The following is a 58,802-nucleotide window of genomic DNA, read 5'->3' on the forward strand; positions in this document are numbered from 1 at the left end:
ATTATGTAAAGAGCAGCATCCATCCTGACGTGGGAGTGCAGAGCTCTCCCTATCTATGGGGGATTCTCTGAAATAAAGAAGATTTCTTTAATAGGGAGACCATTTTCTCAAATAACGAGAAGAGCAGAAACTTTTTCTTCTGAAGCCATCTGTCATGATCCCACACTGCTAGCTTGCCGAGTGTCCATCCCAGGTCCATCTATAGATAGATTCATCTCTGTGGCCTACTTCCTGGCTCCTCAGAAAAACCGGCCCCTTCCTGGAGGCTGTAGCAGCTCCCTCAGCCTCCTTTGCCAGGCCTGCCCTGCAGGACTGGTCTCTTTCCTGGCAGTGGGCATGTCTCTGACACAATGGCAAGTGCTCTGGCTTGATCCTGAGACCCGGTCACTCTCCTGGACGTCTCTCTTGCTCATGCTGTTGCTCAGATCACATTTCATCTCCACTGAAATCCTCTAGAACAAAATCTGAGAGTCTGACTCCATGGTGCAGGGTTTTTGAATTGCTCAGCACTCTGACTTGAGCCAAGGAGTGTGTTACATGTCCACACGAGAGGGCAGGCATTGCAAAACAAACAACAGTAACAACAACAAGAACAAAATAGCCAAATGTTACCTCAAAATACCGAATGCATGTCTTACCCCAGAGGAGACTAACTCATGAAGTCATTAAATACTCAGGGGTCTCCCTGCTCAGGGAGCAAAAGACCCAAGCACGTGCCCTCGACGCCCTACATTCGAATAGAGGAAGATTGAAAATGGAATTGGAACCACCTGAAATGAGCTTGAAGGAATCAAAGCGTCACAGGATAAGCCCCAGCAAGGAGGGCTGGATGAGATGAGGCAGGGAGAAGCCCTCCAGCCGAGCGGACTGTGAGCACAGAGGTTCTGTGGGGGCCTGGAGGTGACAGGAAAGAGGAAGGGCTGTAGTGAGGAAGAGGAGAGCATGGGTGAGTGTGGTGGTGGGTGTGCAGGGGGGAAAGAGACCTGAGCCTCGCAAGTCTTATTCTTGAGTAAGTAGGACGTCAGGGAGGAGTGGCATCCCCTGCTGCTGGGTTGGAACTAGGTCCCAGAGGCACGTGAGCGCGGTGGGGAGGCCAGGCAAGGATCACGACACCAGCCCAGTGTGGAGGCTGCGGTGGTGCAAACCAGCCGGGGAGAGGTGTCCAGCTTCATTTATTGGCTGCAGAGCTAACAGATGCATGTGTGTATGAGAGAAACAAGAGTCGAGGTTAACCAGCTCAGTGTGTGGGGCCTGGGCAATAGCCAGGAATTGATACAATTCAACAAACATTGAGAGAAACGTTCTGTAGAAGCTGATAGGCACCTCCTTACCATGATAAAAAAAAATCCATGTACTTTTTATTTTTATTTATTTGAGAGTGACAGACAGAGCAAAGAAGGGAGGGAGGGGGGGGGAGAGAATGGGCGCGCCAGGGCCTCCAGCCTCTGCAAACGAACTCCAGATGCGTGCGCCCCCTTGTGCATCTGGCTAACGTGGGACCTGGGGAATTGAGCCTCGAACCAGGGTCCTTAGGCTTCACAGGCAAGCACTTAACTGCTAAGCCATCTCTCCAGCCCCAAATCCATGTATTTTAATATTGACAGCATAGTTCTTTGTCCATTAAACTACAAAAGAAGGGCATCTGTTGTAACTATCTTCACATTCCTGGCACAAAGTATCCAACCAAGAGCAGCTTATGGGGAAGAAAGGGGTCATTTTGGCTTCCAGACTCAAGAGGAAGCTCCATGATGGCAGGGAAAATGACAGCATGAGCAGAGGGAGGACGTCACCTCCTGGCCAACATCAGACGGACAATAGCAGCAGGAGTGTGCCAAACACTGGCAAGGGGACGTTGGCTATGACACCCATAAGCCTGTCCCCAGCAACACACCTCCTCCAGCAAGAATCCAGTCCCCAAATTGCCACCAGATGGGAACCAAGCATTTGAGACCCATGAGTATGGGCTAAAGGGATGGCTTAGTGGTTAAGGCATTTGCCTGTAAAGCCAATGGACCCAGGTTTGATTCCCCAGGACCCACATTAACCAGATGCACAAGGGGGCGCCTGCGTCTGGAGTTTGTTTGCAGTGGCTGGAGGCCCCGGCGTGCCCATTCTCTCTCCCTCTTTCTCTGTTATATAAATAAATTAAATTAAATTATTAAAAAAATAACCTCATGTCTTCACATGAATATATGGGGAACACCTAGTTCAAATCACCACAACATTTATTAGATCTGTTCTACCTGATAGTGTGTTGAATCTATTGGCCAGTAGAATCAGAGAAAATAATTAGAGGCATGAGAGTTAGAAAAGAGAGACAAACCATCTTTGCTGAGGATGGGGTGTGACTACAGTGAACCTTTGCAGTGCTGGTTGTCACGTTTCCAGCATGCTGTCTGAGCTGTGAGACGGGTTTGGCCGTGCTTCTCTTAGTGTAAGGGTGGCTGAGAATGCGTGCTCTTGGGACTTCTGTGGGCTGCATGGGTTGGCATGGCTTTGGTTTCTTCCACCATTTGGAAAACAGTTGGTCACAGTTGACGACCCTGTAATGGCATCTGAATTACTATAGTTCTGGGAGAGGGGGAAGTGACTTGAAGCGCCAGCCGTGTTCTCGGGAGGAAATGTCACTCTTTGTGCATGCTTGGCATCTTTCCTGGTAGCAGTCACGGCACACACTACGGGGAGCCCCATGATTCATCTCTCAAGAACCATGGTATTGCAGTCTGCTGGTAGAAATCACCCAACCAAGAGCAGCTTGTGGAAAAAGAGGTTTATTTTGGCTTACAGACACGAGGGGAAGCTCCACGATGGCAGGGAAAATGATGGCATGAGCAGAGGGTGGACATCACCCCCTGGCCAATATAAGGTGGACAACAGGAACAAGAGAGTGTGCCAAACACTGGCAAGGGGACACTGGCTATAACACCCATAAGCCCATCCCCAACAACACACTGCCTCCAGAAGGCTTTAATTTCCAATCGCCATCAGCTGGGAACCTAACATTCAGAACACCTGAGTTTATGGGGACACCTGAACCAAACCACCACACATGGGGATCCCTTGATGCTGAGCTACATGCAGGTGTGGGCCAGAGGAGGCCATCAGGGGTCTTCCTCTGTCTCCCTTCCATCTGAGACAGAGTCTCTCAGTGAACCAGAGCCCCCTTTGTTTGCTTAGACTGGCTTACTAGTGAGCCCCATCTTTTACTCTGTCTCCAGCCCGTGCCCGCAGGGCTGGAATTACAGGCATAGACAAGCATGCCAGTTTTTTATGGGGGTGCTGGGGATTGAACCCAGGCCCTCACTTATCCATGGTGCCAGCCCCAGGAGAGTTTTAGATACAGTCGAATGTCTTCCAGCTCTACAGAGCTGCCATGGCAACCTGACTGTACTGCGTGTGAGGGCCAAGAGATTGGGCAGCCTTCCCAGAGTCACCACTTTGGGGTGTGTTCAGCTTTACTTGAGGACCCACCTGTGGAAGAATCCAGACGGCCCAGTGACACGGAGACAGGACCCAAACTCTGTGTGGCCACCAGATGCTCCAGCGGGTTGGCTTTGGCTCCACCCCATCTTCAAGTGGTCGGTGGACGCTGCTGGATTCTGCACAAAGCTGGCAGCGCCCACAGCCTCTGGCTGCGAAGAGGGGACTCACCATGAAGAACCGTGTTTCCTCTCGCTGGCGGCAGCAGCTGAAGGCCTTTTGCTCATGCTGGTCACAGCGTAAGCGGACCAGGGTGTTGAGCCGGCCCGTGGCGTCAGCAGCATTCCTGAGTTATCTCCTAGAGTCCCCGGTCATCACAACAACGGGCAGGGAGAGGCACCTGCCGCGGCCCCTGGCACTGGCCGCTGTGGGGATCTGTCCCAGCAGACAGCTCTCGGCAGCCCCGAGGAAGCGTCGAGTTGTGAATTTCGTCACTGGCATGCTGACATAAATTGAGCACTTTGAATGTCACTGGCTGCTTGCTGGCTCTGGGGGTCTTTCCCAGACACAAACTTCTGGCCTCTGTGACAGCAGGTGCCAGAATCCAAGATAGACCTACTCAGTGACCCTAGGCAACCTGTGAGATGGTGGCCTCTTAGCCACCAAACAGGCCTGGCTTCATTCACTTTTTGCTCTCTCTTTTCACTATTTATCAACATGTCACTTAGAGGCACAGCACAGGACCACAGGGTTTCAAAGGAGTGGCGTGATTTTCCTTCCCCTCAGTCCTCTGAATGTACTGACCAGGAGAAAAGGTCTGGAATAAAAGCTGATGTTTTCTTCAAGTAACTTTTAGAGACTACGCCCAGCTCTGAAAGGAACCGACATTGTGTACGGATTGGATTTATTTACTGCATCGGATCACCAATGCCATGGAAATGACCAAGTCCACGGGAGTCTCCCTGGGACTAGCTCAAGGGATTTCTTTTTTCTTTTCTTTCCATGAGGAGATGGAAAGAGAAACAGTTTCCATAAAGAGAGTGTGAGCTTGGGAGGCATGTTTGGGTTACGTCAAAGCAACTCAACAAACGTCACTGATCTCTCTAGAAATCAGGGTCATGAGCAAACTGGAGGCCAAGAAAACAGCACAAGTGCCACAAGCTTGGTTTTCCACCAGCCGTCACTCTGTCACTCTATGGGTCTGAGCCCGCGACTCTCTGCAGAGGCCTAAGGAGCTGACCAACCGCAGCCAGCGGGGCTGTGACTGTTCCTCGGTGCTGTGACAAAGCCCTGACCAGCAGCAACACAGCAGGGTTGCTCGCGGAGGGTCTGCCTCACCTAAGCCACATCACTTGCCCTTTCTTACCTCTAAACCAAGGGTTCAGATTGCTTCAGATCAACTCCGTGAGCATTGTGGAAATCTCAAGAAAGCTTGGTTCTTCAGACGACTTTAACAGTATTCCTCATCTGGGGACATAGTGCATTTTGGCCAAAGGGAAGAGGGGATGCTCTTATCTATCCACTAGAGAGCAGAGATGTGCTGCAAAACACACTATCATGTGCAGAACGTCCCCAGCAACAGAGATGTCTGGCCCTGAATTTTAAGCATGTGGACATTAAGAAAGCCTGGTTTCAGCCACTCAGGATGTCATCTCCACAAGGTGGCATGCAACTCACGCACTCCAGTCACTCTAGGGAGTTTAGCATGCTACTTCTCTTCCAAATACCTTGTTTTGAGAGTATCTTGAATTATTTATTCTCAGTATAAGTAATAGTTTTCATACTTTAACAAAATGATGTTGTTGCCAGGCGTGGTGGCGCACGCCTTTAATCCCAGCACTCGGGAGGCAGAGGTAGGAGGATCGCTGTGAGTTCAAGGCCACCCTGAGACTAAACAGTGAATTCCAGGTCATCCTGAGCTACAGTGAGACCCTACCTCAAACACCCAAACCCCCAAAAAAAGATGTTGTTAAAAGGAGAGATGGCTTAGCGGTTAAGCGCTTGCCTGTGAAGCCTAAGGACCCCGGTTCGAGGCTCGGTTCCCCAGGTCCCACGTTAGCCAGATGCACAAGGGGGCGCACGCGTCTGGAGTTCGGTTGCAGTGGCTGGAAGCCCTGGCGTGCCCATTCTCTCTCTTTCCCTCTACCTGTCTTTCTCTCTCTGTCTGTCGCTCTCAAATAAATAAATAAAAATATTTAAAAAAAAAAAGCACTGTTTTGGGCTGGAGAGATGGCTTAGTGGTTAAGCGCTTGCCTGTGAAGCCTAAGGACCCCAGTTTGAGGGTCAATTCCTCAGGACCCACGAAAGCCAGATGCTTCCAGGCAGCACACGTGTATGGAGTTTGTTTGCAGAGGCTGGAGGCCCTGGTGCGTCCATTCCCTCCCTGTCTCTCTCTCTCTCTCTCTCTCTCTCTCTCTCTCTCTCTCTCTCTCTCTCTCTCTCCTCTCTCTCTCTCTCTCTCTCTCTCTCTCTCTCTCTCTCTCTCTCTTTCTCTCTCTGTCACTCTCAAATAAATAAATAAAATATTTTTTAAAGGCACTGTTTTAACAAAAGCAAACAAGCAGAATAACGTTTCCCAAGACATTTGGGGATGTATCGGTTTCTTTTGTTGTGAAAAACCCAGCCAGAAGCGACTTAGGGAAGGAAAAGGCTAATTTCTGCTTGGGGTTCCCAAGGGTGGAGTCCCTGGTGGTGGGGAAAGCATGACCTGAGCAGGAAGCTGGTGTTTCATGATCACATCAGCAGGGGGAGGTAGAGAGTAAAAGACCAGCGAAAGACTGTAACACCCCAAGAGCCATCTCCAGCCACCCAGCGGTTCATCACCTGTGGGTTACGTCTTCAAACCCCGGTCAGCGAGGAACATTTTACACTCAGGCCACCACAGGGGGTAATTCTCTAATAAATGTATACAAGGAGCGTTGCACGGATTCAGACTTTCAGGGTATAACCTAAGCCCCAGCAGTAGCATCAGCCTTGGAGAAGCTACCTTAGTAATTATATGCATGATGTCTTCCAAAGAAATGACTCATCAAATAATACCTTTGGTGTTGAAAGAAAGTACATAGCTTACAAAAGCCCCAGACTGTGGGAGGCAGGAAATAAGAATGTGTAATATTGTGCTGTGGGGCCTGCACAGTGCCCTTCGAAAGAAAAGGAAGCCAGGTGTGCACGCCTTTAACCCCAGCACTCGGGAGGCAGAGGTAGGAGAATTGCTGAGAGTTCAAGACCACCCTGAGACTACATAGTGAATTCTCGGACAGGCTGGGCGAGAGTGAGATGCAAGACTACATACCTCAAGAAAACAAAAAACAAAAAACAGGAAACAGGCTGGAGAGATGACTCAGCAGTTAAGGCTGCTTCCCTGCAAACCTAACAACCTGGGTCTGATTTCCCAGGACCCACATAAAGCCAGATGCCCAAAGTAGCGCACGCATCTAGAGTTCATTTTCAGAGGCCCTGGCACACTCATTCTCTCTGTGTCTCTCTGCTTGCAAATAAATAAATACAAAAGCAAGGCTGAGGATGTGACTCCATGGTACGGCACTTGTCTGGCATGCACACGGGCCTTGGTTCAGTCCCCAGTATATAACAACAGAAAGGTTTCCCCATGTTAGAAACTAAGGGCTGGAAGTACCACAAGACGGCGGCCACACTGGATGCGCTGGGGTGGAAGGTCTCGACCCCTAGCCCCTCCCCCACAGTCCTTTTTCATTTATTTTTGGTTGTTTGAGGTAGGGCTTCACTCTAGTCTAGGCTAACCTGGAATTCACTCTGCAGTCTCAGGGTACCTTGAATTTACGGTGATCCTCCTACCTCTGCCTCCCAAGTGCTAGGATTAAAGGCGTGTGCCATCAAGCCCGGCTTCCCCGCAGTCTTTTACGTGATGGCCCACAGCTTCCAAGCCTGAGGACAAGCTGCCCCTGGATCACTGTGAGCCCCCAAGAGACAGGCAACCCTGTGCTGACGTTTTGTACACAATGTGCCCTGGGAATTAAAGCAGTTTCCAGGACAAAAATGGAGGGAAAGAGGAATAAAATGACACCCCACAAGATGTCCTTGCATCTTTGAAGTATTTTTGAATATGCAATGCAAGAATGCAAAAATACAGGAAAAAAAAGGAAAAGGTTCCAAATCCAAATATAAGTTCAAACAGTAAATACAATGGCATGGGCAAGCTAAACACTCAAAAAAAAAAAAAATGACAGCCAGTGCATTGAAAACATATTCAAGTTCTGGAAAGACCACTTAGTAGTTAAGGTACTTGCCTGTGAAGCCTAAGGACCCAGGTTCGATTCTCCAGGCCCCATATAAGCCAGGTGCGCAAGATTGTGCATGCATCTGGAATTTGTTTGCAGTGGCCGGAGGTCCTGGTGTACCCATTCTCCCTTCCCCCTCTCCCTCCCCCTCTCTCTGTTGCTAATAAATAAATAAATCTTTTAAGAAAATGTTCAAAACATACTCAAGAACTTAACACAGATATCAATACAGAGAAACAAAGAGGTGGAAAACGTGGACAAAAAGTGAAAAGAAATGGAGGCTTGTTAGTCCGCTTTCTGCTGCTATAACAGAATACTCAACACTGGGTGATTCAAAAGGAAAAATAACATGTGCCTTTTATGCTTCTGGAGCCCGAGAATCCCAACATCAAGGTGTTCAGAGTCAATAACCAGTGAGGGCTTAATAACTGATACTGTTTGTTTGTTTATTTATTTATTTATTGCTGTGACTTCACATGGCAGAGAACAGGAATCCTCACTGGAGCCTCAATTACACAGGTACTAATCACATTCATGAGGTGAAGTCCTGAGAACTCAATAGATTTCCGATGGTCCCACCTCTTAATGGAGACATCCCCTGACTTAATACGTATGATTCCAACTTACTATATTATATTATACAAAGGGTTCATTAGAGTTTTCTATGCATTTTTTGACTTGTGATCTTTTCACCTTATAGTGAGTATTGTGTGTGTTCAGAGATCTCCAATGAAACAGAGCCCATGGAACACAGACAACATTGAAAGGGTATTGTTTTATAAACTCACAGGTGCCGAAAAGTACTCCCCGTGGCTGCCCGAAGGCTGGAGAACCAGGAAAATAGGAGCCACTCAGTTCAAGAAGCTGAAAATTCTGACTGAGACATAACCAAGCCAATGGTGCAGCCCTTGCCCAAGGCCAAAGGCCCAAAAGCCTCCTGGATGGTCACTGGTGCAGTCTCTTTCAAAGACATAGAGCCTGGTGTCCGTCAGGGACGGCAGGAAGGAGTGTGCCTACTTGGGCACTGAGGATCCAAGCAGCAGAGTGTGAAATTCCCTCTGCTCCAACTTCTTCCCGTCATCCAGGCCCCAGCCTGTGGGATGATGCCAACCACATTGAGGGATGCCCTTCAAACCCCAGTTCACTGGCCCATTGCACTGATCTTCCCTGGACACCTTAACACAATCATTTGCTAAGGCAACCCTCGAGCTTCAAGTTGACAACCAAGCTTTACCATCCCAGGATGTGCCCCAAGATAGAATCTCATCACAAGTTGAGGAACACCTGTGGGCCCAATGTACGAATGTGGGGGAACTGCCCTAGCGTTCCGGCCATGGCAGGCCCCATCCCCAGGAACAGAGGGACTCAGGAGCCAGGAAACTTTGGCAAGGAGCCAGTCAGAAAGGACAGGTTGAGAAGATAGCTCATCTGGTGCTTACTTTACGAGTATGAGGAGCTGAGTTCAGTCCCCAGAACCCATGTAGAAAAGCTGACTGGGGCTGAAGAGATGGCTTAGCCATTAAGCGCTTGCCTGTGAAGCCTAAGGACCCTGGTTCGAGACTCGATTCCCCAGGACCCACGTTAGCCAGATGCACAAGGGGACGCACGCGTCTGGAGTTTGTTAGCAGTGGCTGGAAGCCCTGGCACACCATTTTCTCTCTCTCTCTCTCTCTCTCTCTCTCTCTGTCACACTCAAATAAATAAAAATGAAACAAAAATTAAAAAAAAAAAGAAAAGCTGACTGCTGGGTATGGCGGTGCTTATACTCCTAGTCCTGGGGAGGTGGAAGCAAGTGAATCCCTGGCATTCACTACCCAGTTTAGACTAGTTGGCAAGCTCCAGACCAAGGAGAAACTGGTGGCTTGAATCAAACTTTTCCCCGTGTTTAAATACTTAATCCCCAAGTGGTGGAAGCACTGTTCAAGAAAGTTGGGAAACCTTTAGGAGACGGAGCCTTGCTGGAGGAAGTGTGTCCTTTGGGCAGACCTTTTGATTTGTGGTGGTTTGAATGGGTTTTCCCAGTAGATTCGGGAGTTTTATTAAAGTTTGTAATTTAGATCTGCAGCCACCTGGCTGGAGGAAGTCTCACTGTGGGCAGATCCTAGGGCCCAGTCCAAAGCTGTGGGGGTAGATTTGGAATTTCAGTCTAAAGATGTGCAAAGTGAGGGGGCTGGAAAGCTTGTTTAGTGGTTAAGGTGCTTGCCTGCAAAGCCTAAGGACCAAGGTTCGATTTCTCAGGACCCACATAAACCAGATGCACAAGGGGGTGCTTACATTTGGAGTTCATTTACAGTGGCTGGAGGCCCTGGTGCACCCATTCTTTCTCTATCTTCCTCTCTCTCTCTTCCCCCACCCTCTCAAAATAAATAAAGAATTTTTTTTAAAACTTTAAGAAAATAAAACAGGTGTGCAAAGTGCAGGAGCTTTGCCTGGAGTTCCTTGCTCACTTTCGGTGGTGGCTTTTCTCCTGCCTGGATCTGTGAAAAGGGGCCAATTTCTTCTCCCATTGGGGAACTTCCTCTGGATCTGTAAGCTTCAAATAAATTCCCTTCCTCCCATAACTGTGCCTGGTTTGTAAGTTCATCCCCGCAAGATGAGGCTGACTTCTACAAGGTTTTATAACTCAGCTTCGCGTCCTGCTCACCCCTCTGCTTCCTCCATGCTGATGTGGAGACGGAGCGGCTGCCTCGGGCTGCCACACTTCCTCTGCCACAGTGGACTCCTCCCTCTGGAACTATAAGCTGAAATAAACCCTTTCCTTCCCTAAGTTGCTTCTGGTCAGATATTCTGTTCACAGCAATGTGAATGTATGAATACAGAAGAATCTTGACGCACACACCCCAGAAAAGTACACGGTATTCCTGAAAATGACACCTGGGGTTGACCTCTGGACTCTACAGGCACATGTACACATATGAACATTCACACATGCGTACACATACAAATACATTTTTTTAAAATTATTTATTTATTTATTTGAGAGCGACAGACACAGAGAGAAAGACAGATGGAGGAAGAGAGAGAGAATGGGCACGCCAGGGCTTCCAGCCTCTGCAAACGAACTCCAGACACGTGCGCCCCCTTGTGCATCTGGCTAACGTGGGACCTGGGGAACCGAGCCTCGAACCAGGGTCCTTAGGCTTCACAGGCAAGCGCTTAACCGCTAAGCCATCTCTCCAGCCCACAAATACATTTTTAAAAGACCCCTTCCTTCCCTCCTTTCTTCCTTTCTTCTCAAGTAACAACAGAGACCCATGACTAACTCCTAAGGATCCACTGACCCCCCCTTTCAGTAGGTGTTTTAGTCCCCTGTGGGTGCTGTAACGAGGCACTGCAACCAGGCGCCTTAAACCAACAGAGACGCCTCCTCCCTCAGTGCCAGACGGCAGTCTGAAGTCACACTTGGCAGGGCCTCAGCACCTCTCACAGCTGCAGGGAGGGTCCTGCCTTCTCATCTGCCAGCTTCTGGTGATGGCTGCGGATTCCCCATTGCCCTTGGCTGGCAGCCACACCACGTAGTCCCTGCCTCCATCTGATTCTTCTCCTCTTCCGGTAAGGACATCGGTCCTCAGCATGAGCTCATCTTATCCAATGCCGTCTGTATCAACCCCTGTGTTTAAGTGAGGTCACATCCTGAAGTGCTGGAGGTCAGAGTTTCAGTGCACGCTTGGGGGTACTTAACAGTGATCTTCTGTCTTTGTGTTTTTGCTGTATTGCAATGGTTATGCTTAAAAACCTCCTAACAGAAAGTCCCCTGTAGAAGGAAGGACCCTAGGGCCATGAAGCCTTCCTGTGTCTGCCTTCCAAGTGCTGGAATCACAACTGGCTTTCCACCCCTACCCAAGAACCCACCACAAGTTTCCTCATTAGAACACAAGACACTCCTACCACCCAGGGCACTGAGAATTCTGTGCCAGGAACCAGGCTCAGAGACAATGAAAGACGCATATGTCAATCAGGAAGTCACAAGGTGGTCAGGAGCTCTGTGGCAGAGATCTCAGAGGCCACATGTGTGTCCTTTGAATACTGGGATACCACCATCTGTCCCTTGGTCTCGGGCCTTATAGAATAATATAGTCCTTATAGAATAATGATATATACCTTAAAAGAGTTCATTACTAGTTAGTCCACGCCATCATGGCGTATGCACATGTCTGCCAGGGAAAGACCACTCAGGTTTGCAGCTTCTACCCCATCTGGTCATCTTTGTTCCCCAAGTAGGCGTGGTTTCAGCAAACAGGGCTTCTCTTTCCCACATAGTCATAGAGAGTATAGAGTGATTGAGCTAAGAGGCAGTGTCATTCTTGCCTTGAGCCTTTTCTGAAGTGTCAGTGGAGTGTGGATCTCCCTCGAAGCATGACCCACCCACTCACCCCTTTTGCCTTAAGTTGCTATTCCATTTATTTTATTTTTCTTTTGGTTTTTCCTTTCCACCACTGTTATGACCCCGGGGTTGATATGGACTGTGGGCGGTGAAGGTGGTCTAGCATGTGCATCCATTCACATGTGGTGCGTGGACTGACATGGACAACGACCAGTGTTAGACTGTGTGTACCACAAGGCCATGCAGCCAGAGTCACTGTGCGCTCTGATTTTGCATACTCCCACCCCAGAGACTGACTGAAGCCTTCATGATCCCACTGTGAATACCAACAACCACACTGAGGAGTACCCTCAGGAGAATGGGGGGAAGGGAGAGGGGATGTAAGAGTCCAACCTTGTAAAAAAAGTTAATTAAGCCAGGCATGGTGGCACAGTTGTGGTCACCTTCTGAGTCTGACGGGCGGTCGTCCTAAGGGACATGAACACGCCCTACTGTAACAGGCCCCCGAGGAAGAAGAGGCATTTTCCCCAGGGGTGTAGCCACCGGTAAGATGCGTGTGCTTTGAGAAGTAACCCCCACCCATGCTCATTCAAGCAACATTGATTAAACTTGGTGGGACACACACACACACACATACGTACACACATGAAACATGGGAAAAACATAAAAGAGGGACTAGATGGGAAGAAGAATAATTCAGAGGGAGGAGGATAAGGAAGAGGAGCAAGAGAAAATAATGGGGGAGGATAATAATAAAAATACATTATATATATTGTCAATAGGGGCTGGAGAGATGCCTCAATGGTTAAGGCACTTGCCTGCAAAGCCTAAGGACCCAGGTTCTTATTCTCCAGGTCCCATGTAAGCCAGATGCACATGGTAGCACATGCATCTGGAGTTCCTTTGCAGTGGCTAGAGGCCCTGGTGTGTCCATTCTCTCTCTCTCTCTCCCTCCCTCCCTCTCTTTTTCTTTCTGTCTCTGTCTCAAATAAATAAATAAATAAATAAAAGAATTCAGTGAGCCAACTTCCAGGGAGTTAGATCCATCTCTAAGTCCCCTGGAGACTTGGTGGTGGTCACCACAATTGGCCCAAGCGCTGCATAGCTCCATATCACAGCTGACCCTGGAGCCTCCCAGGAACCAAAGGTCCTTCACCCCTACCCTTGCAGCCTTTCTCTTCCCAAACCACAGACATCTGTGAGCCAATGGCATTCCGGCAAATTCTACTTCATGGATATCAACATGCAGAATATGTCAAGCTATAAAAATAAATAAGTAAATAAAGGGAGAGGCTGAAGAGATGGCTCAGTGGCTAAAAGCACTTGCTTGCCAAGACTGACAGCCTGGGTTCAATTCCCCAATTCCCACGTGAAGCCAGATGCATCTGGAGTTTATTTATGTCAGCAGGAAGCCTAGGGTGCACCCATTCTCTCTCCTCTCTCTGCCTCTTTCAAATAAGTAAATATTCTTAAAAAAATAATAAAGAGGACTAGCTAAATTTAGAAAAGTCTTGTCAAATTAATAATTTTTTAAAAAGCTACTGAATGCTAGACCAAGATGTTAGTAGTGGCATAAAAACCAGGAAACCCAAGGCTGGGGGAAATGGCTCAGTGGTTAAAATGCTTGCCTGAAAAGCCTAACAACCTGGGTTCAATTCCCCAGTACTCATGTAAAGCCAGATGCAAAAGGTGGCACATGTGTCTGGAGTTTGCTTGCAGCAGCTAGAGGCCCTGGTACACCCCATTCTCTCTCTTTCTCTCCTTGCAAGTAAATAAAAAATATTTTTTGAAATTCAGGAAGCCACAGATAGTTCATTTATCGATATAATTTTGCATGTGTACATATGTGTGGTATGCACACGTGTATGTGTGGGCACATACATGTATGTGCACAGTGGTCAACGTCAGGTGTCTTTCTCAGTCACGCTCCACTCTGTTTTTTGAAATAGGAGCTCTTGCTAACCTCCAGCTCACTGACTGAGCTCAGTTAGCCAGCCAGAGAGACCCCCCCCCCCCGCCATCTGTGTCCCCAGCACAGGGATGGTGAGCATGCGCCACTACACCTGACTTTCACACAGGGGCCGGGGCCTAAACTCGGGTCTTTCACGCTTGCGTAGCAAGCACTTTACACAGTGAGTTCTCTCCCAGCCTGATGGCTATAACTTCTGTGGTTTTTAATTCTAGTTCCCCTTTTTACAAAGTACTTTAAAGACAATAGCAGAGGGCTGGGGAGATGGCTCAGGGAATAAAGTACTTACTGAGCAAGTGTGAGGCCTCCGTTTGGATCTCCAGAAACTTCCTACAGCTAGACACAGCAGTGAGCATCTACAACAGCCCAGTGCTCCTGCGATGAGATGGGAAACGGAGATGGGAAAATCTCTGCACGCTCATTGCCCAGCTGATCCTTTGGCTTATGCAATAGCACACAAAGAGACTTTGTCTGGAACAGGGTGGAAGGTGAGGACAGAAACCTAAATTCCCATACATATGTCATGGAATGTAGACAGAGAGAGAGAGGGATTAGCAGAAAGAAGCCAGACACGGTGATAATACCATGAACCTCAGCCCTCAGGAGGCTGAGGTTGGAGGGTTGAGGCCAGCCTGGGCTACAGAGTGAGTTCCAGGTCATCCTAGGTTAGAGCTAGATTTTGCCTCCAAACAAGCAAAAAAAAAAAAAAAAAAAAAAAAGGCAAAGGGGGAGGAAGGGAGAGGGGGTGCAGTGTCGCCCCGAGCAACGCTGACCGCACACGGACCCACTGAATAGTCTTGTGGTCGCATGCAATGCATCAGCTCTGACTTAATACAATCACCCGTTTATCTCAGAAATGAGGAGCTTGCCCGGTGCCATGGACACATGAGGGCCAGGCTAGACTGATCTCCCTCCGGGTCCTCGGCCTGGTGCCCTCAGCACTGCCCACTGTGGCAAGGACAGCCTCTATCTGTGTCCAGTTGACTTCACAGCTAAAGGGGTCACACTGACCCCAAGATACCCGACATCATCGGTTAACATACATGGGCTGAGGAGGGGCTCAGTGGTTAAAGGCACTTTCTGCACAAGCCTGATGACGTGAGTTTTGATCCCCAAAAGCCTGTACAGCCGGACACAAGCAGCACACATGTCTGTAATCCCATCACGCCCACGGCAATGAAAGGCAGAGCTGGAAGAATTCCAAAGCTCATGGACCGGCTAGTCTGGCATCTGTAGTGGCAAACACGAGACCCTGTTTCAAACCAGGCAGAAGTGAGGAGTGATGTCCTGTGGTCCCCTGACCTTCACATGTGTGCATCTGTACACATGCAACTGTCCTGCATGACCAATGACCCCAAGCCTCCTCTCTTTGCTTTGCTGTCCCTTTGTCCCTTAAGTGTCTAAATAGATGAGTGGTCCCATCTCTTCAAGCATGCCCCCCTGACTGACTGGCCTCCAGTAAATCTTAGCACGCGCGACTGACCATCTCCCATAGTGCCAAGCCAAAAACCAGAAACCTGGGGATGATGTTTATATACATTACAGAAGAACCTGATAAAAGACTGAGGAAGATTTCCAACATCAATCACAATAAATGACCTATTTAGATTAAATGATCAGCAATGGATCAGATTACCCATGGGTGACGCATCTGAATATGTAAGTATCCCACACATAAAGAGGTGAGAATTGAAGTTGTCTAGATGGAGGGTGCAAGCCCTGAGCTACGACCCCAACTGAGGCTTCTTCCTGGAGCTGCTGTCTGCCTGTGTGGCCATGTTGTCCACCAGTCTGTCACCAAATAACACTGGTTTGAGTGAGTGATTAATTTTTTAAATTTTTTGTGTTTTTTCAAGGTAGGGTCTTACTCTAGCTCAGGCTGACCTGAAATTCACTACATAGTCTCGGGCTGGCCTCAAACTCACAGCGAGTCTCCTACCTCTGTCTCCCGAGTGCTGAGATTAAAGGCGTGAGCCACCACGCCCAGCTAATGACACTGAGTTTACAGCCCTCCTGCCCTGGGCTTCGCTCCTGTGTTGATATCTGGTGGAAAAGGTGTCAAATGACTGTTGAAACCAAAGTCTGTAAGCCATCCGAGCTCTTGCCTTCACCTAATCAGACCACTTCCTCTAGTTCGGGGGGAATTTCAACATCTCCTTGGCACGCGGTGCTCTCCTCGCCTCTCACCTGGGGCACTCTTGCTCGCGGCGTGAGGATCTGGCGTCCTAACATGGATGGTGGCCATGACTCAAGCCCAGGTGCAAGTGTTTGTGAATTTCCTAGTAGGAGGCAGTCAACTGCAGGGAGGTTTGACAACCGTTGCCACTTTTTCACTAGCCCACGACCTTCCCAGTGAATACCAGAGAACTCAGCTTCTGATGCATTCACTCGGGACTCTGGCTACCACCGAAGAAGTCCCGAAACAGCTCTGAACCCACTCGCTCAGCGAATACCAGAGGGGAAGCAGGGGCCTGGCGCAGGTACCAGAATGCCTCTGGGAACCAAACTAGGCCGTCTAAGGCATCCGTGCATGTACTCACTGGTGTCTAGGGCAACCGTGCGTGACTCACTGGTGTCTAGGGCATCCATGCGTGTACTCACTGGTGTCTAGGGCATCCATGTGTGTACTCACGGGTGTCTAGGGCATCCATGTGTGTACTCACGGGTGTCTAGGGTATCCGTGCGTGTACTCACTGGTGTCTAGGGCATCCGTGCGTGTACTCACTGGCGTCTAGGGCATCCATGCGTGTACTCACGGGTGTCTAGGGCATCCATGCGTGTACTCACTGGCGTCTAGGGCATCCGTGCGTGTACTCACTGGTGTCTAGGGCATCCATGTGTGTACTCACTGGCGTCTAGGGCATCCGTGCGTGTACTCACTGGTGTCTAGGGCATCCATGCGTGTACTCACTGGTGTCTAGGGCATTCGTGCGTGTACTCACTGGCGTCTAGGGCATCCGTGCGTGTACTCACTGGCGTCTAGGGCATCCGTGCGTGTACTCACTGGCGTCTAGGGCATCCGTGCGTGTACTCACTGGCGTCTAGGGCATCCGTGCGTGTACTCACTGGCGTCTAGGGCATCCGTGCGTGTACTCACTGGCGTCTAGGGCATCCGTGCGTGTACTCACTGGCGTCTAGGGCATCCGTGCGTGTACTCACTGGCGTCTAGGGCATCCGTGCGTGTACTCACTGGCGTCTAGGGCATCCGTGCGTGTACTCACTGGCGTCTAGGGCATCCGTGCGTGTACTCACTGGTGTCTAGGGCATCCGTGCGTGTACTCACTGGTGTCTAGGGCATCCGTGCGTGTACTCACTGGTGTCTAGGGCATCCGTGCGTGTACTCACTGGTGTCTAGGGCATCCATGTGTGTACTCACTGGTGTCTAGGGTATCCGTGCGTGTACTCACGGGTGTCTAGGGCATCTGTGCGTGTACTCACTGGTGTCTAGGGCATCTGTGTGTACTCACTGGCGTCTAGGGCATCTGTGTGTACTCACTGGCGTCTAGGGCATCTGTGTGTACTCACTGGCGTCTAGGGCATCCATGTGTGTACTCACTGGCGTCTAGGGCATCCGTGCGTGTACTCACTGGTGTCTAGGGCATCTTTGCGTGTACTCACTGGTGTCTAGGGCATCCGTGCGTGTACTCACTGGTGTCTAGGGCATCCGTGCGTGTATTCACTGGCGTCTAGGGCATCCGTGCGTGTACTCACTGGTGTCTAGGGCATCTGTGCGTGTACTCACTGGCGTCTAGGGCATCCGTGCGTGTACTCACTGGTGTCTAGGGCATCTTTGCGTGTACTCACTGGCGTCTAGGGCATCCGTGCGTGTACTCACTGGCGTCTAGGGCATCCGTGCGTGTACTCACTGGCGTCTAGGGCATCCGTGCGTGTACTCACTGGCGTCTAGGGCATCCGTGCGTGTACTCACTGGCGTCTAGGGCATCCGTGCGTGTACTCACTGGTGTCTAGGGAATCCACGCATGTACTCACTGGCATCTAGGGCATCTGTGCGTGTACTCACTGGTTTCTAAGGCATCTGTGCATATATTCACTGGCTTCCAGGGCATCTGTGTGTGTACTTATTGATATCTGAGGCATCTGTGCGTGTACTCATTGGTGTCTAAGGTATCTGTGCGTGTACTCACTGGTGACGGGCTTGCAGCTGCAGGAAGATTTGAGATGCTAAGGGTCACTGCTCTGGGACTGTGCTATTCCCTGAGCTGAATGTTTAACAAGGGGAGTGGCAAGAGAAGCGCAGAGGAAAGCAGGAGAAAGGAAGGAAGGAATAAAGGAAGGGAGGGAAAGGAATGGAAGGGGAGAGGAGGGAGGGGAGGGGAGGGAAGAAGGGAAGGGAAGGGAAAGGACAGGAAGGGAAGGGAAAAGGGAGAAAATGGTATTTCACCACACAACTACATCAGCAAGTCACCTTCTCTGCTTACCTTGGCGGCACCACAATGTCCTGGGGATCCTTCCATCCACCATGAAAGAAAGACTGCATGTTTCCCTTGCCCTCATGAGCACCCTAAGGAGACACCTCCAACCCTAACTGCAGACAGAACCACACAAAGCAACCACCACCAGTGACAGGGGAGCACACGCTCCTGCGTCCGTGTCTGAACTGTGTGAAGAGAACATGTTCTTCCTCTTCTTTTTTTTTTAAAGATTCAGAAAGATTTTATTACAGGTTTAAGCTTTAGGAGGATGACGAGAAGGGAGCCAAAACGTAAGAGAAAGAAACGAGGTGGCGCTCTTGCCCAGGGAGGCAAGAGGGCATTTGAGAAGCCCACCTCTAGACTCAGATCTGGAGAACATATTATGCTTTCCTTACAAACAGATGAAGCGGAAGGACAGACACGTCCAGGCTGAAAGACAAGAATACCAGATTGGCGTGAAGATGCTGAAAAAGCAGAATGATAAATTGGAGGGGAATCAAAGCAGGCAGTCCCAGCAGGCATTGTTTGCAGAGGGATCCAGGGTGAGGATCTGCAAGGCACTTAGGGCTGGACCGGATTTCTGACCTGAGACCGAGGCGCACATCGCATTGGGCGGGCACATGAGGCAAGTGTGTGTGCCCTCTCTGTCACACCTCACAGGGAAGGCCACCTGTGGGGTCGAGATAAGAATATATTAATTTCTTGGCCACTGAGTTGTGCTAACGATTAACCGGCTGCGGTGTGTGGAAGGACTAGGATTTCTCCCCGTGGGATACAGAGAAGGGATTGTTTGTGTTGCTGCTGTGAGGGAGAGACAAACTCATAGAGAATGAGGTTACAATAAACATCACATTGCACCCCAGGGCCTGTTTTGGGCATTTCCGGGTAGCAGCGGGATCTCCCTTTGCTGCAGAGGTGCAGTTTGCCTTTGGCCGGCCCAAGGAAAGTCTGACCCAAAGACTGGTCCCTTTCTAGAACAAACAGCTCACACCCTTTGACTCTTGGTCCAGACCTGGGCCCAGCCACCTCTCTCTCTCTCAGAAGCACTTGGACCCGCACGGGGAACCATGCCAACCGTGGATGACATTCTAGAGCACATAGGTGAATGCCACTTTTTCCAGAAGCAAACCTTTTTCCTCCTGGCTCTGCTCTCCACTGCTTTCACCCCCATCTACGTGGGCATCGTCTTCCTGGGGTTCACCCCCGACCACCGCTGCCGGAGCCCCGGGGTGGCCGAGCTGAGCCAGCGATGCGGCTGGAGCCTGGCAGAGGAGCTGAACTACACGGTGCCCGGCCCGGGGGACGATGCCTTCCTGCGCCAGTGCCGGCAGTACGAGGTGGACTGGAACCAGAGCGCCCTCGACTGCGTGGACCCGCTGTCCAGCCTGGCCACCGACAGGAGCCACCTGCCGCTGGTGCCCTGTCAGCACGGCTGGGTGTACGACACGCCTGGCTCCTCCATCGTCACCGAGGTAAGTGAGCTGATGAATCAAAATGAAAAAGGCAAATAATTGAGTTTTTCACCAGGAAGAACTTAGGGCTGTCTGGCTCTTATTCTGCCCAGACATGTTCTTTGGACCCATGGGCTTATGAAATCCTAGAGTCCAAGTGAAAACAAAGACCTCTCATTTTTCCAGGGTAGTTCATGCATATTTTCTCAAATTCTGACAATAATGATTCTAGTTGACGTAAGTCTCACTGGTAAGAAACAAGTAAAAGACATCAGGATACCTGGAAGCGACGCCAGAAAGGAGATTGGTGCCAATATTCTCCTCATTGGCCAGAAGACGGTGTTCCCTCCATTCTATCACCAGAGAGAGGGGACCTGGCCTTCCCTTGAAATGTGCTCTACTAACATGTATGATTTGTCCCCCTCCATAGCTATCTGTTTTTCTTTAGTGTTGCCTAAGTGTCTATATAGGAGACCATTTGGGGTGAGGGGGGAATACAGTATGGCACCATTATTTTTATGAAAAAGCACCGTTCCTGGAAGATCTAACCATGAAGCCACATCCCAACAAGAGAAAAGGGAACACGGAGACCCTCTGTGGAATCTTCAGAGAAAGCCAGTTGAGCAGCTTAGGGTAGAAGAAGGACTGCTTGGGCCGAGGGATGACAGCCGGGTTTGGAAGTGGAGACGCGGTGGCTGGAGGACCTGACAGCTGAGCCCTGTTACGGCAGAGCTCATGAAGCCATGCCTCTAAGTGGCTCCGCAGAGCGGCTCATCGCGTCCTGTCCTAGGGGGGTGTAGAATCCGAGGCTGGGAGCAGTGTTGCCCCAAGCCGCAGAATGAGTAACAGAAGTTAGGGCTCGAAGCTGGTCTGATCTTCTGACTTTCCGACTGGCACCTGCCGCCCCCCCCCACACACACACCACACTGTTTAAAAAGACAGTAAGAGATGTTCTTCAAAGGCTACTGTCCCCATGGATGTGTGTGTATCTACTTCCCTTTGTGTATTAAAACTAGAAATGGGCTGGAGAGATGGCTAAGCAGTTAAAATGCTTGCCTACAAAGCCTAACGACCTGGGTTCAATTCCCCAATACCTACAGGAAGTCAGATGCGATAGAGGTCCTGGTGCATGCCAACTCACTCACTCGCCCTCGCTCTCTGCAAATCAATAAATATTAAAAAGATTAGAAGGGAAAGGATGGATTTGTCTAGAAGTCAAGCGACTGCCCATTTTCAGCTAATATAGCCAATGCTTTAGTTTTGCCAAATGACAACAAACTGTGGGTAGATTTCAGGGCAAATCTGTTGGTACCATAAAGAAAAGTAATCTAAAAAAAGAAAGAAAGAAAAGTAATCTAGCCAAGAAACAGTCGGGTTATTACCACTCAGCCCCATGAATTCATTTCAAGGATACTCACCAAAATGGCTTACATGAGCTCATCATACCCCTGGAGCTCCCAGTTAAAGAATATTCAGAAGTTTCTGGACCGAGTTGTTCTAAGAGGATTCTAACAGCATCTTGCTCTCCCTCCCTCCCTCTCTCTCTCTCTCTCTCTCTCTCCTGGCTTGGAACACACCCCACGTCTGGACAGTTTAACCTAGTGTGTGCTGACTCCTGGATGCTGGACCTGTTTCAGTCGGTAGTGAATGTAGGGTTTTTTATCGGCGCTGTGGGCATTGGCTACCTAGCAGACAGGTAGGTGAAGCATCTGTGTGTTGGGGGGAGGCGTAAATCACTCCACAGGCAACACTTGACTTCCCCTGTCCTGCCTAAACCTTTCATTTCCCCAACACGTGGACCACTTATTACCTCTTACTTTAATGTAGGTTGTATTTTAAGTTTAGCTTCTATCTGCTGCTTTGATAAAATTGAGTCTTTTTTTTTTTAATTTTCAAAGTCTCTGGGGGCCATAAAAGGATGTTTCAACACTGACCAGAAGTGTTTTCTTGTGGGCTATCCAACAGTCAGAGTAGCAGGGACAGTAACAGATGATTTAATCCCCTTTCCCAGTTTATGATTTGACCTTGGTGCCCCTGCTCCATGGTCATGAACCTTCGGATCCTGTGAGATCTATCTAGCCACTACTGATTCTCATATGCCAGAGGCTAACCACGTCAGGTCCAGTATGGAATCTACCCACTGCCCATTTGATCCCTGGAGCCAGACAGTGCTAAGTGTATGGAACTCAGGACACATGAGTTTAATCAGAGAGGTGAGACAGGGCTTCCTTCAGTAAATGACTCTCTCAAAAGAGCCTTCGGCCTGTGCCTCCATGTTCTGTCTCTGTCCTGACCAAGCTATCCGCTGGCTCTCATTCTCCCACATTTTGGAACCCTACTTGCTGTGCAGAAAGTTCATTCTAACATGTATCTTTGCTCTGTTAATGACCATTACATAGTATCACAAGGAAAAGGAGTGTGGAACGTTGGAGGCACTTAGCTAAGCAGGCCATCAGGGTCAGTGATGCAGTGTTGATAATGTCCACTGCATAGATCATTTTCCATGAGCCACCCACCAAACTCAGCCACTTGCATGGTACCATTCTCTTTAACTGTCTGCCACCTAGTAATATAATGATACAAAACTCTGTGTAGTTACATATGCCATACATTTGTGTGCAATATAGGTGTATATAGAACACTGAAATAAATGTCAAATACATTCTGCTGACTGATCCCCTAACTACATACATATATATTATATAACCTAGAGCTGAGAGTGTAATACTATATGTAAGGAGATTGTTTTCTCTGATTATACATCAGGCTGGACTAAAAATCATAAACAAGGCTAAGGAGATGGCTCAGCAGTTAGAGGCACTTGCTTATAAAGCCTAACAGCTCAGGTTTGAGTCCCCAGTACCCACATAAAGCCAGATGCCAAAAGTGACACATGCCTCTGGAGTTCATTTGCAGTGGCAGGAGGCCCCAGCACGTCCATTCTCCCTCTCCCTCTCTCTTTCTCTCTATCTGCCTCTTTCCCTGTCTTCTCTCTCTCAAATAATAAACAGAAATATATTTTTAAATCATCAACAAGTCAAAGATCCATAAAGACATAACGATTTTCTTTACAAGGGCCCGGGGCCCACCTGGCAGCAGGCGGGAGGAAGGATGGAGGGGGAGGAGGAGGCCCGGGGCCAGCGGGCGGCACTTTCCGTCATAACACGTCTGCAACGCCCTGTGGAGGCCCTACCTGGGGCTAGCTGTGGGAGGCTGTGAGGCGAGGGGGAGGTCATCTGCTTTCATTGTTACTGCCCGGATCTGAGGGTGGCTGTTTGGAGGCGACCTATGAGGTCAAGACAGACACATTAACAAGGAGGTCCAAGGTCTGGCCTCGCTCCCGGGCCGCTGGCCAGGCAGCTGCCCCTCACTGCATCTGTCCCCTGGTTCCCTCCTGCGCTATGACTGGACACTGACACCCAGCTCTCTGGGAAGCCTTGACATCGGTGACAGCATTCCCTGGTGGGCCGGTGAAATGAGTTCATTATTATCATCCCACTGAAAGAGTGGGGCCAGCTCTAGTCCCCCCCTGACAGCACATTCCTGAGTTATAATCCTGTCAATTACCCTCCTCCTTACGCCTCCTCTTCCATGACCTCACCGTTCGTTCCGAGCCTGGAAAGCTCTTACTCACTATTGCTCTGCAGAAAGCTGGAGACATGCATGTGTTTCTTTTAAGCGGCTCGCAGTTGTGTTACTTTCTAGGGTTTTATTAGTCATTGCCCCTTCTGTTCTCTCTCTCTCTCTCCTTCTCTCTCTCTCTCTCTCTCTCTCTCTCTCTCTCCTTCCCTCTCCATATGCACACACAAGAAGGCAAAGGCTGACCAGAGCAGTAAGACAACCCCACACACAGGACTTTAAAAAACCCATGTTTTAGCTTCTGCATATTTAATGTCAACAAGTTTCAATTTTATACAATAGAGCAAGCATCTCATGGAAACCCCTTTTATCTACACATGAACTCAAGATTAAATAAAATGTTTTCTTTCATGAAGAGATTTAAAAATATGCCCTAACATCAGATTATGGTGAGTTTTAGAAGAAAACCAGCACAGTATGAAAACTATGTAAGTGAGAATATGGAGAAGCAGGAAAGGGAGGAAGAAAGGGAGGGGAGAGGTGAGAGAAGAGCCGCGCGTGGGGGCACGTCTTTGACCCCAGCACTCGGGAGGCAGAGGGAGGAGGACCGCCGTGAGCTCGAGGCCATCTTGAGACTGCATAATGAGTTCCAGGTCAGCCTGGGCTAGAGTGAGACCCTACCTCGAAAACCAAAAAAAAAAAAAAGAAGAAGAAGAAGAGAATGCTAGGAAGGAGAGAGAGAAAAGGGAGGGAATGAAGGAAGAAAAGTAGGGGAGGGGAGGGAAGAGAAAGGAGGGGAGGGGAGGGGAGGGGAAGGGAGGGGAGGGGAGGGGAGGGGAGGGGAGGGGAGAGGAGGGGAGGGAGAGGGGAGGGGAGGGAAAGGCAAAGGAAAGGAAAGGAAAGGAAAGGAAAGGAAAGGAAAGGAAAGGAAAGGAAAGGAAAGGAAAGGAAAGGAAAGGAAAGGAAAGGAAAGGAAAGGAAAGGAAAGGAAAGGAAAGGAAAGGAAAGGAAAGGAAAGGAAAGGGAAGGGAAGGGAAGGGAAGGGAAGGGTAAGAGAACTGTAACAAGTCTTACAGCAAGTCAACTTTTCCAGGAGAAGTTTTACAAAAGGAAGGCATTATAGAATTTGAAAATAATTCATTTATAAGGGTTCTAATTTACTTCCTCATAGCTGCCCAAGAAGGGCTTGTGAGTAGCCCTGACTTCGCAAGAAAGCCACCCTCATCAGTCCCAAGCTGCTGCTGCTCTTCTAAGGACGAGCACGCGCCACTCAGTGGCCTGCAGATGTTTAACTCCTGCTCCCTGCAGGGGTCATGGTCCAGTTCAAGCGACCAAAGTGGGGCCATTGGAGAGAGAAGGCTAGAAAATAGCATTTGCCTATCACAGATACAGTGTGTGCCAATAACCTTGCAAAGCATAGATGGTCAAATATAGTAACCTAATTAGAAAGTGATGTGTTTTGCATGTTATATTTGTTTAAATGTAACTTGCTTAATTGTGTGTGACTTTTTTAAATTTATTTTTTATTTTATTTTATTAGAGAAGGAGCGAATTGGTGCACCAGGGCCTCAGCCATTGCAATCGAACTCCAGATACATTTATTTTTATTCATTTGCAGAGAAAGAGAGAGAGAGAGAATGAGCACACCAGGGCCTCCAGCCACTGCAAGCAAATTCCAGATGTATGTGCCACTTTGTGCATCTGGCTTTACATGGGCACGGGGGAATCAAACTGGGATCATTAGGCTTTGCAGGAAAGTGCCTTAACCCTTGAACTATCTCTCCAGCCCATCCCTGGCTTTTATGTGGTTGTTGGGGAGTGAATGGAAATCTTCATGCTTGCACAGCAAGTGCTGTTAGGAGCTATCTCCTCAACCTCTTACTTTGCTTAAAAGGCTTCAGATCATTCATTGGAAAACATTCTACAGTTAAGCCTCATGGACTTGGTTTCCTTGCCTAGAGTCTCAAATACTGAATCTTCCCTCTCCCCCCACCAAGACTTTGTCCATCTATAGGAACATCACAGTAACATTTTATCACGTGCTTTAATCAGCGATGGGGAGAAATTACCACTTGAGCAAAAGTTGATTAGAAATTCTGAGGAAAAGGCTGATGATATGAGAGTGGGAAGACAGACTAAAGCTGGAGTGAGCTATTGCTTAGGCAGGTTTTGAACTTAAGGCCCAGAGGTTATGTATTACACTGAGGTGGGGCACTGATGGAGAATGGGAAAGGACCTGATCGAAGCAGTTTTAAGTTTAGTCATTTCTATCAATGACCAATGAGGCAGCTTGAACTTTAAGTTTCAGACTTAACACATTAACATCCTAGAATAATCATTAATGGTGCTGTGGATTATTTTCAAATGGGGTTTGTTAGTATTTGAAAAAGTCAGTAGAGCCCAGTTGCCAGTAAATAAGAAATGAGAAATAAGAAAATGCTCAGCCACCATTGGAATAAACAACCCTAAACAAGCATTCATTCCCATTAAGTTGCTAGACAAACATTAGATGCACTGTTTTCTATGAAATTTTCAAAAAGGATTGACTCACGGTGAATTAGGTGCCCGTTCGAATGCTCCCAGTAAGAAGCTGGGAGATAGCTCAGTAATTAAAAGTACTTGCTTGCAAGCCTGCTGGTCAGAGTTCAGTCCTCCTATCACCCACGTAAAGCTGGCTACAAAGTGGCACACGTCTATAATCCCAACACACTTAAGGCATTTGGGAGGTGAAGACAGGAGAATCTGAAAGCTTGCAAACAAGAACAGAGAAAGATCCTGTCTCAAAAAAAGGTGGAAAGATGGGCTGGAGAGATGGCTTAGCAGTTAAGGTGTTTGACTGCAAAGCCAAAGGATCCCGGTTTGATTCTCCAGGACCCACATAAGCCCGATGCACAAGGTGGTGCATGCGTCTGGAGTTTGTTTGCAGTGGCTGGAGGCTCTGGCACACATGCTAGCCCATTCTCTCTCTCTCTCTCTCTCTCTCTCATTCTTTTAAATAAATAATGTTTTAAAAAAGAAGGTGGAAAGAGGAGAAATACCCCAAGGTTGTCCCTTGACCTCCACACACATGCTGCAGTGGACACACACCCATCATACACACACACAAATACATTTAAAAAGAGAGCTGGAGAGATGGCTCAGCACTTAAGACACTTAAGATGCTTGCCTGCAAAGCCTAACAACCAGGGTTCAATTCCCCAGGACCCACGTAAGTCAGGTGCTCAAGTGGCACATGCATCTGGAATTCCTTTGCAATGGCTGGAGGCCCTGGCATTCTCATTCTTTCCCCATTTGCAAATAAATAACTTAAATACTTTTTTATAAAGAATAGATGGTAAGAAGTTGGGCTTCAAAAAAAAAAACTTTGTTAAAAGAATACTCCCAACACAGACGTAAAAAAAATGTGACTGAGCCCCAAGTCCGCACTCTGAGGCTGTGGGCCACTTCCTGTCGCTTCAGTGCAATCCCCTAATCTGCATGGCTGTAAAGAAAGAAGGTTGAGTTAAGTCTTGGTGCAGCAGGTGGCCACGTGGTGGAGCAGTGCATGGGAGGATGTGGGGGAAGAGCTCGCATCACCAGCCAGGGAGGCAGAGAACCATTCAGAGACCTGTCTAGCATTATAACAACTCACTCTTGGGGGCACTCATTCAGGATCCCCAAAAGAGCCACCTTTATCCCTTCTGGAGCAATGCCCCCTTGGCCCAAAGACCTCCCACCAAGCTCCACCTCTTAAAAGCCATTTCATTGAAAACCGAGTTTCCAACATGCGAGTTCTTGGGGAACAGACATATCTAAGCCAGCATCAGCTTTGCAGAGAGAAGGAAGAAAGGCAGGGAAACAAAGCGCCGCTCCCTCTCTCTCTCTCTCTCTCTCTCTCTCTCTCTCTCTCTCTCTCTCTCTCTCGCTCTCTGTCTTCCTCTATCGCTCTGGATCCCCTTTCTAAATAATTATTTAGGATTTAGGCTTCCTATTTTCTTTATTTATAGTAATTAATTAATTTAAAGTAAGGTCTCACTCTAGCCCAGGCTGACCTGGAATTCACTATGTAGTCTCAGGGTGAGCTTGAACTCACAGCAGTTCTCCTACCTCTGCCTCCCGAGTGCTGGGATTAAAGGCGTGCGCCACCACACCCAGCAAGATTCTTCAATGTGAAGAAATTCTATGAGGTGGAATAACTTACCAACATCATACTAAACCATAAGGCCATGATTAAACCCAGATTGTCAGCTTTTTCTTTTATTCTGTATAACAGGACAACATTAAGTCCCCAAAGTGATGAAGCCTGAGGCTTCAAATACATACCGTAGAAGCCGTCCCACCAGGATGCGTTCGAACCCAGGCGCTTTGAGGTGGTACTGTGGAAACCAAGGCATCTCCAGGGAGACACACAGGGATCACAAAATTCAGGCACTTGCGAATGGATGGCGTGTAGACTAAGCACTGAACTGTGTTTTTCCCTAAGTAAAAGCATTCTTAGATGGGCAGTTGGATGAGACTATTAGTGTAAAGACCCCAGCTCATAGGATACGAGGCGACCCGGCTAGGTCTTTGGATGGCCTGGGAGGAGAGAACATGCCTAGAAGATCCAAGGTGCATCAGCCCTGGATCAGGAGCTCATTGTGTTTTACATGTATCCATAGTGTGAAAAAAAAAAAAAATCCTGAACATAGGGCTGAAGAGATAACTCATTGTAAAAGCACTTGCCTGCAAAGCCCTGTGACTCTGGTTCCATGCCCCAGGACCCAATGTAAAGCCAGATGCACAAAGTGGCCCATGCATCTGGAATTCCTTTGCAATGGCTAGAGACCCTGGTGAGCCTATTCTCTCTCTCCCTCATCCTCTGCTTGCAAATGAATTTATACACACATATATGTATATATATATATATATATATACACATATATTTGTTTTTTTGAGGTAGGGGTCTCACTCTAGCTCAGGCTGACCTAGAATTCACTATGGAGTCTCAGGGTGGCCTCAAACTCATTGTGATCCTCCTACCTCTGCCTCCTGAGTGCTGGAATTAAAGGTGTGTGCAACCACACCCGGCCCAAATAAAAACATTTTTAAAAACATTTAAAAGGAATCCTAAATATAACTGGAGTCAGTGGTTTTAAGTGCATGGGTATCAATCCATACCTCTGCAATTGAGACCTAGCTAACATCCATGAGATTTCCAAGGTTCATGAATCAAACTCTCTTGGTTTTTCTCTGCAGGTTTGGCCGGAAGTTCTGCCTCTTGGTCACCATCTGCATCAACGCTACCTCTGGGGTTCTCATGGCAGCGTCACCAAACTACACCTGGATGTTGGTGTTTCGCTTGATCCAGGGACTGGTCAGCAAAGCAGGGTGGTTGATTGGCTACATCCTGAGTAAGAGGGCATGGGGCGGACATCTGGTGGGGTATGAGGTGGACTGCTGGTGGATCATGAGGTGAACTGCTGGTGGATCATGAGGTGGACTGCTGGTGGATCATGAGGTGGACTGCTGGTGGGGCATGAGGTGGACTGCTGGCGGGGCATGAGGTGGACTGCTGGTGGATCATGAGGTGGACTGCTGGTGGATCATGAGGTGGACTGCTGGTGGATCATGAGGTGGACTGCTGGTGGATCATGAGGTGGACTGCTGGTGGGGCATGAGGTGGACTGCTGGCGGGGCATGAGGTGGACTGTTGGCGGGGCATGAGGTGGACTGCTGGTGGATCATGAGGTGGACTGCTGGTGGATCATGAGGTAGACTGCTGGTGGATCATGAGGTGGACTGCTGGTGGATCATGAGGTGAACTGCTGGTGGATCATGAGGTGGACTGCTGGTGGATCATGAGGTGGACTGCTGGTGGATCATGAGGTGGACTGCTGGTGGATCATGAGGTGAACTGCTGGTGGATCATGAGGTGGACTGCTGGTGGATCATGAGGTGGACTGCTGGTGGATCATGAGGTGAACTGCTGGTGGATCATGAGGTGGACTGCTGGTGGGGCATGAGGTGGACTGCTGGCGGGGCATGAGGTGGACTGCTGGTGGATCATGAGGTGGACTGCTGGCGGGGCATGAGGTGGACATCTGGTGGGGTATGAGGTGGACTGCTGGTGGATCATGAGGTGGACTGCTGGTGGATCATGAGGTGAACTGCTGGTGGGTCATAAGGTGGACTGCTGGTGGATCATGAGGTGGACTGCTGGTGGATCATGAGGTGAACTGCTGGTGGGTCATAAGGTGGACTGCTGGTGGATCATGAGGTGGACTGCTGGTGGATCATGAGGTGAACTGCTGGTGGATCATGAGGTGAACTGCTGGTGGGTCATGAGGTGGACTGCTGGTGGATCATGAGGTGGACTGCTGGTGGATCATGAGGTGAACTGCTGGTGGATCATGAGGTAGACTGCTGGTGGATCATGAGGTGGACTGCTGGTGGATCATGAGGTGAACTGCTGGTGGATCATGAGGTAGACTGCTGGTGGATCATGAGGTGGACTGCTGGTGGATCATGAGGTGAACTGCTGGTGGGTCATGAGGTGGACTGCTGGTGGATCATGAGGTGGACTGCTGGTGGATCATGAGGTGAACTGCTGGTGGGTCATAAGGTGGACTGCTGGTGGATCATGAGGTGGACTGCTGGTGGATCATGAGGTGAACTGCTGGTGGGTCATGAGGTAGACTGCTGGTGGATCATGAGGTGGACTGCTGGTGGATCATGAGGTGAACTGCTGGTGGGTCATGAGGTGGACTGCTGGTGGATCATGAGGTGGACTGCTGGTGGATCATGAGGTGAACTGCTGGTGGGTCATAAGGTGGACTGCTGGTGGATCATGAGGTGGACTGCTGGTGGATCATGAGGTGAACTGCTGGTGGGTCATAAGGTGGACTGCTGGTGGATCATGAGGTGGACTGCTGGTGGATCATGAGGTGAACTGCTGGTGGATCATGAGGTGAACTGCTGGTGGGTCATGAGGTGGACTGCTGGTGGATCATGAGGTGGACTGCTGGTGGATCATGAGGTGAACTGCTGGTGGATCATGAGGTAGACTGCTGGTGGATCATGAGGTGGACTGCTGGTGGATCATGAGGTGAACTGCTGGTGGATCATGAGGTAGACTGCTGGTGGATCATGAGGTGGACTGCTGGTGGATCATGAGGTGAACTGCTGGTGGGTCATGAGGTGGACTGCTGGTGGATCATGAGGTGGACTGCTGGTGGATCATGAGGTGGACTGCTGGTGGATCATGAGGTGGACTGCTGGCGGGGCATGAGGTGGACTGCTGGTGGGTCATGAGGTGGACTGCTGGTGGATCATGAGGTGGACTGCTGGTGGATCCTGAGGTGGACTGCTGGTGGGGCATGAGGTGGACTGTTGCCTGGGTACACTAGGTCAGGACTGCTGCTGGGAGCAAGGAGGAACAGAGATAACAGGCTAAGACTTCTGCCAGGGCAACCTGGGGACATTCAGTCAGGCAGCAGGGGTGGACTGGGTTTAACACCAGCCCAGCTTCAAGACAATGTTGACTTCTATCCTGTACCTAAAGAAGTGTTAGGAACCAGTCAGTTATCTCACTCTGTAATCTTCCTGAGGGAAAATAATACTGACGACAGAAACAAGTGAAAACCACACCACTCAGAGTCCCGTGCAGCTCTGTTCAGAACACTGGAGCATTTTGTAAAAGGAAGTCCAGGGGTGCAGGGAGATGGCTCAGGGGATTAGAAAACAAAATCAAAAACGCTTGTTGCACAAGCACGAAGACCCTGTTTTGGATCCTCAGAACACACATGAAGCCAGACACAGGAGTGTGTCTGTAACCCCAGCACATCTAGAGGAGACAGCAGGCGGGGACAAGAGACTCCCAAGAAGATCGTGGGGCAGCTAGCCTGGCACACAGTGGTGAACAGTAGGAGACCTTCTCTCAAACAAGGGGGGAAGCAAGGACCAGCCCTTGAGGATGTCCTCTGCTCTCTACACATGTACACACACGTGGCAGGTGCCCACCTGTGCTCTCTCACACCCATCATCAGCCGGACATGGTGGCACATGCCTTTTTAATCCCAGCACTCAGGAGGCAGAAGCAGGAGGATTGCTGTGAGTTTGAGGCCAATCTGAGAGTACATAGTGAATTCCAGGTCAGCCTGGGCTAGAGTGAGACCCTACCTTATAAAAACAAAAATAGGCGCTGGAGAGATGGCATAGTGGTTAAGCACTTGCCTGTGAAGCCTAAGGACCCTGGTTCGAGGCTCAATTCCCCAGGACCCATGTAAGCCAGATGCACAAGTTAGCACATGCATCTGGAGTTTTTTTTACAGTGGCTGGAGGCCATGGTATGCCTATTCCCTCTCTTTCTCTCTGCCTCTTTCTCTCTCTGTTGCTCTCAAGTAAATAAATTTAAAAAATAAAATAAAATTATCACCATAATTAGATCCTGAAAATTTACACCATTATTTTCTCTTTTGTCACATTCAAATGGCATTTATACAAAGGGAAGAGATTTAGAATTAAATGAATAATACAGAAGGTGTCATTACACACCAGAGAAATATAATGTGTGTGCTCTCAGGTTTACCTGATGACGTTGATCTAGGGAGTGTCATGACAGAAGAGAGACAAGGTTCTTAGTACTATTCTTGCCAGAGTAGATACATAACCAATGTGAGGTCAGAGAAGGATTTAATGTATGCAGGTAGACAACCAGTAATTTGGGTTCTTGAACACATAACATGCAGAATTCAATTCAATTCATATGCAGACATTTGGCTGGACATTTCAATACAAGTTACTCTCAGCCTCCTCCCATTTACTTCTTTACTGTCCCTCTGAATGCCCTTAAGTCCTTGATGCTTGTAACTTCTCCCCCCGCCCACCTCCTCCCAAACTCATCCCAAATCCCAGCCACTTTGAAACACAGACATTTACATTCACTGAGAATGTGCGTTGTTTTATTAAATACATTGGGTTAGTTGCAGTAATTTGTAGAAATGGTTTTTTTTAATATTTTTTTGTTCATTTTTTATTTATTTGAGAGTGACAGACACAGGGAGAAAGACAGATAGAGGGAGAGAGAGAGGATGGGCGCGCCAGGGCTTCCAGCCTCTGCAAACGAACTCCAGACGCGTGCGCCCCCTTGTGCATCTGGCTAACGTGGGACCTGGGGAACTGAGCCTCGAACCGGGGTCCTTAGGCTTCACAGGCAAGCACTTAACCGCTAAGCCATCTCTCCAGCCCTGTAGAAATGTTTATTTTTTATTTGTTAATATTTATTTTTGTGTATGTGGGTGTGTACATGCTGCGCAATATGTGGGGGGGGGTCACAGGACAACCTGGGGGTGTTTCTCCTCTCTTTCTACCTTCTCTTATTTTGCCACTGCTTGCAAACTTTGGGGTTCTCCTGGCTCCACCTCTCATTGCCATAGGTACACTAGGATCACAGATGCATGGGCCACTTTACATCCAGCTTACAGGGGACACTGAAGAGGACCAGACTTGGGCCGACATTGATGTAGGATTTGGGGGTTCAAGAGGTGCCCCTAGCATTTATGAGCCTCAAGTTTTGAGTTCTGTCCTGTCTTTAATAAAGAATTAATAAAGATGGACTCAAGGAGGATAAATTACAAAATATTTATTAAGTTTATTTAGGGGGAAATCACAAACTGTGGGGTTTAGGAAACACACGGTCAGTGTTAGGAAACACTGTCTGGTTTGTAAGGTTCACTTGAGAGAAGCTGAGGTCTTTAGGAAGGGACGGGAACAGAGCTGTAAGCCCATGGTAAGGAGAAGTTAGACATCCATGCAGACAGGCTCAGAGAACACATGCGTGACATCTGCCACGGGCTTTGCTGGAGAGGAAAAGCATCCAAGCAGAAGAGAAACTCAGAGGTGAAATGAGTGAAGAGGGAGACACACTCATGGTCACCCCGAGTTTAGAACCAGTGCACTGGCAACAAGTCAAGAGCCGGTGAGAGCACCCATGTGGTAGATCTAGAGATCAGAGAAGATCATACACGAAATTAAAGTGAGAAGTTACCCCAAACTATAAAGCAGAGGCAAGCGGAAAAGCCATCCAAACCAAGAGACAGGGTTAGGCACCCCCACAACACATCCAGCTGAGCTGGGTGAGGGGGATGCCAGACTCACGGGTGTCTCTGTGGCCTGAGCAAAGAGGAGAGAGTCACACACTGAGGGTCGCCTCCAGAGAGAAGAGTAGGTAGGGCCGGAAAGCAGCAGCCTTTGGAGCATTCAGGGATATAAGGGGAAGACCTGATTGGCTGGTAAATTTGGAGGATGAATCTGAGGGTTAGCGCAGCTGGCTCAGCCCACCCAGGTAGCATAGTAGACTGTGGGCAGTAGGGGGCGCTGTGGATCAGTCTCAAACAGATTTTTTTTTTAAATTTTGGTCTTTCGAGGTAGGAGGTCTCACTGTAGCCCAGGCTGACCTGGAATTCACTCTGTAGTCTCAGGGTGGCCTCAAACTCATGGCAATCCTCCTACCTCTGCCTCCCAAGTTCAGGGATTAAAGGCGTGTGCCACCAGGCCCCGCTCTTGAAATTATTCTATCACCCAGCTCCTGAAATTATTCTATCAATCAAACATTTTTGCTCATGTTGGCCAGCGAGTAATTTTCGTCAATATGAGATTGTCAGGTTTCTGTAAATTAATACAACAGCATCAGCTATAATAAAATAACTCCCAGGAGCAGTTAAAGTTGCTCAGAAGACTATATAAAAAAACTCCCATACTGAAGCCTATATATTTGAGCGGGAATTTCTGATTGCTGTGTTTGGAAGCCAGTTCACACACTGACCATACGGATTCTCTCTGCAGTTACAGAATTTGTCGGGCTGGGCTATCGCAGAACAGTGGGGATTTGTTACCAAGTCGCCTTCACTGTAGGGCTCCTGGTGCTGGCAGGGGTGGCCTATGCCCTTCCCCACTGGAGGTGGCTGCAGCTCACTGTCACCCTGCCCAACTTCTGCTTCCTGCTCTACTTCTGGTGAGTGTTACGTGGAACACGCAAGAGAAGCCTGTCTCACAAGGAGCCCTTTCCACCTTTTCAGACAAACAGCTACACTCTCCCCTCACTGGAAATCCAGTGTCCTTGGGAATAAGACATTTGTGACCAGGATCTTTCATTTCATATTACCTATTTGGTGTTTGTATTAATTAATTTATTTATTTGCAAGCAGAGAGAGAGAGAGAGAGAGGGAGGAAGCACACCAGGGCCTTCGTCCATTGGAAAGAAACTCCAGATGCATGTGCCACTGTGCGTGTGGCTTTGTGTGGGCTCTGGCTTTAGCCATCTTGCAGAATAGGTGACTCATGTCACCAGTTCCCCACGGCCACGGCCAAGGCAGACCAAACCAATTGAACCAAGTCACCCAGGCAAGTAAAATGTATTTGTCATTCCTGCCCAAAGGAAACCCACATAAAGCGTTGTGTGTCACTGGGGTTTCATTTAAAAAATGAGGAACCCAAAAGGGGGAAGAGATTATGAGCTTCAGAGTGCCAGATTTGAGGCACTAAAAAAGGTCACAGGTAGATATCCAGGCAGAGTAAATTTAAGGATGTAGAAGTCAAGTCAATGTCACGCATATTTTGTTTCCTTTGCCACATACGAGATTGGCCAGAGGAAGTGAACAGAGGCCCATGGGGGAGGAAGAGCATAGGACCAGAACTCAAGAAACCACCACTCTGTAAGCCTAACAGTTAGGGGCAGAGACCACAGGAAGAGTGAGGTGGCTTCATGGAAGAGAAAGAGGAGGTGACAGGACCAGAAGCAGGCATGGAGGTCACCGGCTGGGGCTCTGTCATCTGATCCTGACCTCCCTTGAAGCCTCCCCCAGTCACTGCCCCAGCCTTCCCAGCATCAATGCACCCGTAAGGACTTCTGTAGGCCAGGTAACATTGGTTCCTCATGGTCCAACTTCCTGTCCCAGGCCAAGATTCTCACAGTTAGATCTCTGTGACCGTCCAAGCTGACCCTGATGTGAACATCAAGTGAACCACTTTCCTGTAGAAGAAGCTCAAAGCTCACACACCAAAGACTTTGGACTAAGCCAGAATTTCCACTCCTATTCTTTCTACCCAGCATTCCTCATTTTCCAGAACATTCCTCTAATTTCTCTGCTACCCAGAAGTTCTCTATTTAGGTAAACTCCAAGCCCACCCAGACCTCCTACGTATGGGCTGTGCAGAAACCCTGCTGTGCATGTTGACAATGTGGAGCCACCAAGATTCCCCCTCCTGTGCCTTGTTGCCCTAGGTGCATCCCTGAGTCTCCCAGGTGGCTGATCTCCCAGAACAAAAATGCCGCAGCCATGAAGATCCTCAGGCACATCGCAAAAAAAAATGGAAAGCCCATGCCCGCCTCCCTTCAGGTGAGCAGGACCTTGGGTGTCAAAGAGGGGTCAGGGAGCAGGTTGGGCAGGGACGCGGGCTCTCCCAACAGGGACATACAGAAAGGCCTGTCTCCTGTCATTTGGGCCTCACTGTGGGGAAATCTGATAAAATATGTCATAGGTACAAGGTGGGCTTCCCTGGGAGAACACTTTAAGTAGATATCAAATGTCAACCTGGAAGGAACCAGAAATCGTTGGCAAATAAACGAAGGAAATCTTGTGCAACTCAAGGTTTTGCTGGCCACAGGGCCCAAGGAAGACTCCTAGATCCACAAACAGTGTTTTGAGCACAAACAAAGACATGGAATCTCGAGCATTTTGGGAGTAGGTTTTGTCTTTTTTTTTTTTTTTTTTTTTCGAGGTAAGGTCTCACTCTAGCCCAGGCTGACCTGGAATTCACTATGGAGACTCAGGGTGGCCTCGAACTCACGACAGTCCTTCTACCTCTGCCTCCCGAGTGCTGGGATTAAAGGCGTGCGCCACCACGTCCGGCTGGTTTTGTCTTAAGTAGATCTCACCACTTTGAACTTTGCAGCTGATAGCATTTGAAAGGAGAAAAGGAATTGTATTCAAAGCCTTATGTCAAGGGCCAGGGCTGTAGCCTAGTTGGGAGACTGCTTGCCAAGTATGTATGAAATCCTGGGTTCGAACCGCAGCATTGCATAACGTGAGAGGAGTGTGGTATTGCAAGCCAGAAATCCTAATACTCAGGAGGGACAGGCAGGAAGACCACCTTGGTGACGTAGCAATTTCATGGCCAGCTTGGGCAGAGACTTTGTTTACAAAAAAGAAAAAAGAAGAGAGGGCTGGGGAAGGAGGGACAGAGTGGGGGGGGTAGGAGGAGGAAAAAGAAGGTAAGTAAGAAAGGAAAAAGGAGGAATGGAGGAAGGGAAAGAGTGTGAAAAAGAGAGAGGGAGGTGAAAAGGAAGGAAGAAAAAAAGAAAGAAAAGTAGATAAATAAATTGGGTCAAAACAAGAGTAAATTGGGATCTAACATAGGTTAACATTAAGAAGTTGATGCTTAAACTGGGCGTGGTGGCACACGCCTTTAATCCCAGCACTCGGGAGGCAGAGGTAGGAGGATCGCCATGAGTTCGAGGCCACCCTGAGACTCCATAGTGAATTCCAGGTCACCCTGGGCCAGAGTGAGACCCTACCTCGAAAAACCAAAAAAAAAAAAAAAAAAAAAAAAAAAAAGAATTTGTGGCTTACGTGACATATAGGAAAAGACTGGGGACTCCAGGTCTGTTTATCTTCCCTTCCTCCTTCCTGGGAGGCTGAGCTGTAGACATTCTTCCTTCAGGGAGTGGCATGACCTGGGTTTGGGTATTTTGTAGCAATTAGCCAAAACGACGTGAGCAAACCACTGTCTCACCAAAGGTCTGAAGTTCAAACAATGGCTGCCTGGTGGTTCCTCGTGCCCAGTGTTTCTCGCCCCATCACTCTTCCTTTCAAGATAGACCCGGTGAAGAGGAGGGTCCCAGCTCTTCTCCTAGACGTGGCACCCTTCCAGAGACAGGCACCACGAGCGGCCTAACTGGTTTGTAGTCCATATAAAGTGGATGGAAATAGATCCCAACTGCTAGAGTTCTTGTAAGGATCAGATCAGTGGCCACAGTAGGACTGGCTCTGTGGTGGTCACTCAGTGTTAAGGATCGTTGCTCCTCCCTGTGACAACTTCATTCCACAGACTCAACCCTTCTTGTTCTTTCCTTAGAGCCTGAGGGCAGATGAGGAATCTGAGGAGAAGATGAACCCTTCATTCCTCGACTTGGTCAGAACGCCTCAGATAAGGAAACATACTTTGATCTTGATGTACAACTGGTAAGACACTTCCTTGTTTCTACTCAAAAATCCCTTCGAGCCAGGCACGGTGGCGCACGCCTTTAATCCCAGCACTCAGGAGGCAGAGGTAGGAGGATTGCCAAGAGTTCGAGGCCACCCTAAGAGTACATAGTGAATTCCAGGTCAGCCTGAGCTATAGCGAGACCCTACCTCAAAAAACCAAAAAAAAAAAAAAAAAAAATCCCTCCAAATTCATTTAGTCACAATCACCCACATGAAGAGAAGGAAGAAAGGCACCCTCAAAACTTCACCCAGCCCAGCATTCACATCAACGGACGACAGCAACGTGTGGCTCACGGATAGCAAGTTTTTGCAATGACCTTTTTCTCAGACAAATGTTGAAGTCAGCTTGCAGTCCCAAAGTAATGATGGGATAGTATCAACTATCAAGTTGGCTTCACATTAGAATCTCCTGGGAGGTTTTAAAACACCAATGCTAGGGGACTGGGGAATGACTTAGCAGTTACTGCATTGGCCTGTGAAGCCTAAGGACCTAGGTTTGATTCCCCAGGACCCACGTGAGCCAGATGCACAAAGGGGCACATGTGTCTGGAGTTCAGATGTACTGGCTAGAGGCCCTAGCGTGCCATTCTCTCTCTCTATCTACCTCTTTCTCTCTCATAAATAAAATATTTAAAAAAAAAAAAAACACCAATGCTAGACCCTCGCTTCCAGAAATGGATTTATTTAGCCTAATGCCCAGTTGTTCATACTGTGGATTGTATATATGAAGTCATGTAACTAACTGGAGATCATAAAAATTTTAACAATAAAAAACATTTCTGGGGCCTGGAGGGATGCCTTAGCAGTTAAGGCATTTGCCTGCAATGCCAAAGAACCCAGGTTTGATTCTCCAGAACCCATGTTAGCCAGATGCACAAGGGGGCACACGTGTCGAGTTTGTTTGCAGTGGCTGGAGACCTTGGCACACCCATTCTCTCTCTCTCTCTCTCTCCCCGCCCCCTTCCTTTCTCTGTCAAATAAATTTAAAAAAATACGTTGAAATAAAATAAAATAAATGGGGCTGGAGAGAAGGCTTAGCGGTTAAGTGCGTGCCTGTGAAGCCTAAGGACCCCAGTTTGAGGCTCAATTCCCCAGGACCCACGTTAGCCAGATGCACAAGGGGGCACACGTGTCTGGAGTTCATTTGCAGTGGCTAGAGGCCCTGGCGCACCCATTCTCTCTCTCTCTCTCTCTCTATCTGCCTCTTTCTCTCTGTGTCTGTTGCTCTCAAATAAATAAAAATAAACAAAAATAAATTTAAAATAAAATAAAGGTTTCTGAGCCGGGTATGGTGGCGCATGCCTTTAATCACAGCACTTAGGAGGCAGAGGTAGGAGGCTCGCAGTGAGTTTGAGGCCACTGTGAAACTACATAGTGAATTCCAGATCAGCCTGAGCTAGAGTGAGACCCTACCTCAAAAAACCAAAAAAAAAAAAAAAAAAGTTTCTGAATATAGAATGACGAAAAACTAACTCAAAATCACTGCCTGGAACACCTCCGTTCAGAGTCAAGGTTATTACAAGTTATGAATCAGGGTTTTTACTTTATGTAACAGCTTATTGCTCTTATAGAAACTCAGTGGTATGATGCTACCTATAGGAAGCAAAGACTTTTAACATTTTTCCACCATCATCCCTTAGCACACAGACTTTGAAATAATGAATCGTTAGACTGTATTGTGTCAGAATGTTTGACTTTAAAAATTGCTATCTGAATCGCTTACTTGAGTTTTATTTTTTTTAAAATGGTTTAATGAATTTTGGCTTACTTCTGCCATTTTTTTACTATTTTTAACACTTTTATATTTATTTGAAACAGCATTCTGAGCATTAATGATTATAAAATCAAAAGCCCAATCAACTCTGAAAAACACTGAAGGTGTTCTATGTCCTGTACTATCAAACATCCAGTCATGATTTAATTGTTTTGTAAAAAGAAACAAGCAGGGTGGGAGAGATGGCTCAGCAGTTAAGGTGCTTGCCTGTGAAGCCTAAGGACCCATGTTCAACTCTTCAGATCCCACATAAGCCAGACACACAAAGGTGAGGCAAGCGCAAGGTTGCACATGCCCACCAGGTGGCACAGGTGTCTGGAGTTTGATTTCAGTGGCTGAGGCCCTGGTGTGCCAATTCTCTCTCCCTCTAATTTTTTTTTTTTAAAAAAAGAAAGAAACAAGCACATCCATCTCACTAGTATGCAACTTTGTTTTCATCTTTAAAACATGGTAAAATTATATGTACACCAAAGTATTATTTTTAAAGTAATTCTTTTAAAAATCATTTGTGATTTATTATCAGCAAATATTTAATCTACATATCTATTTTACATTCCTATATACCTAGGGTCACATAAAAATTTCTCAATTCCTGAGCTCAACCCCCCCCCCCAAAAAAAAAAGCTTCTTAGCCTAAAGTAGAGCCCAAGAATCAATATTTTTCACCTCTCTGGATAGTTCTAGTGTGTACCCAAATTGAGCAGTACCACTGTGGAGTAACTGACCTGGGGTGCAAATATCTATAGGCTTACCAGTTTTTCCTTTTCCTTTGGTACCTGGAGGGAAAAGCAAAAAAACAAACAAAAACAAAAACAAAAACAAAACTTTTGAACAAGAATAAGTCACCAACTCTACAAGCTCCAGGAACTTGAATTTAGCAGGCAGGCTGTGCACCGGGGCTCTCAGGTCGGGGTGTCCCCAAGCCCCTTTCTTCTGGGGTGCAGTTTCCTCTCAGCAGCAGCACAGTTAGGCACAACCCTGCCAGGCGAGGGCAGCTCAGAGACTCAGCTGTGTTCTCCTGTCCTTTTCTGAGCATGCATGACTCATTAAGAAGGGGGGGCTGCACCCCTCGGGTCTTCACATTTTGTTCTTTTTTTTTTAAGTAGAAATTGTGTGTGGGCACATCAGGTATTGGTACTATTATTCTCTACCACCCTGCCTCAATTGGGAGTTGTGGGGGGGGGGGCAATGTCTCTGGATGTCCCCTCCCACACTGTGGCTCTTACAGTCTTTCCACCCACTCTTCCACAAAATCCCCTGAGCCTTGGTGGGTGTGTTTTAAGTCTCCTTTAGTGCTGAGCTCTCAGCAGCTTCTGGATCTCTGCTTTGGTGTGTTGAGTCTCCTCAGTGTCTGTCTCCTTCACCCTGGCGCAGGTTGTCAGTCTTCCAGTGGAAGCAGCGCTCTCGCTCTCGCTCATCTCGCCAGTTCCTCTGTGGTTTCATCTGGGCCCTGGCTGCTGTGCGAGGCGTGGTTCATCTCCAGCCAGGGAGTCATCCATTCTCATCTTGTTGATAGATTTGTTTTGTTTTTTGAGGTGGGCTCTCTCTCTAGCCCAGGATAACCTAGAATTCACTATGTAGTCTCAGGCTGGCCTCGAACTCAAGGCGATCCTCCTACCTCTGCCTCCCGAGTGCTGGGATTAAAGGTGTGCGCCACCACCCGTGGCTTTGTTGATAGATTTTGGTTGCCCTTGGTTCTTGCTGCTTTCTGAAAAAGAAAAAACATGTTCTCTAGTGGAGAGTGAGATCAGGATAGTTTAAAGGGGATAAACATTGTTAACTTAGAGAGGTTTTGATGGGTAAAGCCTCACTTTGGGCCAAAAACTAGCGGACGCCTGTCACTGGAGACCATAATCGTGGTCTCCGTAGGATTTTGACTTGGTTCCCATTTCCAGCTACGGCTTCCTTTCCGGTGAGCGGGTCTCTTAGCTGATCAGAGAGGCCTTGGTTACCCACCTAACCTGCATGCCACCGCTACGCAGGTGCGTCCACCTTGTCAGGCTGGCTGCTTTCATGCTTGCCCACAACATTGCTGGTCTTCTCCCCACAGCAGCTCATGTAGCGCTTTGCAGCACTGAACGGGCTCACCATCTGGGGAGCACTTGCTCCCCGAGGCTGCAGAAGGCCACAAAAGCAGAACCGATCTACACTCACAAATCACGAGATATTGTTTCACTGAATCATTTTATCAGGATATTCTTCAGGGATTTCCACTGGACCAGGAAATACTCCGCTAGTTTCTGACCTGGCTCTTGGTTCCCAGGTCCCAGCCAGCCACTGCAGTGGACCGGCTAATATAAAATCAGTGGCATGGGAGCCAGGCGTGGTGGCACACACCTGTGATACCAGCACTCAGGAGGCCGAGGCAGGGGGATCACCCTGAGTTTAAGCCTGGACTACAGAATGAGTTCCAGGTCATCATGGGCTAGAGTGAGACCCTACCTCAAAACAAGCAACCAATAGGATTCATGGGACCTCAGTGGAAAGGCCACAGATAAGAACCACCTGCCGGGCTGGAGAGATGGCTTAGTGGTTAAGCACTTGCCTATGAAGCCTAAGGACCCCAGTTCAAGGCTCTATTCTCCAGGACCCATGTTAGCCAGATGCACAAGGGGGTGCACGCATCTGGAGTTCGTTTGCAGTGGCTGGAGGCCCTGGCATGCCCATTCTCTCTCTCTCTATCTGCCTCTTTCTCTCTCTGTTGCTCACAAAATAAACGAAAAAAAAATTTTAAAAAAAGAACCACCTGCCACCAACTCCCACTCCCGCCCCTCCCCCAGGCCGCTGTCAGTGGTGAGTGCTTGGTGCTGTTTGAACTTGGCTCTCCTCTTTGTTCAGGTTCACCAGCTCTGTTCTCTACCAGGGCCTTATCATGCACATAGGGCTCGCAGGAGGCAATGTCTACCTGGATTTCTTCTACTCTGCCCTGGTGGAATTCCCAGCCGCCTTCATCATCATCTTCACCGTCGACCGCGTCGGTCGCCGTTATCCATGGGCTGCAGCAAACCTGGTGGCAGGGGCGGCCTGTCTGGCTTCAGTTTTCATACCTGATGGTAAGTCAGTCCCCGGCCTTGAGAGCAGATGACGGCTCTCACGGGAAGACGGTGCAGGGCATCATGTTGGCCCGTCCGGAGAGGTAGGATAGTCAGCTGCGCTGGGGCAGGCAGAGAGCTCAAATCCACACACCCCTTGCCCTCGGGAAAAAGAGAAATTGAGTACAGCCATTTGCACCCTCGTGGGACAGAACAAGAGAGGCTATGCAGACCTAAGTCACTGGCCACAAAGCCAGCCTAGAGCAGAGAGCACAGGCTTTGGAGAGAGCAGGCCCCGGGGCAAAGTCTCAATGCAGAACTTTCCAGCAACTCCCTGACCTATGCATCATACCGCATGCTGAATAAGAAAACTCACATACCGCCACCAGTTGTCTTATTTCTTTCCTTATGAAATGCTTCCTCAACAAAATGGGGCAACTGCCTATGAAAAAGTCCTCATTTAAGACCTTGCCAGAAGAGCAGTTATTTACACCATACCCACCCGGAGTACTTTGCTGGGGGTGGCCTCTGTAAGGGTGCCTCAGTTTGAAAATAGGCACAATGCTTCATATAGCTGAGGTTGAAAGTTATGAGAGTCTTAGAAGCAAAACCATGGAGACAGCAAAAGACCGGTGGCTGCCCAGGATTGGTGTGGCATTGAAAAGCTGGACGACAGAGTGTTCTGAAGACAGAAAAATGCACTGTGACGCGCTAGTGGTGGATACGTTTACCCAGGCCCACTGTGAGGGGCTTCAAGTGTCAGATATGCACTCTGGCTGCCTGTGACACGTCACTGTGGGTTCACTGGTTATAACAGGTGTCCAGCCCTGTGAAGTGCATGGACAATGGTGAGGCCAGGCACACGGGGGGTATTGGGGTTGGAGGGGGGAGTCTATGGGGAATCTCTGTCCTATGCTCTAGAAATCCAAACCTACACTTTAAAAAAAAAAAAAAACATGCTGGGCATGGTGGCACATGCCTTTGACCCCAGCACTCGGGAGGCAGAGGTAGGAGGATCACCATGAGTTTAAGGCCACCCTGAGACTACATAGTGAGTTCCAGGTCAGCCTCAGCTAGAGTGAGACCCTGCCTCAGGAAAAAAAAAAAAAAAAAAGACATAAGAACTCCAACTAAGATTGAAGCAAAGACACCTCAGCGCATGCCGCCTTGTCCGGTGTTCGTGGGAGAGTGACTCCTGCCTACCTACCCCACTCTGGATCATGCAGGCTGTTCTCACGAGCCCCACTCTGAAGTGCTGTTGGAGACGAGAGACCCTGTGAGGCATAGATAAGTGCTGCTTTTCTTCCCCCCTCAGATCTGCAGGGGCTGAAAATCACCATGGCGTGCCTGGGGAGAATGGCCATCACAATGGCCTACGAGATGGTTTGCTTGGTCAATGCTGAACTATACCCGACGTTCATCAGGTGAGTCGGGAGGCTTGCGTTACAGCTAGGGCAAGAGGGTCCTACTTCTCAAAGCACAGTGGGAGGGGACAGGAGGCCGTCAGCAGGTGGCATTCACTTGCAGGCTAGGGAAGTCCAGAAGCCAAAAGGTTGTAAGAGAAAGCCCACCAGGGGAGGGGGCAACAGGTCCTTGGACATCATAGATATGGCCAGGGGGCCGACATCATTGCCGTCCCAGCCTGAAAGCTGAGGGAAACCAAAATCTATGACCCCAGATGGAAGCGCATGCGTTTCTTTTTCTGCACACAGAAAATGACACAAGCAATGTTTGCTCCCTTCTCGGACATTTCAGCAGTTTGGAGAGTCATTTATTTGGGGGAAACAGTAGGAGGTAACTACTGCCCAGTGGCAGGTTAAGTTAAATCGCTTTCCTGTGGCTTAGGAATCTCGGGGTCCTCGTCTGCTCCTCCATGTGTGACATCGGTGGCACCATCACGCCCTTCCTGGTCTACCGCCTCACCGACATCTGGCTGGAGTTCCCACTGGTGGTGTTTGGTGAGAGATCTCCGTGGGCGTCTTTAAGCAAAAACTTGTTTTAGGGATCTTCATTTGATCCCTCAAAACAGTCCTCACCCCTATTAGTAACTACCAATTACTGGTAAATTAGTAATATTATCAGTAATACAAGTCAGTAATAACTGTATTTGTGATACTGTGAGTCACTTACAAACACTGGGGTGTAGAACTGCTGCCTTGGAGATAGAAGTTAAAGGAAAGGAAACAAAAGTACATTTCCCTGCAGGACCCCTAACTCCTTTCCCCATGATTCCAGCCCTTCCTCTGGACTCTGTCCAAAAATTAACCTTTCCTGCCCCAGGCCCAGAGGCAATGAAAGACAAAACACTTTACTGTTCCTTCAAAGATAGTGATTAAATTTTTTGCACATGGTTAAAATGTCAAAACCAGGCTGGAGAGATGGCTTTACAGTTAAGGTGCCTGCCTGCAAAGTCAAAGGACCCAAGTTTGATTCCCCAGGACTCACGTAAAGCCAGATGCACTCGGCGGTGCATGTGGATGGAATTCATTTGCAGTGGCTGGAGGCCCTGGTACGCCCATTCTCTACCTCTCTCTATCTGCTTCTTCCTCAATCTCTCTATCTCTCTCTCTCTCTCCCTCAGATAAATAAACAAACTTTTTTAAGTCAAAGCCCAAAGGAAATGAAGTCCATAATTAAGAAAAAATACATCAGCGTGCTATAACGTACCTGGGCTGGTATTGTACCCCACCCCCTTCCTCAGGACAATGAAATCACACTACATGGCATGGCACGGTCCCTTTTGCTGCTGCTACCGGCACTGGAGCAGGAGAGGACAGGCATGTGCGGGCTCAGAGCTCCTCTCTGCAGCCCCCTGCCGACCCTCCCTGATGACCAGATGGAAGGTCACAGCATCTGTCAGGCGCTGATCACAAGAGGGCCCTGGGGCTCCTAGGGGGTCTCGATCCCTTCACCGTGAGCTGCCTTCTCTCCAGCTGAGGGCTGTGGGGCAGATGGCCTCCTGTGTGTCCTCCTACAGGGATGTAAGTAATGTCAGATTCAGGCTTGAGTTCACGAGAACACCTAGCCACACCAGGTCTCCTTTCACAGGCACTCGGAGCTGCCTTTTTTTTAAAAAAAAAAAAAATTATTTTTTTTTTTAATTTTAGGGAGAGAGGGAGAGAGAGAATTGGCAAGCCAGGGCTTCAATCACTGCAATCAAAGTCCAGACACTTGCGCCACCTAGTGGGCATGTGCAACCCTGCGCTTGCCTCACCTTTGTGCATTTGGCTTATGTGGGATCTGGAGAGTCAAGCGTGGATCCTCAGGCTTGGTAGGCAAGCGCCTTAACTGCTAAGCCGTCTCTCCAGCCCTCACTCTGAGCTGTGGTGATGTGAAGCATGCCCCCCCTTCCCCTGAGCATGTCATGCCAATGCATTTTGGAAGAGAGAAGATGGATCATTCCCACAGCAAATGTGTCCAGGGATGTATTCACTGCTGCATTCTTGGTGCTATGTGTACACACGCACAAACACACACACACACACCACATTCCAGCTCATTCTTTCCCTTCTTCTCAAGGGATTTGTGATGGGGGGGAATTTTCCACTCCCGAAGATCTGCCAGCAAATGCTCCAAGCTGTTGACAGAACTCGCCCTGAAAACAGACCCAGTGAACCCCTCTATCTCCCAGCGTACTAACAAGATGGCCCACGCTGATAAAACGTGACCTTCTGTTCTTCCGATAACCAGAGTGTGGCCCCAGGGCCGCTGGCCCCACTGACGGGGAGGTGTGTGCCCCACATCCCTTACCCAAGCACTTACAGATAGACCCATCTCAGTGCCCCTTTCATCCTGAAGAGGTGCCCATCACACCCAAGTCCTTCCCCTCCAGGGAGGAGCTAGGCGGACAGCTGTAGCTAAAGGGTAAGGAAAACATTCCTAGGCAGCAAATAAGTCCTTCATGTTTCTCTATTGAGCAAAGCCACGCCCGGTTCAGACCCAGAGGAAGTGGTGTGGTCATTGCTTGAGCTTTGCCTCCCCCAAGCACACTGAGGGTGCAACACGTGCAGTCAATGCTAGCTCTTAACCCGGCTGCTGACAGGAAGCCCAGGTTACGAGTTTACGTTCTAGCTTCTTTCCTTCTTTGCCCCACCCTATCCCAGTGTGTTCACTGCGCAGGTGAAATAGTTGCTTCATGTTAGGCGCCAAACATTATGGCTGAGAAGGCCCTGCAGGGCTCAGGACATGAGTCAGCGGCAGGGAGTTTGCCCAGCGTAGGCTAGGCCCTGGGTTCAGTTCTCAGCATTAGGAAAGAGAAACAGAAAAAGAGTGCTGGAAAACTGGGTGATGGTTATCCTGATAACTCGACTTGTCTGTGCAAACATAAGATGCTAAATGGATGATAAGTCTTTATTTTTTTTAAGAAATTTTTTTAATTTATTTATTTGAGAGCAACAGACACACAGAGAAAGACAGATAGAGGGAGAGAGAGAGAATGGGAGTGCCAGGGCTTCCAGCCTCTGCTAACGAACTCCAGATGCATGCACCCCCTTGTGCATCTGGCTAACGTGGGACCTGGGGAACCGAGCCTCGAACCGGGGTCCTTAGGCTTCACAGGCAAGCGCTTAACCGCTAAGCCATCTCTCCAGCCCTGGATGATAAGTCTTTAAATCTACCATAGGAATTCACTCTGTTGCAGTCAGGTTCGTATTGCTGGTAGAAATCACCCAACCAAGAGCAGCTTGTGGGGTGGGGGGGAAAGAGGTTTATTTTGGCTTACAGGCTCAAGGGGAAGCTCCACAATGGCAGGGGGAAATGATGGCATGAGCAGAGGGTGGACATCACCCCCTGGCCAACATAAGGGGACAACAGAAACAGGAGAGTGTGTCAAATGCTCTCAAGGAGACACTGGCTATAACACCCGTAAGCCCACCCCCAACAATACACTGCCTCCAGGAGGCATTAATTCCCAGATCTCCATCAGCTGGGAACCTGGCATTCAGAACACCTGAGTTTATGGGGAACACCTGAATCAAACCACCACACACTCGTTTGAGACCCAAGAACTAGACAGATGTGGGTGAGGGGTACACCTGTAGTCCCAGCACTCAGAAGACAGAGGCAGAAGGATCTTAAGTTCGAGGCCAGCCTGGGCTACATAGGGAGAGAGGAATGGAGGCAGAGAAGGAAGATGGAGAAGAAAGAGAGAAAGTCAGGGAGACAGACAGACAGACAGACAGGAAGAACTCAGATACTAGCTGTGTATGCTTCTAGTTTTGCTGTCACCCATTAGCACACAGTGCAGTCCCAGGAAGTCATAGAGATTGAGAGAAGTGAATTTCCCAGCAGCCATGTCCACAGTTCATACCACGAACCAGACACTGACCTAAAAATTAGGCAAGGGGCTGGAGAGATGACTTGGTGGTTAAGACGCTTGCCTGTAAAGCCTAAGGACCCATGTTCAACTCTCCAGGTCCCACGTCAGCCAGACACACAAGGTGATGCAAGCTCAAAAGGTCACACATGCACACAGGGTGGTGCACACATCTGGAGTTCAATTGCAGTGGCTGGAGGCCCTGGTGCCAATTCTCAATCTCTCTCTCTCTCTCTCTCTTGCTCTTACTCTCCCTCTCTCACATTTAAAAAAAAAAAAAAAAAAAAAGCCAGTCTGTTGGGTTTGCCTCAAAAAATAAAAGACAATTGTCAATTTACTGAGGCCTCAAAAAAAGTCCTGAGGTAGGTACGTGAACCCTTCTGACAAAGGGTGATTGGAGGATCAGTGATGTCAGGGCTTCTCTGGGCCCTCAGACCAGCCAGGGAATCAGATTCAGACCCAGAAGTTCAGTGCTTGGGTGTGTGTGTGTGTGTGTGTGTGTGTGTATGTGTGTACATGTATGTACATGCAGATGGAAGCCAGAGACCAACCGCCGACGTCATCCCTAAAGCATTGTTCCGCCTTTTTGGAGACAGGTCTCTCATTGGCCTGTGGCTCACCAATTAGGCTAGACTGGCTGGTGAGTGAGCCCCAGGGATGCACCTGTCTCCACCTCCCCCTTCCCCACCAGTGCTGGGACCATAAGCCTACCATCCTAGCTCTTCTACACTTCGGTTCTGGAGTTTGACCTCAGGTCCTCATGCTTGCAAAGCAAGCACTTTACTGACTGAACTAATTCTGCAGAACTAGAGCCCAGTATGCAGTGATTTGAAAGCCCAAACCTAATAAAGAACTGATACCCTACTTCCTGCTATTAAAAAGTGACATATAAAATATACCCTTTAAAGTTAAAAAACTTTGACAATAATTTAAAGAAGCAAAAAATATATATCAATATGGTTGTTATTAAAGATTACAAGAAGAGAGCTGGAGAGATGGCTTAGTGGTTAAGCGCTTGCCTATGAAGCCTAAGGATCCCAATTCAAGGCTCAACTCCCCAGGACCCACGTCAGCCAGATGCACAAGGAGGTGCACACATCTGGAGTTCGTTTGCAGTGGCTGGAAGCCCTGGAATGCCCATTCTCTCTCTCTCTCTGTCTATCTGCCTCTTTCTCTCTGTCTGTCACTCTCAAATAAATAAATAATGAACAAAAAAAATTTTAAAAAAGAGACAAAACAAAATAAGGAGCAGCAGAAAATGAACGTTCATCTGCAGTCAAATGCCCCAACCCTTAGCTAGGCCCCCATTTATTTTTAATATACTGGGAAGTGAGCCCAGGGCCTCATGCGTGCTATGTACTGTCTCTGCCACTGGGCCCCAGCCCCGACATGAACACCTGATTTTATTTCATTTGTGGCGCTAGGGGTCAAACTCAGGGCTACACATGTGAGGTAAGCTCTCTGCCCTTGGTTTTGTTGTTGCTATTGTTTGTTGATTTTTAAATATTTTCATTTATTTGAGAGAGAGAGAGATACAGAAATAGGCATGGAAGGAGAAAGAGAGAGAGAGAATGGGTGCACCAGGGCCTCCAGCCACTGCAAATAAACTTCAGATGTGTGTGCCCCTTTGTGCATCTGGCTTACATGGATCCTAGAGAATAGAACCTGGGTCCTTTGGCTTTGCAGGCAAGTGCCTTAACTGCTAAGCCATCTCCCCAGTCGGTTTGTTGGTTTTTTGGTGGACTTTAAAAAATATATTATATATATATATTATAACAGGTTATACTCTTTTTAAAAATATTTTATTTTTATTTATTTATTTGGGATAAAGAAAAAGAGGGACAGAGAGAGGGAGAGAGAGAGAGAGAGAGAGAGAGACAGAATGGACACTCCAGGGCTTCTAGCTGCTGCAAATGAACTCCAGACACATGCATCATCTTGTGCATCTGGCTTAGGTGGTCCTGGGGAATCAAACCTGGATCCTTTGGCTTTGCAGGCAAGTGAATTAGCCACTGAGCCATCTCTCCAGCCCAGGTTATACTTTTTTATTCCTCATCCCTGCTCCCATTACCCTAAGAGTTTCCTCAATCGGGTTATGGTATTCGGTGTGGGGTCATGAAGGCCTCAGACCAAGCCTCAGGGTACTCCTGCCCACTCTGTGGCTTTTATGGTCTTTCTTCCCCCTCTTCTACAATGTTCCCTGAGCCATTGGCAGGTCTATTGGTGGTGCGGTTTAGCGTTGAGTTCTCTGTGGCCTCTGGATTTCTGCTCTGGTGGGGTTCATTGATCACCATGTCTGTCACCATCACCCTGGAGATGGTTGTCAGTAGAGCAGTATGCACAGCGCTCCTAGCTCTGCAATACCTGCTGGGCCCCAGCAGATGTGGCACAGGTGGCATGTCTCCTGGCAGGCAGTTGGCTGTCCCCTTGTCTGATGGATAGATCTTGGTCCTCCTCCATTTTCTCGGCTATCTGTAAAGTAAAACAGATTTTTATTTCTGAGACAGAATCTCATTGTATAGATTAGACCAGTGTCAACCTACAGTCAGCCTGCCTTGACCCACCAAGCCTTGGGATTGCAGGTGTGCACTACTATACCCATGGCTCTGAATACCTAACTTTGAAGTACATGGCCTCGCTATACTTTTTAATCCTATTATGCACATGATCCATTGCTTTTGTTTGCTAGTAATGGTCCAAGTTTCTGACTTATTTTCACTGCTTTCTGTTGGTGGGTTATGGTCTTCCCTTTCTTTTTTTTTTTTTTTTTTTTTTCAGTTACTTTCTAACTCCAGAGTGTCTGAATATTGTGGCAACATCCTCTAGCCTAGAATAACCTTGACTCAAAATATTAAGTATTTCACCTCCTTAAAAGGAATTGTAATCCAATCGTGTTTGGAATCGACATATTATTTATGATGGAAAACAGGGCAGGCAAAGATGGCAAAGAAATCAGTCTGTAACTAAGAATAGAAAAGCATTCATCCCAAGAGAGAGAGAGAGAGAGAGAAAGAGCTAATTATAAAGCTGGTCCTTTCCAGTGCTTGATGTGATTTGCATGTGTGTCTCAGCTGTGGTTGGTCTTGTTGCTGGTGGACTTGTGTTGCTGCTACCAGAGACCAAAGGGAAGGCTCTGCCCGAGACGATTGAGGACGCCGAGAACATGAACAGGTAGGAACGTCAGGTTCCCAGAGCAAGTCCTCAGCCTGTGTTTGGAGACAACTCTCCATGGGCTGGAGGAAAAAATTAGGTTGGATCCATACCTCATACCATACACTGACAAATATCCATAGGGAGCCAAAGACCTAAGTGTTGAAACAGTGGATTGATGAAGACACTGGAGGAGGTTCCTATGTCCCCTCACAAGGATAAAAGTCTCCTGCAGGGTCTTCATTAATGAATCTCTTTGCATTCAAAGAATAAAAGGTTTTTCATTGAAAAACACCATAAATTAATTAATAAAGTTAGAGAAAATATTTAGTACTTTATAAGGGCCAAGTTCCAGAATACATGAAGAGTCTAACAGAGCTTTAAAAGTGATCACCTGTCATAGGAATGTTTGCATTGCTGGTAGAAATCACCTGACCTAGAACAGCTTTTGGGGAAAAAAGGGTTTATTTTGGCTTACAGATTCAAGGGGAAGCTCCACGATGGCATGGGGACATGATGACATGAGCAGAGGGTGAACATCAGCTCCTGACCAACACAAGGTGGACAATAGCAACAGGAGAGTGTGCCAAACACTGGCAAGGGGACACTGGCTGTAACACCCATAAGCCCGCCCCCAACAATACACTCCCTTCAAGAAGTGTTAATTCTCAAACGTCTATCAGCTGGGAATTTAGCATTCAGAACACCTAAGTTTATGGGGGACACCTGGATCAAACCACCACATTCTGCCCCTGGCCCTATAAACTGATAAACACCCATGATGTAATATGCAATGTGTTCAGTCCAACTTTAAAAGTCCCCATAATTTTTAATCACTCCTAATGATGTTCAAACATCCCCACAATCCAAGGTCTTTTAACTGAGCCATATTAACAAAAAAAAATCCCCCCAAATCCCATAATGGCACAGAATAAACACTCACACTGCTAAAGATGGCATTGGGCATAGCAAAGAAATATTCATCCAATACAAGATTTAAAATGGGGCAAACATCACGCTCTGTAGCTCCAAGTCCAACAACTCTAGTCAGTGCAAAATCTTCAAGTCCAATAGTTCTAACCAGCAACAAGTCTCTGGACTTCCAATTCTACCCCTCCATCTAGGCTGCTGACAGTCCTGAACAACTTCCTCCAGGGCCAGTAGCTTTCCTTAGTAGCCACCTCATCCTGGCATCTCCACTGCAACCCACGGTTCATCCTCACGGCTCCATCAGTTCTCCATGCAGGCATCCAGCAAACCTGCTTCACACTGCCCATGGCCATTTCCAAAACACAAGACCATATTGCAAACTCAATGACCCTCTCCTCCTGCATTTCTTATACTCCACAATACCAGGTAGGGTGCCAATTTGTTAATCCGGGGGGAGAGGGAATAAAGCAGACTTTGAAGAACAGGACACTCATTCAACATTCAGGCTCCTTCAAAAAAGTCTACATTCTTCCTGTCAGTTGGCCCAATCTCAAAGGTTGTCATTTTATATAATTGCTGAACAGTAGTTTCAGCCCAAAGATTTCACTTCTGTGCCATATCCCTCTGCACACATCAGTCTGTTTCTATGCAAAGCAGCCCTACACAAATTCTCAGGACACAGGCATAACAGCAAGCCCCTCACACAAACTGCTTCAAGCCCAGTCCAAACAAAGCTCTTTCTCACCCTTACAAGCCAAACCTCACAGTCCATAATTCTTACTGTATTCAGGTCTTTCAACTCTGACCAAAATAGTCCATTAAGCTGTACTTATAGCACTGCAAGGCATCTCTTAGGCCAAGGTTTCAAATCCTCCCACCTTCCTCTTGAAAATCAGTTCCAGATGGGATTAAAGACATATGCCACCACACCCGGCTTAAAGCAGTTTTGATGCAACAAAAGATTGTCAGCAAACTAAATGCCCACCATCTGGGAGACCTGTTGAAGAAAGTCTTAGAATTGAATAAAATACTACATAGTTACTCCAAAGAACAACACGGCTTTGTATCCACGGATAGAAGAAGTCCTTTAAGAGTGTTAATGGAGGGCTGGAGGGATGGCTTAGTGATTAAGACCCTTGCCTGCAAAGCCAAATGGACCCAGCTTTAATTCCCCAGGACCCACATAAGCCAGATGCACAAGGTAGCACATGTGTCTGGAGTTTGTTGCAGTGGCTGGAGGCCCTGGTGCACCCATTCTCTCTTCTCCCTCTCTATCTGCCTCTTTCTCTCTCTGTGTCCATCACTTTCAAATAAATAAAAATAAACAAAAAAAATTTAAATATACATACATACAAATATATAGATAGATAGATAGATAGATAGATAGATAGATAGATCCTCATGAAATGCTTTCTTGAGGAATTCTGTCATGTAAGTTGGTATTAAAAAAATACCTAACTCAACAAAAGATGTTTCTACTTTTGTCAATTCAATTATAAATACTGAATTTTGCAAGATCACAGTTAAAATATTTGGTGTAAGACATCAATTTATAGATACAATGGATAGATCTAAAAATTCACTTTTGGAGCCGGGCATGGTGGCGCACGCCTTTAATCCCAGCACTTGGGACGCAGAGGTAGGAGGATCGCCGTGAGTTCAAGGCCACCCTGAAACTACAGAGTGAATTCCAGGTCAGCCTGGACCAGAGTAAGACCCTACCTTGAAAAGCAAAAAAAAAAAAAAAAAAAATTCACTTTTGGGCTGCATGATGAGAAATAAAAATTTTTTTAAAAATCGTGTAAAGATTAGATATATAGATAGATAACAAAATATCAAAGTGTAATGGCACATGTATATGAAAACACAATTAAATCCATTATTTTATATGCTAACAAAATTAATTTAAGAAGAAAAACTTGTAGAAATAAAAATACTAATCTAAAAAGTATATGGAGAATGGAATTTCAAAGGGGAAAGTGGGGGGGAGGGAATTTCCATGGGATTTTTTTTTTTGGAGATTTTATTTTTATTTTTTTTCTCAATTTTTATTAACATTTTCCGTGATTATAAAAAATATCCCATGGTAATACCCTCCCTCTGAAGATTTTTTTTTTAATTTTTTATTAACATTTTCCATGATTATAAAATAACCATGGGATATTTTTTTATAATCACGGAAAATGCTAATAAAAATTTTAAAAAAAATATAAACAAAAAAATGTATAGGATATATTAAGGTTGAAACTTTAAAAAAAAAACCCTAAACAATAAAAAACTAAGACAGATTTTCACTGAAATGTCTATTAACTTTATCAGACTATATGGTAATCAAACTACTAATTTGCAAGTAAGATAACATCAAATCAATTGTCATCCATGACCCATAATCCTTTTATATTTTAACTGAAAGACAAGTATGAGGTGAGAGTAAGTGAACTTTAACTTTCCAAACGTTCTGGCTAAGAGTTATTAGTCCAGTCAGATAATCCATTTGCCCCAGTGAGCTCTCGATTGTTATGAGGTGGCAGTCGTCAACAGTACCACGTTCTCTGCAGGTTGTGCCCTCCACTCATAGACATATGAAAAGTATAATCAAGGGACAGTATCTTACATACCTGATTTCACTTTTACAGCAACAACAAACATCAGTATTTATTCTGGTCGGTAACTATGCTCCAAGGTGCATGTATTAATGACTTCCAACGCAACCTCTAGGAATAATTCATAGTTCTGAACCATGCTTTAGAAAAACATTCTAGCAGTCTGAGCAGGATTTACTCCTATTCCATCACTGGTAATAATGGCACTGGTTGCTGCAGGAACCTTAAATTCTTCTGCTGCAGATTTTCAGATTGCTGTGAAAGGTGTGCTTTCAGGAACACCGAGTATTTTGTAGGGCAGCCACGGGTCCAACATGAGCGTGATCTTAAAAGACACCTTCGGCATGATACAGCAGCAATGATGCCCCACAGCTCCAAGCTGGTGGAAGCAAAAAAAAAAAAAAAAAAAAATTTTAATAAAAAAAAAATTGTGAGACCACATTTCAAGAGTAATCACACTGCAGGAGTCATTTTGGACAGAACCTATAACTAATTTCGGTTTAATATCTTTACTAGGCACTTTATTCTGATTTGAAGCTACCTCATAACTTCTTTCTCACCTGCCCAACTTTATTTCCTATTGCAGACCAAGAAAAAAGAAAGAAAAGACAATCTACTTCCAAGTCAAGAAATCAGACATGCAGAAAAACTAAAGAGAAGGATGTTGGCTCCCACTGTGGCCTGGCACTGTTAATGCCAGAGCCAGGACAGAGGAGCACCACTCACCGCAAATCCCACCAGTTCAACCGCACTTACCCTCGAACTCAGCCAGCCTGGAACTGTGGCCAGCCTAGTCTACCCTTGGTGTGTCAAAATCACCCCCCAAACAGATCCTTCTGAAAGCGTCTGCCCTGTTCTCAGCATTCCCAGAAAATAATTATTGATGTGCCCGATTGCTTTTATTTTTACACTTCTACATTTGATTGCTTCCCCCACAATAACATCAAAATAAAATACACAGAGGAACTGTGAGCTAGGGAAACCAAATAGAAAAGATTTGAAAAACACTAAAGTTGAGAAAACACAGCCTATTTTCTGAGGGAAATAAAACACCCAATGCAATAGCAAATTGTGCAGAGCGTTTATCAAGAACTTCAAATGGGGCCTTTCAGTATCATAAATGAAATGAAATCTTTAAATATATTGACTATTATTTGGGTTACACTTGAAGAGAACCTTCCATAAAAGATTCGGGATACAAACTGAGCAATCACCAAGTCCTCTGCTATTTTCCCTTGATAACCACAAATGTGTTTCCTGTTAAAAGACCCAGAGGAAAGGTCAATTAAGAAGGCATTGTTGGCATTATTAAGGCATCAATAATGATTTTTTTTTTTTTAGTAATTGCTTTTCAAAAATCTGTGGGTCTTGGAGGCTGCAGAGATTGTGTCACCAGCACCCACATCAAGCCAGACACAACGTGGCACACGTGGCTCTGACCACAGCATGTCTGCGACCGTGGGGAGCGGGAACAGGAGACTCCTGAGGCCTGCAGGCCAGCTAGTCATCCCAGCGGCAGAACGGTGAGAGGTGTGACTCAGAATAAGGTGGAAGGAGAGAACCCACACCCCAAGATTGTCCTTGGACCACCACACAATGCCATATACACATACACAATAATAATAATAATTAATAATAATAAATTGAATCAAATTGAGGCATTGTCAGAAAAGAAGAGAGCGTCCTATGAATGGTCCTAAAAGAATTCGCTGAGTTTCACAGAAGCAAGGCTGAAAAGCTGACTCCACGTTTGATTCAGGGTTACAGACCCGCATTCTAGGTTGATTTTCACTCTACCTGAGCCTCTTTCTTGAACATGTATGGAGGATCCATGAACGTTAGAATGAAGGTTCAGAGTGACCCAAATGAACCTGGGAATCTTGAGTCCCCAAGTCCCCTGAACCTCCTTTGCCAAAAGGTACAGTCGTTTGCTTCCTCTTTGAAAAAGGAAGGGCTTGGGCTAGAGAGACGGCCTAGTGGTTAAGTGCTTGCCTGTGAAGCCTAAGCACCCAGGTTCGAGGCTCGATTCCCCAGGACCCACGTTAGCCAGATGCACAAAGGGACATACGCATCTGGAGTTTGTTTGCAGTGGCTGGAAGCCCTGGCACACCCTTTCTCTCTCTCTTTCTCTCTCTCTCTCTCTTTATCTATCTATCTATCTCTATCTGCCCCTTTCTCTCTCTGTCTGTCACTCTCAAATAAATAAATTAAAATGACCAAAAAAAGTTTTAAAAAAAAGGAAGGGCTTGAACACTTCGAATGACCTCCTTTGAGGTAGGCACCTGGAAAGGGCAGGCCAGCGATCCCTAAGATCTCACTTTACTCAGTGCTGGCCCCAAGAGTCAGGAGTAGATGCCAGCACCCATCCTGGGAGGGGCCAGGAGATATAACTCATACATTAAAAGGATTTCAAGAAGCCGGGCATGGTGGTGCACGCCTTTAATCCCAGCACTCGGGAGGCAGAGATCGGAGGATCGCTGTGAGTTTGAGGCCAGCCTGAGACGACATAGTGAATTCCAGGTCAGCCTGGGCTAGAGTGAGACACTACCTCAAAAAACCAAAAAAAATAAATAAATAAATAAAATAATAAAAATAAATAAATAAATAAAAGGATTTCAAGATTTTGTTACTTATATCACAGCAATCAGGGAGGAGACCTAGGAATGTGGTGATGATGTTAGACCCTGGCGGGGAAACACGGTGTTCAGTCAGGTCTGAGTTATGCAGACGATTCCCTAAGCCCAGGTTCTAGACTCAGCCCGCTAGCTGACGCCGTGAGCTCCAGCCCAGCTGCCCCTGGACTCATGAGGGGTGGGGCCGCCTCCTGATGGATCCATTGTAAATTGAAAGGTCATTGAAGGCCCCTCGCCTCTTGGGCCTCATAGCTTAGTGACACAGCACGCCGTGGAAGACCCGCGTTTGCCTGCCAGTGTGGAGCTATCAGGACTATCGCTCACTCACTGCCACTGCCCAGCATTAGAAGAGCAGCCCCAACCGCATATTGCTAGTCTAGTATCGTTCTTACTGAATGAGTGTCACTTCTGCACCATCATAAAGTGCTAAAAAGTTATAAATTCAGCCACTGTGAATCAAGGTCTACCTGTAATTTGCAGATTAAACTGTTCGAAAAGATATAAAAGGGTAACTCCATAATTTGCAATAAGGTAGAACTCCTTTGGCTGGACAAAATCCCAGAGACATGAAGCAAAAGATTGATCAATTTGTTGACACTATACAAGACTAAACAAAAGAAAGGTATAATACACACTCATTAGGAAAAATAAGAGATCAAAGTAGGGCTGGAGAGATGGCTTGGCGGTTAAGTGCTTGCCTGTGCAGCCTAAGGACGCTGGTTCAAGGCTCGATTCCCCAGGACCCACGTTAGCCAGATGCACAAGGGGGTGCACGCGTCTGGGGTTCGTTTGCAGTGGCTGGAGGCCCAGGTGAACCCATTCTCTCTCTCTCTCTCTCTCTCTCTCTCCCTCTGCTTCTTTCTCTCCCTGTCTGTCGCTCTCAAATAAATAAATAAAAATAAAAGTATTAAAAAAAAGAGATCAAAGTAAAAGAGAGACTAGTTAGGAAAAAAGACAAGGTTCAGAGGAAGGGAGACAAGGATGGGGTGAGGAGGAAGGAATGGGAGAGGATTGTGCTCAAAACACCTTACATACATTTATAGACATAATCATTCCTATCCAGTAGATCATTTATGGAAAAGAGATCTGCGCCTGGCCAGTGGACAAGGAAGGATTTTTACGTATTTTTACAATTGACGTATTTTCATGTTTTCACATGCATGTCCACAACAGCTTTAAAATTAAATAGTTAGGGCTGGAGAGATGGCTTAGCAGTTAAGGCACTTGCTTGCAAAGCCTAAGGACCCAGGTTCCATTGTCCAGGTCCCACATAAGCCAGATGCACAAGGTGGTACATACTTCCACAGTTCATTTGCAGTGGCTAGAGAGCCAGCTATGCCCATTCTCTCTCTCCCTCTGTCTCTCTCTCTATTAGTCTCCCTCTCTCAAATAGCCAGGCATGGTGGTGCATGACTTTAATCTCAGCACTCAGGAGGCTGAGGTGGGCTAGAGAGAGACCCTACCTTAAAAAAAAACCTAAATTGATAAAAATAAATAAATAAATAAAAATAAGTAAGCATAGAAAACAGTATGGTAGTCTCTTTAAAACTAAATACAGTGGCCAGGCGTGGTGGCACATGCCTTTAATCCCAGTACTCAGGGGGCAGAAGTAGGAGGATCTCTGTGAGATGGAAACCAGCCTGAGACTACATAGTAAATTCCCAGGTCATCCTGGGCTGGAGCAAGAGTCTCCCTTGAAAAAAAGAAGA

At 47.6% G+C, this 58,802-nt stretch overlaps 1 protein-coding gene and 1 long non-coding RNA gene across 2 annotated transcripts; one reads left to right on the plus strand and one right to left on the minus strand.

The window, feature by feature from the left end:
- Nucleotides 1–18,608: 18,608 nt before the first annotated feature.
- LOC123463328 lies at nucleotides 18,609–21,463 on the minus strand. Its single transcript, XR_006638879.1, has 4 exons — nucleotides 21,272–21,463; nucleotides 20,952–21,011; nucleotides 19,532–19,883; nucleotides 18,609–19,072 (listed from the first exon to the last, which is right to left on the minus strand). It is a non-coding gene; the product is annotated as an uncharacterized LOC123463328 (long non-coding RNA).
- On the plus strand, nucleotides 19,146–55,529 carry Slc22a2 (solute carrier family 22 member 2). The gene is made up of 11 exons (XM_045157932.1): nucleotides 19,146–19,874; nucleotides 21,446–21,549; nucleotides 28,650–28,804; nucleotides 34,236–34,404; nucleotides 35,674–35,788; nucleotides 37,527–37,633; nucleotides 42,270–42,484; nucleotides 43,779–43,887; nucleotides 44,309–44,421; nucleotides 50,849–50,948; nucleotides 55,047–55,529. Exons 1-11 carry the CDS (start codon nucleotides 19,470–19,472, stop codon nucleotides 55,111–55,113), a joined length of 1,659 nt encoding a protein of 552 aa, XP_045013867.1. The 5' UTR covers nucleotides 19,146–19,469; the 3' UTR covers nucleotides 55,114–55,529.
- Nucleotides 55,530–58,802: the final 3,273 nt, after the last annotated feature.

Source organism: Jaculus jaculus, chromosome 9 (assembly GCF_020740685.1).
Source record: "Jaculus jaculus isolate mJacJac1 chromosome 9, mJacJac1.mat.Y.cur, whole genome shotgun sequence".
NCBI lineage: Eukaryota > Metazoa > Chordata > Mammalia > Rodentia > Dipodidae > Jaculus > Jaculus jaculus.

Coding starts and splice junctions, on each gene's coding strand:
- Slc22a2 (XM_045157932.1), top strand. CDS start 19,470: ATGCCAACCGTGGATGACATTCTAGAGCACATAGGTGAATGCCACTTT. Junction 42,485..43,778: donor TTCAGTTTTCATACCTGATG/GTAAGTCAGTCC, acceptor TTCCCCCCTCAG/ATCTGCAGGGGCTGAAAATC. Junction 44,422..50,848: donor GTTCCCACTGGTGGTGTTTG/GTGAGAGATCTC, acceptor TGTGTGTCTCAG/CTGTGGTTGGTCTTGTTGCT.